This window comes from Coffea arabica, chromosome 11e, assembly GCF_036785885.1.
Source record: "Coffea arabica cultivar ET-39 chromosome 11e, Coffea Arabica ET-39 HiFi, whole genome shotgun sequence".
Taxonomy (NCBI): domain Eukaryota; kingdom Viridiplantae; phylum Streptophyta; class Magnoliopsida; order Gentianales; family Rubiaceae; genus Coffea; species Coffea arabica.
Window position 1 is genome coordinate 47467623 of NC_092331.1, and position 72089 is coordinate 47539711.

Below are 72089 nucleotides of genomic sequence, written 5' to 3' on the forward strand. Positions count from 1 at the left end.
TGCATTAAATCCACTTATGTGCAAAATACTTCTATCATGTGTCACTTTTGTTGCCAATTTGGACACATGCAAAATGATTGCTATGTAAAGAAAAATATGAGAAAAGGTATGAAATCCATGTGGATTGCTAGATCATGTTGTAATAACTCCCAAGGACCCTATTATGGTCTTGACTTGAAAAATAAAGGGGGAGTTTGCTTTTTGATTGATGCCAAAAGGGGGAGTAGGATTTATTGAAATTTCTTTGCATGTTGGCACTTTCTAAGGGGGAGCTTTATTTGAACTTATTTGATAAAAGAAATCTTCATTTTGTTTGTCATCATCAAAAAGGGGGAGATTGTTGACTTTGGTCGATCAATCCTTGGTTTTGATGATTAACAAACCAAAATGTAGATTTGGTCTAATGTTTTTATGTGAGAAATTTGTTAGAATCAGGTTCAATGGTGTCAAGGAAAGAAAACCAACCAAATGAAGAAGCAAAATCAGGTCACTCATGTCGGACGGCCAAAAGGAAACTATCGGACGTCCGAAAGGATGAAGAACATCAAGAAGGAAACTCTGTCGGACGCTCGTGAGGAAGCATCGGACGTCCGGAAGGATCGGACGCACGCCTCGGACGCACATCGATCGCATCGGACGTCCGAGAAATTTCGCAAAGATTTGATGACTCTCTGCCTACGTTCGGACGCAGGGTTCGGACGTCCGACAGGTGGTTCGGACGTCTGACAGGCACCTGTCGGACGTCCGACAGGCCAACGGCTAGTTTTGACAGCAATTAATATTTGACCGTTGGAGAGTCTTTTGGAGCCATTTCTCACCTTCTATAAAAACCCCAAAGCACAAGAAGACTAAAGACTTTTGCCAACACAAAATACAAGCTTACAAGTTAGATTTTTGAGTAGAAAGATTCTTTGTTGGTTGTATAAGGGGTTGGGGAAGTTGGGTTGTGAGGTTGCTCAAGTGAAGGTTACTCTCTTGGAGTAGTAAAACCTTGGTGAAGGTGAACCAATCACTTGGAGTGGTAAAACCTTGGTGAAGGTTGCCTCATTTGTATAAAATAGTTCTTAATTGGGTGAGTGATCTTTCAAGTGTAGGTTGTTGAGGGTTAACTAGAATAGTTGTAAAACTCCTTGGCAAGCTCAAATCGAAATTTAAACTTGTTTTTGTAGAAGTTTAAGCTATGGAATCATCTCTCAAGGGAAAGGGGAGTGTTTTGGTGTATTTAGTTGGAAGATTTGAGAGTGAAAAGATGAATTTTAGGAGTAGTGTGTGTTTTAGGTGTGAGTGTGTGTGAAGGTTGAAGAAGAAAGGAAGAAGAAAATGGGGAATCTCCCTCTTGTGCGTGAAACTGGCCAGAATCCGGCTAGTTTCCGGACGGATATCATGCCGGATTCTGGCCAAGGATTTTTTTTTTTAGGCATATCCGGCCGGATTCGAGGCAGTGAGCCAATTTTTTCGGTTTCGCCTCCCTTGTCAATCCAGCCATAAATCCGGCAGAAACTTGGCTGGATTTCTGGCCGAATTTGCTGCAGAAATCAAAGCAGTTTTTCCCTCCAGTTTATTATTTACAAAGTTTTTTTACTCACCCAAATTTCAACCTTTTCCATTTTCTTCAAGAAAAATTCACCTTAAACATGAAAAATGTGCTTTTCTCAACTGAATGCAATTAGAATCACGAAATCATGCATCAATATAACATTAGCATAAAGCACTTTAAATGCATTAATTGGATCAAATGAACAAGAAAACTCCCTTTTTGCTTCCTTATAAGCGTTTTTACACTTGAAACAATTGCATATACCATTGCCATTACCACCTATAAAACACACAGAAACACTAATTAAACAACTAAAACTTACTAAAAATAAGAAATCTTTGGGTTGCCTCCCAACTAGCGTTTCTTTATAGTCATTAGTTTGACTATTTCACCTCATTATCAAGGAGGTTTAGTTAACGAATAATCCACTATTTTAGGTAGTGGTGGATCATTAAAACATGACTTAATAGTAAAAGTCACGTGTTCTAATGATATGAGGGATGGAAGTGACTTACATATTCCAAGTGTTTCATAGATATTACCTTGAATATGTACCACTTGAGAACTTACCAAAGGAAATGTCGTGAGAGTATCTTGGCAGCAATACCCTTAGAACCTATACCTTCAATGCACTTCTCAAAAGGGATGAAAAATAAGTCATTGAAACTCATCTCTTGAGGTTCGAAGTTAGTTCCAAAGATATTATCATGTGAAATGGATATTTGCTCATTGAAACACAATTGAGATTCATCATTTTCATCAAAATTCAATCCATTTTCACATATAACATTCCCACCATTCATGCTAGAATCATTTTGCAAATTATTAGAAGAAATAACTTCACACAATGCATTCAATTGCTCATGTATTCTACCAAAGTGAGAAGTTAATTCATCTATTTTTTCTTCAATCCTATTAAAACGGTCGGAAGTCACATTAGCTAATTTTTCTATAGCTAACTCCTAAAATGGCTTAGAATCATTAGCAACTCTTTCTATTGCCAACTCCCATGATGGTTTCGGTTCGTATTGGACACATTTAGGTTGGTAATCGTAAAAATATGAAGAATTACTATAAGTACATTGATTATCCTAACTATAAGCAGGAGAATGACTCCAATTAGTACTATATTGATCAAAATAAGGATTGTAATGATCTAATTCATCATAGTAATCCATATTTTGTGCTTGTCTACATGTCTTAGTAGCATAATAACCTCCACACAAGTCACAAATCACATGATAAGAATTAAAAGCATTAACATTCCTCCCTTGCTCAATTTCATGCATAATTGTATTCATTTGAACTTGTAAAATAATCACATCAAATTTTTCCTTTAAGCACATTAAACCATGTTCAAAAGACATACCTTCAATAATTTCTTGGTTACCTGTATTGAAGGAGTTTTGCACCTGGTAACCATTCATTGCCAATCTTTCCTTTCTCAAGCATTATCCTTCAAATTCACCCACCCTCCTCATTAATTAAAATTGCTTTTAAACAATTTAAGAGCAAGATCAGTAAGAAGAATAGGAGATAAAACACATACACACATAAAAAACTAAAATAATAGAAAATAACATTCAGACTATAACTAAAAAAATGTTTAAACTAATAAAGTTGCTCTTCACACCGATATTGCCAAATCTTCCCTGGTAATGGCGCCAAAAACTTGACGGATTTTTGCTATACGTACAAGTTAAAAAATCCAAAATACACCCGTTTAGGGTATATATCGGGTCGATCCCACGAGAAAGATTGAACAATTACCGGTGTACTAAAACTTCTCTATTATTTAGACTATCAATGAATTTTAACAAGTAAAAGCTACTGAACTTATACAAGAAAATAACAAATGAAGCTCCTTAGGTTATGGTATCCCTAACTACTCATGCAAGTGCTATATTTGGATCACTGATTTCTACTATCTTGGCTAGCTATGGTGTAATTTCCTTATGCATATGAATCCTACTTTCGTAGTGAATCAATTATACTCATAACTAATCCATACCTATTGATAAGTGACTAATTTACGTAATAATTGTATGACATTTTATATTATTTTTAGTCACTTTGGTTATATTATTGGAAGAATACGAATCATTTTGGCTATAATTGGTGAAAAATGCTTTTAAGTAGTTAAATGAGGTTTTTATCACTTTTTACTTGGATTTTGTGTATTTTGACAGTTTTGACACATTTTCGTATTTCGGCTATAACTTGAGCTATAATGATCGGATTGAGATGATTCTTGAACCAATTTGAAGATAAGAGATAGATCGACAACTTTGGTGAAGACATCTAAATCCAGTTTGAAGGTTTTCAAAGTCAAAAAGCTGAATTACAGTAGCAAATTTATACTGGTCGAAGCTGAAACAGGGCAATGAGCAGGCAAGGATATTTTGGTCATTTCTCAGCCTACACAGATTCAAATGAGGTGATTCTTGATGCATTGGAAAGCTAACTCAAAGGGCTACAAGTTTCATGTTTTGGTCAAGAGCTAAATCAGCTTTTATCATGAAGAAAGGTTCAGTGGAAGTTGATCCAAAATCGGAGCAGAGCTGGAAATTGAATTAGAAGTGACCAAATGGTCACTGTATCAATCCGGCCGGAATTTGGCCGGATTTGTGGCCGGATTTGTGGCCGGATTGTGGTCAGAAAAAGCTGTTTTGTACGCGTAAAACTCAATTTCACCTCCACCAACTCACATGCGTTGCTAGACATGTGAGAAACATCTCCAGCTGTAAAAGGAAGGTGGAGGCTTCACTTCTTGACCATCTTTCATCATAAAAAAGCCAAGATTGCAAGATTGAAAGAATCCAAGAAAGAAGAGATTGGAGACCATAGCAGAAAAAATAGAGAGTGAGCTACGGGAGAAAGCTTGAAGCTGCAGAAATGTAGCTCTTTCATCTCCCTAGTGTTAGTTTAGTTTAGTATAGAGTAGTGTAGCTTTTCCATTCTTGTTTATTATCTAGATTAGAATGAAGATGGAGGATGAAGAAGGCAAGGAAGAAAGCTCATGTGACAAGGGTTGTATTCCTTCCAAACTCTTTATCTTTTGTATTTGATTCCAAGTTTAGTTAATATACAAGTTCTGGATTTTGTGTTCATTATGTGTTTCTAAAGTTTATACCTTGGGTTTGGTTGAACTTTCTATGATTGTTAGTGTTAATTGTTTGGTTATTTGATTGCTACGATTTGAGCAAGTTATTTAGCACTTTGGCTCTTTAAATCATGATTAATCTGGTACCATTAATTGTGATTATCTAAGGTGTTGTTTCTGCAATGAAAATTGAGATTTAACACTAGTTCAAGAAGTGCTAAACATAGGGAGTACACTCACGAAAGTAGAGGTGCATCTATGTGGTTTTTAGTGATTCATTTCATATAATTTCATTGAAGAAATGAACTTGTAGCTAATTTCATAACCATGAGAATAGGTATGGATTAGTTATAAGTATACGAAAGTAGGATTCAAATGCACAAGGAAATTACACCATAACTAGCCTAGATGTAGTACTCAATGATGCAAATATAGCACTTGCATGAGTAGTTATGGATACCACAACCTAAGGAGCTTTTATTTGTTATTTTCTTGTATAATTTCAGTAGGTTTTAATTTGTTATAATTCATTGATAGTCTAAATAATAGAGAAGCTTTAGTAGTACCGGTAATTGCAATCTTCCTTGTGGGATCGACCCTTAATACCCTATACTCGCTCACGATTCGTATACTTGCGATAAATTGCGTGTGGGGTATTTAGGAGTTTATAAATGTAAAACTTGATTAGGATGAGCTTAATTGTATATGTATACTCCGTGCACGTCAAGTTTTTGGCGTCGTTGCCGGGGAAGATTTGGCAATATCGGTGTGAAGAGCAACTTTATTAGTTTAGACATTTTATTAGTTATAGTGTGAATGTTATTTTCTGTTATTTTAGTGTTTTTATGTGTATGTGTTTTATAACCTATTCTTCTTACTAATCTTGCTCTTAAGTTGTTTAAAAGCAATTTTAGGTGATGAGAAGGGTAGGTCAATTTGGAGGACAATGCTTGAGAAGTGGAAGATTGGCAATGGATGGTTACCAAGTGCAAAGCTCCTTCAACAGAGGTAACCAAGAATTTACTGAATGTATGTCTTTTGAAGATGGTTTAAGGTGCTGAAAGGCAAAATTTGATGTAATTAAGTTACAAGTTCAAATGGACACCATGATGCATGAAATTGAGCAGAGAAGGAATGTTAATGCTTTTAATTCTTACCATGTGATTTGTGACTTGTGTGGAGGTTATCATGCTACTAACACATGTATGCAAGCACAAAATGTGGATTATTATGATGAATTAGAGTATTACAATCCTTGTTTTGATCAATACAGTGCTAATTGGAGCAATTCTCCTGCTTATGGTTGGGATAATCAATGTACATATAGTGATTATTGATAAGTGACTAATTTACGTAATAATTGAATGATATTTTATATTATTTTTAGTCACTTTAGTTATATTATTGGTAGAATATGAATCATTTTGGCTATAATTGGTGAAAAATGCTTTTAAGTGATTAAATGAGGTTTTTATCACTTTTTACTTGGATTTTGTGTATTTTGACAGTTTTGACACATTTTCGTATTTCGGCTATAACTTGAGCTACAATGATCGGATTAAGATGATTCTTGAACCAATTTGAAGATAAGAGATAGATCTACAACTTTGGTGAAGACATCTAAATCCAGTTTGAAGGTTTTCCAGGTCAAAATGCCGAATTACAATAGCAAATTTCTACTGGTCGAAACTGGAACAGGGCAATGAGCAGGTAAGGGTATTTCGGTCATTTCTCAGCCTACACAGATCCAAATGAATTCTTGATGCATTGGAAAGCTAACTCAAAGGGCTACAAGTTTTGTGTTTTGGTCAAGAGCTAAATCAGCTTTTATCATCAAGAAAAGATCGGTTGAAGTTGGGCCAAAAACAGAGCAGGTGATCCACACTCGGATCCACTATTCATCCGAACCTTCGATTGTTTCTGGGTTAGTGGATCCGAGCTCGGATCCATACGGATCCGAGGTACTGTAGCAGCTCGGATCACTGTAGCAGCCCAGATTTACTGTAGCAATCCGGCCTGAATTTGGCCGGATTTGTGGCCGGATTCCTGGCCGGATTGTGGTCAGAGAAGGCTGCTTTTTACGCGAAAAACTCAATTTCACCTCCACCAACTCACATGTGATGCTAGACATATGAGAAACATTACCAGCTGTAAGGAGAAAGTGTAAAGCTTCATTCCTTGACCACCTTTCATCATTAAATAGCCAAATGCATTGCAACAAAGAGAGTAGATCATACGGAAGAGGAGATAGGAGTTGATAGCAGAAAAATAGAGAGACATACGGGAGAAGCTTGGAGTCTGCAGAAATGTAGCTCTTTCATCTTCCTAGTGTTAGTTTAGTTTAGTATAGAGTAGTGTAGCTTTTCCATTCTTGTTTATTATCTAGATTAGGATGAAGATGGAGGATGAAGAAGGCAAGAAAGAAAGCTCATGTGACAAGGGTTGTATTCCTTCCAAACTCTTTATCTTTTGTATTTGATTCCAAGTTTAGTTAATATACAAGTTCTGGATTTTGTGTTCATTATGTGTTTCTAAAGTTTATACCTTGGGTTTGGTTGAACTTTCTATGATTGTTAGTGTTAATTGTTTGGTTATTTGATTGCTACGATTTGAGCAAGTTATTTAGCACTTTGACTCTTTAAATCATGATTAATCTGGTACCATTAATTATGATTATCTAAGGTGTTGTTTCTGCAATGGAAATTGAGATTTAACACTAGTTCAAGAAGTGCTAAACATAGGGAGTACACTCATGAAAGTAGAGGTGCATCTATGTGGTTTTTAGTGATTCATTTCATGTAATTTCATTGAAGAAATGAACTTGTAGCTAATTTCATAACTATGAGAATAGGTATGGATTAGTTGTAAGTATAATTGATTCACTATGAAAGTAGGATTCAAATGCATAAGGAAATTACACCATAACTAGCCTAGATGTAGTAATTAATGATCCAAATATAGCACTTGCATGAGTAGTTAGGGATACCACAACCTAAGGAGCTTTTATTTGTTATTTTGTATAATTTCAGTAGGTTAAATTTGTTATAATTCATTGATAGTCTAAATAATAGAGAAGCTTTAGTAATACCGGTAATTGTTCACTCTTCCCTGTGGGATCGACCCGATATATACCCTAAACTACTAGTTGATCTGTATACTTGCAGTGAACGGGTGTAATTCGGTATTTTTTAGCTTGCACGTATGTAAAATACCCTCAAGTTTTTGGCGCCGTTGCCGGGGAAGATTTGGCAATATCGGTGTGAAGAGCAACTTTATTAGTTTAGACATGTTATTAGTTATAGTGTGAATGTTATTTTCTGTTATTTTAGTGTTTTTATGTGTATGTGTTTTATAACCTATTCTTCTTACTAATCTTGCTCTTAAGTTGTTTAAAAGCAATTTTAGGTGATGAGAAGGGTAGGTCAATTTGGAGGACAATGCTTGAGAAGTGGAAGATTGGCAATGGATGGTTACCAAGTGCAAGGCTCCTTCAATAGAGGTAACCAAAAATTTACTGAATGTATGTCTTTTGAAGATGGTTTAAGGTGCTTAAAGGCAAAATTTGATGTAATTAAGTTACAAGTTCAAATGGACACAATTATGCATGAAATTGAGCAAGGGAGGAATGCTAATGCTTTTAATTCTTATCATGTGATTTGTGACTTGTGTGGAGATTATCATGCTACTAACACATGTATGCAAGCACAAAATGTGGATTATTATGATGAATTAGAGCATTACAATCCCTGTTTTGATCGATATAGTGCTAATGCTTATGGTTGGGATAATCAATGTGTATATAGTGATTCTCCATATTCTTATGATTACCAACCTGAAAGTGTCCAATATGAATCAAAACTATCTTGGGAGTTGGCAATTGAAATGGTAGCTAATGATTCTAAGCTATCTTGGGAGTTAGCTATAGAAAAATTAGCTAATGTGACTTCCGACCGTTTTGATAGGATTGAGGAAAGGATAGATGAATTGGCTTCTCACTTTGGTAGAATACAAGATCAATTACATGTATTGTGTGAAGTTATTTCTTCTAATAATTTGTAAAATGATCCTAGCATGAATGGTGGGAATGTTGTATGTGAAAATGGGTTACATTTTGATGAAAATGATGAATCTCAATTGTGTTTCAATGAGCAAATATCCATTTCACATGATAATATCTTTGGAACTAACTTTGAGCCTCAAGAGATGAGTTTTAATGACTCATTTTTCACCCCTCTTGAGAAGTGCATTGAAAGTATAGGTTCTAAAGGTATTCCTGCCCAAGATACTCTCATGACATTTCCTTTGGTAAGTTCTCAAGTGGTGCATATTCAAGGTAATATCTATGAAACACTTGGGATAGGTAAGTCACTTTCATTTCTCACATCATTAGAACATGTGACTTTTACTATAAAGTCACCATTTAATGATCCACCACGACCTAAAATGGTGGATTATTCTTTAACCAAACCTCCTTGAAAAATGAGGTTCAATAGTCGAGCCAACGACTATAAATAAAAGCGCTTATTGGGAGGCAACCCAATGTTTGTTTAAGTTTATGTTATTTTGGGGTGATTTTATGTTTGAAGTATGTGTTTAAGTTATTTTGTTATTTTTCATTTGTAGGTATTGGAAATGGAAGCAAAAGTGACCAAATGAGGTGAAAAAGGCGAAATTTGATCAAGGAACTCAACCCCTCGATTTGAGTAATTGTTGTTTTTGATCCGTTAAAAGGGGTTAAAATGCATGTTTTGATCATTTTACATGTGCATGCATTGAGTATATTAGCAAACAAATGATTTACGATGCATTTTGAGTGATTGGGGTATTATTTGTAAATTTTCAAAAGTTGAATTTCTGCTAAAATTCGCAGCAGAAAACGCGTTTCTCAAGAAAATGCGCCTCTGAGTCGCGTGTTCACAGAATCGCGTTTTCGATTCTGCACCTGCAGAACAGAAAACGCGCCTTCAAAACGCGACTTTAAGTCGCGTTTTGATGGAAGTCGTGTTTTGTTGCCTGGATCAAAGATGAAAACGCGCCATTGAAAACGCGACTTCAAGTCGCGTTTTCTCACAGAACCGCGTTTTCGGTACTGCAACTTTTGGGAAGAAACGCGCCTTCAAAAACGCGAGTTAAAGGCGCGTTTCTACTCACGTTTTCTGAGCATTTTTTTAAAAAAAATACAGCTTCCTTGATTCTCTTTTTCTTCTTTTCCTCATATATTTTCTTGTACCTTGAGTTGCTTATTGTGTATTTTTTATAGGTACATCACCAAAACAAGGGTTTGAAGTTACGGATCGCCGTTTTGATGTCTTGAGCCTTTGTTATCACTTTTGTTTCTCATTTTCCATTTTTAGGTTTATATCACTAATGGTTACCAAATGGAACTCATGAAGCAATGAAGACAAGCGAACAACGTACCTTGAAGCTTCATATTCAATCACATCATAGGGGAGTATTACTTTCTTTATCTTGATTTTCCTTTTTACACATTGAGGACAATGTGTATGTTAAGTGTGGGGGGAGAATTGAGATTATATATATTGTATGTGATTGACTTATTAGTTGCAAATATTGGACTTGTGTTAAAATTCAAAATTTTTCCAAAATCTTGTCCAAAATTGCAAACTTGCCTCAACAATTTTTAAATTTTTTCGATTTTATCCAAGGGGTAACAAGTTCCATACCATTAGTAGTTCAAATTCCTTCTACATTTGAGATAAATATATGTGGTTTAAGCACTTCTTTTCTCATTTAACTTGGAAATGACTATTATGTGATTATAATTTTTGCATTTGTAGGAAAGTATATCTTTTAAAGTGGAGAAAATTATGCCTATATATTTTTTTTTTTTTGCATATTTGATGAAATTTCTTCTCTTTATTGGATTTTATAAGTTAAGTGATAAATATGGTCAATAATTGCAATACTCTTCTCATGATTATGCTTTCGAGGGAATGTTATTATCTTTACTTAAAAAAAAAAATGAAGAAACAAAAGAAAAAGACAAAAATATAATAAGATTTGTTCTACTCCAATGATTCTTGTACTTAGTAACCGGGAGTCTTCATCTACAAATGTCGACTTTCGCGTAAAACGGTACTTGAATTAAGAGTATGCAAAGCAACTTGAGTATGTGAAGTGTTGAGTAACCGGTGATCTTCATCTAAAAATGTCGATCCTCGCGTAAAAAGATACTTTCACAACTTAAGTAATATTTAGCTATATTGTATAAATAAATCCCTCTTTAAAGATAAATAAGAAGATGATCATGGGTTTAGAAAGCATATTATTGGCCATATGAGTTACTTGCGTATGAAATTGGTTAAGGATGAGAAATTGACTTGAATTTGTTATAATGGTGGTATAATTGGCTCTCCTTTACTCGATATTATGAGTACTTGAACTTAATTGAATAATTGCATAATGGTTATTTACTTTGTTTTGAGGAAATGAAGTTGAAATGCTACATATGTTTATTTTCAAATTTTGGATCATTGTTGGTTTGTATTTCTTATTGCTTGAGGACAAGCAATGGTTCAAGTGTGGGGGAGTTTGATAAGTGACTAATTTACGTAATAATTGTATGATATTTTATATTATTTTTAGTCACTTTAGTTATATTATTGGTAGAATATGAATCATTTTGGCTATAATTGGTGAAAAATGCTTTTAAGTGATTAAATGAGGTTTTTATCACTTTTTACTTGGATTTTGTGTATTTTGACAGTTTTGACACATTTTCGTATTTCGGCTATAACTTGAGCTACAATGATCGGATTAAGATGATTCTTGAACCAATTTGAAGATAAGAGATAGATCTACAACTTTGGTGAAGACATCTAAATCCAGTTTGAAGGTTTTCCAGGTCAAAATGCCGAATTACAATAGCAAATTTCTACTGGTCGAAACTGGAACAGGGCAATGAGCAGGTAAGGGTATTTCGGTCATTTCTCAGCCTACACAGATCCAAATGAATTCTTGATGCATTGGAAAGCTAACTCAAAGGGCTACAAGTTTTGTGTTTTGGTCAAGAGCTAAATCAGCTTTTATCATCAAGAAAAGATCGGTTGAAGTTGGGCCAAAAACAGAGCAGGTGATCCACACTCGGATCCACTATTCATCCGAACCTTCGGTTGTTTCTGGGTTAGTGGATCCGAGCTCGGATCCATACGGATCCGAGGTACTGTAGCAGCTCGGATCACTGTAGCAGCCCAGATTTACTGTAGCAATCCGGCCTGAATTTGGCCGGATTCCTGGCCGGATTGTGGTCAGAGAAGGCTGCTTTTTACGCGAAAAACTCAATTTCACCTCCACCAACTCACATGTGATGCTAGACATATGAGAAACATTACCAGCTGTAAGGAGAAAGTGTAAAGCTTCATTCCTTGACCACCTTTCATCATTAAATAGCCAAATGCATTGCAACAAAGAGAGTAGATCATACGGAAGAGGAGATAGGAGTTGATAGCAGAAAAATAGAGAGACATACGGGAGAAGCTTGGAGTCTGCAGAAATATAGCTCTTTCATCTTCCTAGTGTTAGTTTAGTTTAGTATAGAGTAGTGTAGCTTTTCCATTCTTGTTTATTATCTAGATTAGGATGAAGATGGAGGATGAAGAAGGCAAGGAAGAAAGCTCATGTGACAAGGGTTGTATTCCTTCCAAACTCTTTATCTTTTGTATTTGATTCCAAGTTTAGTTAATATACAAGTTCTGGATTTTGTGTTCATTATGTGTTTCTAAAGTTTATACCTTGGGTTTGGTTGAACTTTCTATGATTGTTAGTGTTAATTGTTTGGTTATTTGATTGCTACGATTTGAGCAAGTTATTTAGCACTTTGACTCTTTAAATCATGATTAATCTGGTACCATTAATTATGATTATCTAAGGTGTTGTTTCTGCAATGGAAATTGAGATTTAACACTAGTTCAAGAAGTGCTAAACATAGGGAGTACACTCATGAAAGTAGAGGTGCATCTATGTGGTTTTTAGTGATTCATTTCATGTAATTTCATTGAAGAAATGAACTTGTAGCTAATTTCATAACTATGAGAATAGGTATGGATTAGTTATAAGTATAATTGATTCACTATGAAAGTAGGATTCAAATGCATAAGGAAATTACACCATAACTAGCCTAGATGTAGTAATTAATGATCCAAATATAGCACTTGCATGAGTAGTTAGGGATACCACAACCTAAGGAGCTTTTATTTGTTATTTTGTATAATTTCAGTAGGTTAAATTTGTTATAATTCATTGATAGTCTAAATAATAGAGAAGCTTTAGTAATACCGGTAATTGTTCACTCTTCCCTGTGGGATCGACCCGATATATACCCTAAACTACTAGTTGATCTGTATACTTGCAGTGAACGGGTGTAATTCGGTATTTTTTAGCTTGCACGTATGTAAAATACCCTCAAGTTTTTGGCGCCGTTGCCGGGGAAGATTTGGCAATATCGGTGTGAAGAGCAACTTTATTAGTTTAGACATGTTATTAGTTATAGTGTGAATGTTATTTTCTGTTATTTTAGTGTTTTTATGTGTATGTGTTTTATAACCTATTCTTCTTACTAATCTTGCTCTTAAGTTGTTTAAAAGCAATTTTAGGTGATGAGAAGGGTAGGTCAATTTGGAGGACAATGCTTGAGAAGTGGAAGATTGGCAATGGATGGTTACCAAGTGCAAGGCTCCTTCAATAGAGGTAACCAAAAATTTACTGAATGTATGTCTTTTGAAGATGGTTTAAGGTGCTTAAAGGCAAAATTTGATGTAATTAAGTTACAAGTTCAAATGGACACAATTATGCATGAAATTGAGCAAGGGAGGAATGCTAATGCTTTTAATTCTTATCATGTGATTTGTGACTTGTGTGGAGATTATCATGCTACTAACACATGTATGCAAGCACAAAATGTGGATTATTATGATGAATTAGAGCATTACAATCCCTGTTTTGATCGATATAGTGCTAATGCTTATGGTTGGGATAATCAATGTGTATATAGTGATTCTCCATATTCTTATGATTACCAACCTGAAAGTGTCCAATATGAATCAAAACTATCTTGGGAGTTGGCAATTGAAATGGTAGCTAATGATTCTAAGCTATCTTGGGAGTTAGCTATAGAAAAATTAGCTAATGTGACTTCCGACCGTTTTGATAGGATTGAGGAAAGGATAGATGAATTGGCTTCTCACTTTGGTAGAATACAAGATCAATTACATGTATTGTGTGAAGTTATTTATTCTAATAATTTGTAAAATGATCCTAGCATGAATGGTGGGAATGTTGTATGTGAAAATGGGTTACATTTTGATAAAAATGATGAATCTCAATTGTGTTTCAATGAGCAAATATCCATTTCACATGATAATATCTTTGGAACTAACTTTGAGCCTCAAGAGATGAGTTTTAATGACTCATTTTTCACCCCTCTTGAGGAGTGCATTGAAAGTATAGGTTCTAAAGGTATTCCTGCCCAAGATACTCTCATGACATTTCCTTTGGTAAGTTCTCAAGTGGTGCATATTCAAGGTAATATCTATGAAACACTTGGGATAGGTAAGTCACTTTCATTTCTCACATCATTAGAACATGTGACTTTTACTATAAAGTCACCATTTAATGATCCACCACGACCTAAAATGGTGGATTATTCTTTAACCAAACCTCCTTGAAAAATGAGGTTCAATAGTCGAGCCAACGACTATAAATAAAAGCGCTTATTGGGAGGCAACCCAATGTTTGTTTAAGTTTATGTTATTTTGGGGTGATTTTATGTTTGAAGTATGTGTTTAAGTTATTTTGTTATTTTTCATTTGTAGGTATTGGAAATGGAAGCAAAAGTGACCAAATGAGGTGAAAAAGGCGAAATTTGATCAAGGAACTCAACCCCTCGATTTGAGTAATTGTTGTTTTTGATCCGTTAAAAGGGGTTAAAATGCATGTTTTGATCATTTTACATGTGCATGCATTGAGTATATTAGCAAACAAATGATTTACGATGCATTTTGAGTGATTGGGGTATTATTTGTAAATTTTCAAAAGTTGAATTTCTGCTAAAATTCGCAGCAGAAAACGCGTTTCTCAAGAAAATGCGCCTCTGAGTCGCGTGTTCACAGAATCGCGTTTTCGATTCTGCACCTGCAGAACAGAAAACGCGCCTTCAAAACGCGACTTTAAGTCGCGTTTTGATGGAAGTCGTGTTTTGTTGCCTGGATCAAAGATGAAAACGCGCCATTGAAAACGCGACTTCAAGTCGCGTTTTCTCACAGAACCGCGTTTTCGGTACTGCAACTTTTGGGAAGAAACGCGCCTTCAAAAACGCGAGTTAAAGGCGCGTTTCTACTCACGTTTTCTGAGCATTTTTTTAAAAAAAATACAGCTTCCTTGATTCTCTTTTTCTTCTTTTCCTCATATATTTTCTTGTACCTTGAGTTGCTTATTGTGTATTTTTTATAGGTACATCACCAAAACAAGGGTTTGAAGTTACGGATCGCCGTTTTGATGTCTTGAGCCTTTGTTATCACTTTTGTTTCTCATTTTCCATTTTTAGGTTTATATCACTAATGGTTACCAAATGGAACTCATGAAGCAATGAAGACAAGCGAACAACGTACCTTGAAGCTTCATATTCAATCACATCATAGGGGAGTATTACTTTCTTTATCTTGATTTTCCTTTTTACACATTGAGGACAATGTGTATGTTAAGTGTGGGGGGAGAATTGAGATTATATATATTGTATGTGATTGACTTATTAGTTGCAAATATTGGACTTGTGTTAAAATTCAAAATTTTTCCAAAATCTTGTCCAAAATTGCAAACTTGCCTCAACAATTTTTAAATTTTTTCGATTTTATCCAAGGGGTAACAAGTTCCATACCATTAGTAGTTCAAATTCCTTCTACATTTGAGATAAATATATGTGGTTTAAGCACTTCTTTTCTCATTTAACTTGGAAATGACTATTATGTGATTATAATTTTTGCATTTGTAGGAAAGTATATCTTTTAAAGTGGAGAAAATTATGCCTATATATTTTTTTTTTTTTGCATATTTGATGAAATTTCTTCTCTTTATTGGATTTTATAAGTTAAGTGATAAATATGGTCAATAATTGCAATACTCTTCTCATGATTATGCTTTCGAGGGAATGTTATTATCTTTACTTAAAAAAAAAAAATGAAGAAACAAAAGAAAAAGACAAAAATATAATAAGATTTGTTCTACTCCAATGATTCTTGTACTTAGTAACCGGGAGTCTTCATCTACAAATGTCGACTTTCGCGTAAAACGGTACTTGAATTAAGAGTATGCAAAGCAACTTGAGTATGTGAAGTGTTGAGTAACCGGTGATCTTCATCTAAAAATGTCGATCCTCGCGTAAAAAGATACTTTCACAACTTAAGTAATATTTAGCTATATTGTATAAATAAATCCCTCTTTAAAGATAAATAAGAAGATGATCATGGGTTTAGAAAGCATATTATTGGCCATATGAGTTACTTGCGTATGAAATTGGTTAAGGATGAGAAATTGACTTGAATTTGTTATAATGGTGGTATAATTGGCTCTCCTTTACTCGATATTATGAGTACTTGAACTTAATTGAATAATTGCATAATGGTTATTTACTTTGTTTTGAGGAAATGAAGTTGAAATGCTACATATGTTTATTTTCAAATTTTGGATCATTGTTGGTTTGTATTTCTTATTGCTTGAGGACAAGCAATGGTTCAAGTGTGGGGGAGTTTGATAAGTGACTAATTTACGTAATAATTGTATGATATTTTATATTATTTTTAGTCACTTTAGTTATATTATTGGTAGAATATGAATCATTTTGGCTATAATTGGTGAAAAATGCTTTTAAGTGATTAAATGAGGTTTTTATCACTTTTTACTTGGATTTTGTGTATTTTGACAGTTTTGACACATTTTCGTATTTCGGCTATAACTTGAGCTACAATGATCGGATTAAGATGATTCTTGAACCAATTTGAAGATAAGAGATAGATCTACAACTTTGGTGAAGACATCTAAATCCAGTTTGAAGGTTTTCCAGGTCAAAATGCCGAATTACAATAGCAAATTTCTACTGGTCGAAACTGGAACAGGGCAATGAGCAGGTAAGGGTATTTCGGTCATTTCTCAGCCTACACAGATCCAAATGAATTCTTGATGCATTGGAAAGCTAACTCAAAGGGCTACAAGTTTTGTGTTTTGGTCAAGAGCTAAATCAGCTTTTATCATCAAGAAAAGATCGGTTGAAGTTGGGCCAAAAACAGAGCAGGTGATCCACACTCGGATCCACTATTCATCCGAACCTTCGGTTGTTTCTGGGTTAGTGGATCCGAGCTCGGATCCATACGGATCCGAGGTACTGTAGCAGCTCGGATCACTGTAGCAGCCCAGATTTACTGTAGCAATCCGGCCTGAATTTGGCCGGATTCCTGGCCGGATTGTGGTCAGAGAAGGCTGCTTTTTACGCGAAAAACTCAATTTCACCTCCACCAACTCACATGTGATGCTAGACATATGAGAAACATTACCAGCTGTAAGGAGAAAGTGTAAAGCTTCATTCCTTGACCACCTTTCATCATTAAATAGCCAAATGCATTGCAACAAAGAGAGTAGATCATACGGAAGAGGAGATAGGAGTTGATAGCAGAAAAATAGAGAGACATACGGGAGAAGCTTGGAGTCTGCAGAAATATAGCTCTTTCATCTTCCTAGTGTTAGTTTAGTTTAGTATAGAGTAGTGTAGCTTTTCCATTCTTGTTTATTATCTAGATTAGGATGAAGATGGAGGATGAAGAAGGCAAGGAAGAAAGCTCATGTGACAAGGGTTGTATTCCTTCCAAACTCTTTATCTTTTGTATTTGATTCCAAGTTTAGTTAATATACAAGTTCTGGATTTTGTGTTCATTATGTGTTTCTAAAGTTTATACCTTGGGTTTGGTTGAACTTTCTATGATTGTTAGTGTTAATTGTTTGGTTATTTGATTGCTACGATTTGAGCAAGTTATTTAGCACTTTGACTCTTTAAATCATGATTAATCTGGTACCATTAATTATGATTATCTAAGGTGTTGTTTCTGCAATGGAAATTGAGATTTAACACTAGTTCAAGAAGTGCTAAACATAGGGAGTACACTCATGAAAGTAGAGGTGCATCTATGTGGTTTTTAGTGATTCATTTCATGTAATTTCATTGAAGAAATGAACTTGTAGCTAATTTCATAACTATGAGAATAGGTATGGATTAGTTATAAGTATAATTGATTCACTATGAAAGTAGGATTCAAATGCATAAGGAAATTACACCATAACTAGCCTAGATGTAGTAATTAATGATCCAAATATAGCACTTGCATGAGTAGTTAGGGATACCACAACCTAAGGAGCTTTTATTTGTTATTTTGTATAATTTCAGTAGGTTAAATTTGTTATAATTCATTGATAGTCTAAATAATAGAGAAGCTTTAGTAATACCGGTAATTGTTCACTCTTCCCTGTGGGATCGACCCGATATATACCCTAAACTACTAGTTGATCTGTATACTTGCAGTGAACGGGTGTAATTCGGTATTTTTTAGCTTGCACGTATGTAAAATACCCTCAAGTTTTTGGCGCCGTTGCCGGGGAAGATTTGGCAATATCGGTGTGAAGAGCAACTTTATTAGTTTAGACATGTTATTAGTTATAGTGTGAATGTTATTTTCTGTTATTTTAGTGTTTTTATGTGTATGTGTTTTATAACCTATTCTTCTTACTAATCTTGCTCTTAAGTTGTTTAAAAGCAATTTTAGGTGATGAGAAGGGTAGGTCAATTTGGAGGACAATGCTTGAGAAGTGGAAGATTGGCAATGGATGGTTACCAAGTGCAAGGCTCCTTCAATAGAGGTAACCAAAAATTTACTGAATGTATGTCTTTTGAAGATGGTTTAAGGTGCTTAAAGGCAAAATTTGATGTAATTAAGTTACAAGTTCAAATGGACACAATTATGCATGAAATTGAGCAAGGGAGGAATGCTAATGCTTTTAATTCTTATCATGTGATTTGTGACTTGTGTGGAGATTATCATGCTACTAACACATGTATGCAAGCACAAAATGTGGATTATTATGATGAATTAGAGCATTACAATCCCTGTTTTGATCGATATAGTGCTAATGCTTATGGTTGGGATAATCAATGTGTATATAGTGATTCTCCATATTCTTATGATTACCAACCTGAAAGTGTCCAATATGAATCAAAACTATCTTGGGAGTTGGCAATTGAAATGGTAGCTAATGATTCTAAGCTATCTTGGGAGTTAGCTATAGAAAAATTAGCTAATGTGACTTCCGACCGTTTTGATAGGATTGAGGAAAGGATAGATGAATTGGCTTCTCACTTTGGTAGAATACAAGATCAATTACATGTATTGTGTGAAGTTATTTCTTCTAATAATTTGTAAAATGATCCTAGCATGAATGGTGGGAATGTTGTATGTGAAAATGGGTTACATTTTGATGAAAATGATGAATCTCAATTGTGTTTCAATGAGCAAATATCCATTTCACATGATAATATCTTTGGAACTAACTTTGAGCCTCAAGAGATGAGTTTTAATGACTCATTTTTCACCCCTCTTGAGGAGTGCATTGAAAGTATAGGTTCTAAAGGTATTCCTGCCCAAGATACTCTCATGACATTTCCTTTGGTAAGTTCTCAAGTGGTGCATATTCAAGGTAATATCTATGAAACACTTGGGATAGGTAAGTCACTTTCATTTCTCACATCATTAGAACATGTGACTTTTACTATAAAGTCACCATTTAATGATCCACCACGACCTAAAATGGTGGATTATTCTTTAACCAAACCTCCTTGAAAAATGAGGTTCAATAGTCGAGCCAACGACTATAAATAAAAGCGCTTATTGGGAGGCAACCCAATGTTTGTTTAAGTTTATGTTATTTTGGGGTGATTTTATGTTTGAAGTATGTGTTTAAGTTATTTTGTTATTTTTCATTTGTAGGTATTGGAAATGGAAGCAAAAGTGACCAAATGAGGTGAAAAAGGCGAAATTTGATCAAGGAACTCAACCCCTCGATTTGAGTAATTGTTGTTTTTGATCCGTTAAAAGGGGTTAAAATGCATGTTTTGATCATTTTACATGTGCATGCATTGAGTATATTAGCAAACAAATGATTTACGATGCATTTTGAGTGATTGGGGTATTATTTGTAAATTTTCAAAAGTTGAATTTCTGCTAAAATTCGCAGCAGAAAACGCGTTTCTCAAGAAAATGCGCCTCTGAGTCGCGTGTTCACAGAATCGCGTTTTCGATTCTGCACCTGCAGAACAGAAAACGCGCCTTCAAAACGCGACTTTAAGTCGCGTTTTGATGGAAGTCGTGTTTTGTTGCCTGGATCAAAGATGAAAACGCGCCATTGAAAACGCGACTTCAAGTCGCGTTTTCTCACAGAACCGCGTTTTCGGTACTGCAACTTTTGGGAAGAAACGCGCCTTCAAAAACGCGAGTTAAAGGCGCGTTTCTACTCACGTTTTCTGAGCATTTTTTTAAAAAAAATACAGCTTCCTTGATTCTCTTTTTCTTCTTTTCCTCATATATTTTCTTGTACCTTGAGTTGCTTATTGTGTATTTTTTATAGGTACATCACCAAAACAAGGGTTTGAAGTTACGGATCGCCGTTTTGATGTCTTGAGCCTTTGTTATCACTTTTGTTTCTCATTTTCCATTTTTAGGTTTATATCACTAATGGTTACCAAATGGAACTCATGAAGCAATGAAGACAAGCGAACAACGTACCTTGAAGCTTCATATTCAATCACATCATAGGGGAGTATTACTTTCTTTATCTTGATTTTCCTTTTTACACATTGAGGACAATGTGTATGTTAAGTGTGGGGGGAGAATTGAGATTATATATATTGTATGTGATTGACTTATTAGTTGCAAATATTGGACTTGTGTTAAAATTCAAAATTTTTCCAAAATCTTGTCCAAAATTGCAAACTTGCCTCAACAATTTTTAAATTTTTTCGATTTTATCCAAGGGGTAACAAGTTCCATACCATTAGTAGTTCAAATTCCTTCTACATTTGAGATAAATATATGTGGTTTAAGCACTTCTTTTCTCATTTAACTTGGAAATGACTATTATGTGATTATAATTTTTGCATTTGTAGGAAAGTATATCTTTTAAAGTGGAGAAAATTATGCCTATATATTTTTTTTTTTTTGCATATTTGATGAAATTTCTTCTCTTTATTGGATTTTATAAGTTAAGTGATAAATATGGTCAATAATTGCAATACTCTTCTCATGATTATGCTTTCGAGGGAATGTTATTATCTTTACTTAAAAAAAAAAAATGAAGAAACAAAAGAAAAAGACAAAAATATAATAAGATTTGTTCTACTCCAATGATTCTTGTACTTAGTAACCGGGAGTCTTCATCTACAAATGTCGACTTTCGCGTAAAACGGTACTTGAATTAAGAGTATGCAAAGCAACTTGAGTATGTGAAGTGTTGAGTAACCGGTGATCTTCATCTAAAAATGTCGATCCTCGCGTAAAAAGATACTTTCACAACTTAAGTAATATTTAGCTATATTGTATAAATAAATCCCTCTTTAAAGATAAATAAGAAGATGATCATGGGTTTAGAAAGCATATTATTGGCCATATGAGTTACTTGCGTATGAAATTGGTTAAGGATGAGAAATTGACTTGAATTTGTTATAATGGTGGTATAATTGGCTCTCCTTTACTCGATATTATGAGTACTTGAACTTAATTGAATAATTGCATAATGGTTATTTACTTTGTTTTGAGGAAATGAAGTTGAAATGCTACATATGTTTATTTTCAAATTTTGGATCATTGTTGGTTTGTATTTCTTATTGCTTGAGGACAAGCAATGGTTCAAGTGTGGGGGAGTTTGATAAGTGACTAATTTACGTAATAATTGTATGATATTTTATATTATTTTTAGTCACTTTAGTTATATTATTGGTAGAATATGAATCATTTTGGCTATAATTGGTGAAAAATGCTTTTAAGTGATTAAATGAGGTTTTTATCACTTTTTACTTGGATTTTGTGTATTTTGACAGTTTTGACACATTTTCGTATTTCGGCTATAACTTGAGCTACAATGATCGGATTAAGATGATTCTTGAACCAATTTGAAGATAAGAGATAGATCTACAACTTTGGTGAAGACATCTAAATCCAGTTTGAAGGTTTTCCAGGTCAAAATGCCGAATTACAATAGCAAATTTCTACTGGTCGAAACTGGAACAGGGCAATGAGCAGGTAAGGGTATTTCGGTCATTTCTCAGCCTACACAGATCCAAATGAATTCTTGATGCATTGGAAAGCTAACTCAAAGGGCTACAAGTTTTGTGTTTTGGTCAAGAGCTAAATCAGCTTTTATCATCAAGAAAAGATCGGTTGAAGTTGGGCCAAAAACAGAGCAGGTGATCCACACTCGGATCCACTATTCATCCGAACCTTCGGTTGTTTCTGGGTTAGTGGATCCGAGGTACTGTAGCAGCTCGGATCACTGTAGCAGCCCAGATTTACTGTAGCAATCCGGCCTGAATTTGGCCGGATTCCTGGCCGGATTGTGGTCAGAGAAGGCTGCTTTTTACGCGAAAAACTCAATTTCACCTCCACCAACTCACATGTGATGCTAGACATATGAGAAACATTACCAGCTGTAAGGAGAAAGTGTAAAGCTTCATTCCTTGACCACCTTTCATCATTAAATAGCCAAATGCATTGCAACAAAGAGAGTAGATCATACGGAAGAGGAGATAGGAGTTGATAGCAGAAAAATAGAGAGACATACGGGAGAAGCTTGGAGTCTGCAGAAATATAGCTCTTTCATCTTCCTAGTGTTAGTTTAGTTTAGTATAGAGTAGTGTAGCTTTTCCATTCTTGTTTATTATCTAGATTAGGATGAAGATGGAGGATGAAGAAGGCAAGGAAGAAAGCTCATGTGACAAGGGTTGTATTCCTTCCAAACTCTTTATCTTTTGTATTTGATTCCAAGTTTAGTTAATATACAAGTTCTGGATTTTGTGTTCATTATGTGTTTCTAAAATTTATACCTTGGGTTTGGTTGAACTTTCTATGATTGTTAGTGTTAATTGTTTGGTTATTTGATTGCTACGATTTGAGCAAGTTATTTAGCACTTTGACTCTTTAAATCATGATTAATCTGGTACCATTAATTATGATTATATAAGGTGTTGTTTCTGCAATGGAAATTGAGATTTAACACTAGTTCAAGAAGTGCTAAACATAGGGAGTACACTCATGAAAGTAGAGGTGCATCTATGTGGTTTTTAGTGATTCATTTCATGTAATTTCATTGAAGAAATGAACTTGTAGCTAATTTCATAACCATGAGAATAGGTATGGATTAGTTATAAGTATAATTGATTCACTACGAAAGTAGGATTCAAATGCATAAGGAAATTACACCATAACTAGCCTAGATGTAGTAATTAATGATCCAAATATAGCACTTGCATGAGTAGTTAGGGATACCACAACCTAAGGAGCTTTTATTTGTTATTTTGTATAATTTCAGTAGGTTAAATTTGTTATAATTCATTGATAGTCTAAATAATAGAGAAGCTTTAGTAATACCGGTAATTGTTCACTCTTCCCTGTGGGATCGACCCGATATATACCCTAAACTACTAGTTGATCTGTATACTTGCAGTGAACGGGTGTAATTCGGTATTTTTTAGCTTGCACGTATGTAAAATACCCGTCAATTATTCATATTTTTATGATTACCAACATGAAAGTGTCCAATATGAATCAAAACCATCTTGGGAGTTGGCAATAGAGAAGTTAGCTAATGCACCTCTACCTTGGGAGTTAGAAAGTGAACCATTAGCTAATGATTCTAATGCATCTTGGGAGCTAGCTGTAGAAAATTTTTCTAATCAATTTGATTCAGCAATAGAAAAGCTAGCAAATGCAACTTTCGACCGTTTTGATAGGATTGAGGAAAGAATAGATGAATTAGCTTCTCACTTTGGTAGAATACATGAGCAATTGAATGCATTGTGTGAAGTTATTTCCTCTAATAATGTGCAAAATGATCCTAGCATGAATGATGGGAATGTTGTATGTGAAAATGGGTTGCATTTTGATGAAAATGATGAATCTCAAGAGTGTTTTAATGAGCAAATATCCATTTCACATGATAATATCTTTGGAACTAACTTTGAATCTCAAGAGGTGAGTTTTAATGGCTCAATTTTCACCCCTCTTGAGGAGTGTATAAAAAGTACAGGTTTTAAAGATATTCCTGCCCAAGATACTTTCATGGCATTTCCTTTGGTAAGTTCTCAAGTGGTGCATATTCAAGGTAAGATCTATGAAACATTTGGAATATGTAAGTCACTTTCATTTCTCACATCATTAGATCTTGTGGCTTTTGCTATAAAGTCACCTTTTAATGATCCACCATGGCCTAAAATGGTGGATTATTCGTTAACTAAGCCTCGTTGAAAAATGAGGTGATATAGTCAAGCTAATGACTATAAACAAGCGCTAGTTGGGAGGCAACCCAATGATTTTTTTGTTTTCAGTAAGTTTAAGTGTTTAATTAGTGTTTTTGTGTGTTTTAAAGGTGGCAATGGCAATGGTTTATGCAATTTGTTTCAAGTGCAGAAGAACTTATAAGGAAGCAAAAAGGGAGAAAGCTAGATGTAGTATTCAATGATCCAAATATAGCACTTGCATGAGTAGTTAGGGATACCACAACCTAAGGAGCTTTTATTTGTTAATTTCTTGTATAAGTGCAGTAGGTTAAATTTCTTATCATTAATTGATAGTCTAAATAATAAAGAAACTTTAGTAATACCGGTAATTGTTCACTCTTCCCTGTGGGATCGACCCGATATATACCCTAAACTACTAGTTGATCTGTATACTTGCAGTGAACGGGTGTAATTCGGTTTTTTAACTTGTACGTATGTAAAATACCCGTCAAGATTTTGGCGCCGTTGCCACCTATTCTCATGATTATGAAATTAGCTACAAGTTCATTTCTTCAATAAAATACATGAAATGAATCACTAAAACCACATAGGTGCACATCTACTCTCGTGAGTGTACTCCCTATGTTTAACACTTCTTGAACCAGTATTAAATCTCAATTTTCATTGCAGAAACAACACCTTAGATAATCACAATTAATGGTACCAAATTAATCATGATTTCAAAGAGTTAAAGTGCTAAATAACTTGCTCAAAATAATGGCATCAAATAGCCAAATAATAAACACTAACAATCATAGAAATTTCAACCAAACCCAAGGTATAAACTTTAGAAACACATAATAACATATAAATCCATAACTTGCATATTAACTAAACTTGGAATCAAGTACAAAAGATAAAGAGTTGGAAAGGAATGTAACCCTTGTCACATGAGTTCATCTCCTTGCCTTCTTCATCCTCCAACCTCTTCTTTATCTAACTAATAAACAAGATGGATGAACTAACTAGCTAACTATCCTATACTATACTAACCTAACACTCAGAAAATGGAAGAGCTACATTTCTGCAGACTCCAAGCTTTCTCCCGTGTGTCTCTCCTCAATCTTGCAATTGTTTTGGCTATATAAAGGTATCAAGAAATGAGATTTACACCTCCCTTTTACAGCTACAAAGTGGTTGTCACATGTCTAGCATCACATGTGACTTGTTGGAGGTGAAAATAACTTGTCCGCATAGAGAGCAGCCTTTTCTGACCACCATCCGGCCAAGTTCCGACCGGATTGCTACAGTGACTTTTTGTGCAAGTTCTGTTCAATTTCTAGCTTTGGTTCGTTTTTGCTTCAACTTCAACTGAACTTTTCTCGATGATAGAAGCTGATTTAACTCTTGACCAAAACATAAAACTTGTAGCTCTTTGAGTTAGATTTCCAATGCATCAATAATCACCTCATTTGGACTTGTCTAGGCTAAGAAATGACTGAAATATCCTTGACTGCTCACTGCCCTATTTCAGCTTTGACTAATAGAAATTGGCTACTGTAATTCAGTTTTTTGACCTGGAAAACCTTAGAGCTGGATTTCGATGTTTTCAGCAAAGTTGTAGCTATCTCTTATCTTCAAATTGGTTTAAGAATCATCTTAATCCGATTATTGTAGCTCAAGTTATAGCCTAAATACAAAGATGTGTCAAAGCTGTCAAAATGCACAAAATGCAAATAAAAAGTGATAATAACCTCATTTGATCACTTAAGAACATTTTTCACCAATTATAGCCAAAATGATTCATTTTCTTCCAATAATATAACCAAAGTGACTAAAAATAACATAAAATGTCATTCAATTATTACGTAAATTAGTCACTTATCAATTGGAGAAGAACAGGTGCTACCGTGCTGGAGCTTGAAGCTTTGAAGCTTGAAACAGCCAAAATCTGGCAGCAATAGAGGAGATTTCGTCTGGAAATGCCAAAATCCGGCGGATATTCACGGAGGAGATTTTCTCTTAAAGCCGCCAAAACCTGACTTCAAGCCTTGAAGCCTTGTTGGTACTTGGTAGAAGCCGCAGCGATTTCGTCTTGTTGGTAGGCAGCGGTGGTGGTTTGATGGATAACGGATAACCTAGGGTTCTTGGGCAGCGGTGGAGAAGAAGGTGAAAAGGAAAGAATGAAGAGTGAAGAAGAAATTAAGTAAAGAAACGGCAGAGAGGAGAAGATAATTCTTATCGGAGTTTTTTTGACTTTTTGAGGTAAAATTGTTAAAACATTGCAATTAAAGGCTGCAATTCTTTGATAAATTACAAACCTACCTCAAATGTTTTCATTTACTTGCAAAATAGAGCCTCATATTTCACAAATTAGCAAAAAATTGTAGGATCGAGTAGGATCGATAGGATCGTACGATTCTACACGATCCTACCGATCCTACTCGATTCTACTGGATCCTATGCAATTTGCGACTCTATATGCGATCCAGATCGTTTTTGCTTATCTGGATCGTAGGATCATACGATCCTACAATCAGGATCGTGATTTTGACAACCATGAATTGAATATGATAAAAAATTAGTTTTGTCAATGGGATTGGAAAAGCCGTCATATATGGGTATAGCAAATATGAGTGCAACAAATGATTTCTACCGAGAAAAGGGAGAGAGAGAATGTAACCAATAATAACTGCTCCATGTGCTTCTTTTTTTTTGTTTATAATTTTGTTCCCCTCTCAATTTTTATCTAAGGTACATCGTATTGTGGACATGCAAACAATGATTTATATATTTGATGAATATTGCCTAATTTTTCAATTTACATATTTGAGCAAAACTTATAAATTTGCACTCTTCCAGCCTCCAACATTAGTAATTCTCCTAAAACCCCAAAAAAAGGACAATTGTGATTGGTTGAGATAATTAAGAGTGAGTATTGGTTGGTAAGGAAAAAAAGGGATAAAATTGATTATGGTGGGAATTTTCGCACGTAGTTGTCTAACTGTTGACATAATTATCTTAGCCTCTAAATTTGCCTTGTGTAATTTGATTATTTACTCTACGTTTACACTAAAAAAAGACCTCCTTAGGTTCGATTGCCGCTGCTTTTACTCCAAAAACTCACTTTTTTATCCCGTGTTACCTGTCTCTTTCCACGGTCTGACCTTTATTACTACAAGGATTTTTGTGGCATTTGGAGGTCTTCAAGACCTATTTGATAAAAAATCTGATTGAAAGGGCATTGAGCAGTTGGATAGGTGCGAGCGAGATGGAGCCACACAATATCGCTACTATATTTCATCTTTAGGTTTAGGCATTTATTCGTATTTTGTTTGATGCTCATTGGTTCATGTTCATGTTCGAGTGCTGCAAGTATTTTGAGAAAAATGCAATTTTGATATTCAAATTTTGACACATGAGCAATTTTAATTCCTGAATTTTGGACAAAAATAAATCCAGTATCCAACCGTTGAACTTTTGAATACATTTAGTACCCTTGACGGTTTTTTCCAAATTGTTATCGAAAAGAGTCACGTGATAGTCACATATCTAACAACTATTGTATAAAAAGATGACAAAAAAATGTAAAATATCCTTTTGATAAAATTATTAGTCCTTAAACTTAGTATTTAGTGTCAGAAGGATATTCTAGTATTTAGTATCAAAAGGATATTTTACTTGATAAAATTATTAGTCCTTAAACTTAATACTTAGTATCAAAAGGATATCTTACATGACACTTAGTGTCAGAAGGTTATTTTACTTTTTTGTTGACATTTTGTTATACAATAGTTACTGGATATGAGACTATCATGTGACTTTTTTCAATAGCAATTTGGAAACAAAATCCGTCAAGGGTACTAAATATGCTCAAAAGTTGAAAGATTGAGTACCAAATTTATTTTTGTCCAAAGTTTGGGGACTAAAACAGCTCAAGTGTCAAAGTTTGGATACAAAAACTGCATTTTTCTCTTTCCTACCGCGTTTGACACTTGTTAGTTTCATATTCATGTTCGAGTGTAGCAAGTTTGAACTTATGAAAAGTATGTACGGATTAGATGTTTTTCGAGATTCTTTTTAACTTTAGTTTAAATGTATTCATAGAAAACTTTTGTTCGTTTGACATGTTTAGAAGAGTATGTATGAAAAGTATGTACGGATTACAAAAACTGCAAGTTTGAATTTAATACTTATTAGGATGGTTTTAAAAGTTTTGGAATATTATCCTCTCTCTTCCCTCTAATTTTATGCCCTCGTCTCTTTCCCCATCCTTGCTCGTCACCACCTCTGTCCTCTTTCCTCCTCCTTTCCTTCTTTTCGTCTTCTTTTCTTCTCTCCACACTTCATTGCTTGCCTCCCTGCCCCCTCTTCTTAGCTTCCTCATTCTTTATTCGCTCTTCTACTTCTCTCCCTTCTACTCTACTCCATTGTCTTCCTTACCCCGACTTTCACATCCTCTCCCTCCTTTTTCCCCTCCTTTCCTCTCCCCAAATCTAGTCATGACCAGGGATTTGGATAATTAAAAGCGCATATAATTTTAGTAGTCAGATTTAGTTTAATACAAATCTAAATCAATTTGTATTGAATTCAAGCTTTAGGAAATCTAATTTAGTTAGTAATGCTAGTAGTATTAGTAATAGCAGTAATAGTGGTAATTACTAGTAATTTAGTGATTAATAGTAATGTTAGTAATTATAATAGTATTCATAATATAAGTAATTACTAGTAGCATTAGCAATTACTAGTGATATTAATAGCTACTGGTAGTATTATTAATACTAGTAATATCAGTAATGTTGGCCGTTACTAGTAACTCTAGTAATTATTAGAATTCTTTTCTGTGTAAAAAGGTAATGGGATGGTAGATATTGGTGACGGTCGAGCCTAGAAAATTTGAATTATAAATGGTGGTAATAATCATGAAAATTTGGTTTTTAGAAGAATGTTTTCAAAGCTTTTAAGAGTATAAAATTTGAATCTTGGCAAGAGTAGATGCACATATTTAGCTACCATTTGCCAATTATGATATCATTTAGAAGAATTAAATGATAGTAAATACAATATACATGCTAGAATCTGCAGTTTATAGTAAAAAGATTTAACTTCATATGACTTTGTTTTGTAAGGTCATAAATTCCACACCTATTCTAAGAATCTAATTCTATGAACAAACTTTTCACAGAGTTTTTCAAATGATGTAATGGCTTCTGTATTAATAATGCTAAGAATCTAATTCAATAAAAACACATTTTCCTTTGTTTTACCAAGAGAAAGCAAATTTCTTGTTGGATATTACATCCCTACTTAAATTAGTTTCGAGGGTGCTTTTAGAAATCTTTTACTGTAACTTCTCTCTCTCTCTTTTTATTTTTTTTTTTCAATAAACAACTTTGGATAATGGTAGAAGTTGACCAGGGGTGGGCCACTGGCCATCTGCTAGAAAACTCCATACATACATGCAGGGACTTTCTTGAAATTTAAGAAAGCTATAAGTTTGTCCCCTTAACTTTTGTGTATATGTCTAATAGTAATATGAGAAATGCTCAATTCCAATACCAACCCAAACCCCAAGTCAAGTAGTAGTGAAAAGTGCAGCATGCCAATTATTACCATAAAAATTAAAAACAAATTGAATCCCAATTTAGATATCCAACCATAGCTCAAAACACAAATAAAACAGGAAAAAAAATACCTACTATTCCACCATTACCTATTGTTTTATCCCCATTTAATTATTTTATTCCCATTTCTAAGACAACCAAACCATTTCGTGTAAGTCTTGGTTTTCACTTTTACCCAACTTTTATCCTAGAATTATTCTGCTCATAATGTTTCATTAGTTCATCTTCCCAAGACTCCAGAAACCAATGTAGCTATTTGGTAAATTTTTATTTTTTTTCCTTTTCCTTTTAACGAAATAGAGAAATTGACCATTAGATTTTGGTTTGTATATTTTCATTCATTAATTTAACTTTAATTTTGTGTGTTTTTGTATTCTTATTTAGACAAGTTTGGATTTTATTGGATGTTTTTATATGGCAATATTTATCCTTTCCTCATTAGTAAAATAAAATATCATTTTGGACGACAAATTCACAATTACCTCTTCTATTTTTCAATTAGCTGTGCTATTGAATTTAGTTTGTTCTGTTACAATGATTGGAAAAATTAAAAGAATGTTTTAGACTAGATAATGAATTTTGATAATAGAAAAGTTGTCAAAAAAAATAGATATACTTACATTCATGAAAAATAAGCTTTTGAAAACTTGAAATCTAAGACTTTTAAATTATTATTCTAGGGATATTTCAAGTCATTTAGTAACTTGTTGAGACTTGAGAATTTTGTAACTATGGTGAACAGGATTAGTTTTTGTTGAAACCAGTGCTCAGCCCAGTAAATTTGAAATCTCTACATCCAAGAATGTCCAAATTCCTATGGATACTACTTCAAATAGTTCGATATTATCCAAATGTTATCTGCTTTATCAAAAATGAATCAACATAAATTCCTAGAGCCAAAAATCAATCAAAATATTATCACTAATATTTATTTGAATGCTTGAATTTTATTTCCTTATTTAATCTTGATCCATTTCATGTTTATATTAAAGTTCATATTCATGTTTAGTTCGTCCTCTACATCCAATTCCTGGCTTTGCCACATCTTTGGATGAGGTATATTTAAGGGATAGTCTCAGATGTTCCAACAAAAGTGGCAAAGGAAGGGTCTCAGACTTGTGTTTACTATAGGTGTATTTTAAAAATGACCATAAACATAAAGTGATAATATGGTGGAGAGGTGGCTGCAAAGGATGGCCATCTATGAGGGTTGCAGGGCACGGGGAGGAAGAAGCATCTGGTTGCAGGCGAAAGGGAGGTGGTTGGTAACGGAAAGGGGGGTTTATGGTGGAAGGGGGAGGGGTGTGGAGAAGGTAGGGGTTTAGGGTAGGGAATGGGGTTGGGACCGGAGAAGTGAATTTTCATTTAACCATCAGCTCTACATGAACGAGGAATTAGGGTTATGGGAGCCAAGGCCTAGACTTATCCCATTTGTTATTTGCTAATGACAAGATTTTGCTTGGTGCCGCTACTAAGGACCAAAATGAAGTTATCGGTTTGGACTTCTTCAGAAAGTTCTCTTGCTAGTAAAAAAATCAACAAAGCTAAATCAAAGCTTTACATGTATTGAATTGTTCCAATATGAGATTTAAGCTTCAAAGTATGATAGGAATAACTTACTAAAGAAATTTTTAGGTACCTTGGTGTTCATTTTATCCTTTCCAAGATAACTAGTCATAATTATAGTTTCCTTTCTAGGATCTTTTCGGTTATGGCATTAACAAGTTCTTGCATGAGAGGCAATCGTTGTAAACTTCGAGTTCCATACAAACTATCTTGGCTAAGATGGAGGAGGTGCAAAAGATAACAAGCAAGGGATCTTCCTCCTAAGAAGACCTCTCAAGAATATTTGTGGTATGTTATGAGATTTGCATGGGAATATGGTTACACTATTTCTGTGTGGTTAGGGTTTTAGCCTCTGTAGATTTTTTATAGAAAAATTACTGTAGCATTTGATATATGTGAGGTAAAAAAGTAATTGAAAAATATGTTCACGAAAAACATTTAAAAATTGCTTTCCAAACCTCACCAAACTACAACTGAATCTTATAAAATGTTTATTTGGTATGTGCATAGATTTAGTTTGAAGAACTATTAAATTTATTATTCCACATTTTATTATTGTTGAACATACATTTGATAAGTGACAACCCTAACTTAGAAATCTCTTTATACCAATTAATGCATTCGCAGAAACATATTGCACAGGAAATGATGGGACCAAGCCATTCCAAATGAGATATTTACCTCTTTTGGAGGACATCTGGATTAACTCTTATGCTTTCCCCCTTTTTTATAAGGTGATTGAACTATAGATAACAAGCATATTCATCCCTCTTTATGTTGTCCAGCCCAAGATTTTTTTCCTAATGTGTTAGAGCTAATATGTCAAAAGATTTACTTTCTATATAAGGTTAGCGAAAATTTATGAAAATCTAGTCTGATTTATGATAAAATGTAACTGTCACAAAATATGATTATTTTCCATATTTGCCTAAGAATTCAACTTTTAAATTTAAGAAAAAAGAAAATTAGATTTACTAATTCATTGATCTATATAAATTTGTTATTGTTGCAGAACCTTTACAATACTCTTTAACTTTTCAACAACAAAAAAAACAAATAGCTGCCTTTATCTTGTTAAGTCTAGTTCCTATAGATACATCTTAGGAAATCTAAATGGATGCAGCTATTGATAAAGTAAAGAACAAAGCAAAGCAAGTTGAGATTTCGACAGCAGAACTGGTTTTCCAGGAAGAGATCGATGAGACGTGTTCATTTTGGTTTTGTTTAGTTCCAATGAACACTTGGTAAAAATCTGAAATGATGTTCTTATTTTTTTTTATCCTAATTGATTTAGTATATTGATTTATCTTTTATGTCACTAATTTACAGCTACTTCCAATCATATGACAAACTTGGAAGACAACATATTCGTCTCAGGTAGATTGCTACACAGATTTGATTTACAATCAACTTTATTATTATTTTCCCCTTTTCCAGCTATGTATTGTGGGATTACTTGTAGAGTAATTAACCCCATATAGATTTGCTATGTAAAACCTTATTCCTAGATGCAGACCAAACAGTAAATAAGTTTGGGAAGTGTAGTGATCAAAAAGCCATAGCTATCAAATATTTTTTTAGGGTTCTCAATTCAATTGACTCAAGCCACCGTAATAATATTCTTCTATTTCTTTGTAATATTAGCTTTTTAAGGGTAAAATGTTACATGCTCAGACATGAGTCTTAGCTAGTATTACCAATCAAAGAAATATCCAAGTAGAGGATTTTTAAGAAACAGTGGATTTTATGGATTTCAATTACTAAAGAAAGTGTTTTCAATTTAAACTACACTAAATAGGTATTTCTTGCTCAAAGTATACCAGAAAGCACATTTTTTTTTAAGCCAAGAAACAATATATATATATATATATATATATATATATATATATATATATATATATATATATACTTTTTTTTTTTCCTAAAGCGGGGAGGGACGCCACCCCCTTTTATTAATAGAGACCAAAAACAAAATTACAAAGATATTAATTGCGGGCAACTCTACTACGAATAATGGGCGTCTACAACCTATCTAAGCTCAAGGCCCCCGTTGCCACCTTTGGAAAATCTGACTATGATGCATAGAAGACAATACCCTCTGCCCGTGCCCCCACCCTGGCTAAAGTATCCGCCACCTGATTCGCCTCACGATAGCAATGCCCCACTGTCCACTCTAAGCCCTGGATAGCCACTAGCGCATCAACCTCTGACCGAATTAGCCACGGACACCTCGTCTTATGTAGTAATATGTTGACTAACACGAGAGAGTCCACCTCCACCTGAATCCTCGAGAATCCCCTAAGGAGACATTACTGCATACCAAATAACAAAGCCTTGATCTCCGCTTGTGTACCTGTCAGCTCACCAAGCGGGATAGAAAAACCAAACAGCATCGCACCGGTCGAATCCCTGAGCACACCACCCCCACCACTAGCGCCCGGATTGCCTAACGAACAACCATCCGTATTTAATTTGAACTCCCCCTGGGCCGGAAACTCCCAGCGGACAAGTCTATGGGAATACCGTATACCAGAAAGCACATGTTTTCTATGTACTTGCAAATCTTTCAGTGCAAAAGTTTAACTTTCAAAATCTTTGATGAATGGTTTTATGCATCTATTTTATAATTCTAGGGGTTTAAGTGATTAATTTGGCACCTTATGTTATGCAACGCTTTAAAAACTCATATGCTTGAGGATTCTTTTGAACATCTAGTATTTTTCAAACAATTTTAGGGTAGGAAAATTAATTAAAGAATTCTGGTATTACATTCCTGTGGTATATGCTTATGGCTTCGTGGAAAAAGAAGTCACTGAAATTTTATTTGTGTATACTTTAAAGAATCTTGATACGTATTAGACTATCAAGAAAAGTCTACACATTTTGAACTTGAGGAGTATGAGAACACTTCGGAGGAAGTCTTTGTCTAAAGTTAAAACTCTAGAAATTACAGATCTCTGGTTCAAATCATCCTTCTCGCTCCCTAACTACCAAAAAAAAAAAAAGAATATGAAAATACCACCTAATTTAATAGGAGAAATCACTATGAAGTATTTACAAGAAAATAATTCTGGGTTAGTACTAAATTAAGTTAACCTTCCTATCAACTGTTTGGACTCATTCACATTGTTTTTTCCCTCTAGATTTTAACTACATCGGCCTCTGACGTTTGGAATTAGAAGGGATCAAACTCTTAGGAACTTTAATATAATAAAATATAATACGCCGTCATGAAACTTGAGACTTATTAAGCCTCAAAAAGCAAAAAGTAGGTTTCTGTAACCATGCCAAAGTTTGTGATTATAACTCATGGAAAATCGTAATTGTATTGCAAAAATTAAAAAGTTTGTTGGTCCTTTTATAATGTTAGTTTTTCCTCCATACGTTGTAGATGTGCAATATGTATTCTTCTACCAATTTTACTCTTTCTTCTAATACATTTCAAATTACTTAATTTTATCTAAGATGGGAGGATGTGGAAGTTAAGACAGGCAAAGCAACGATTACTTTTAATTAATGAAGAACAATGTCGTGAAATCATATATATGATTGTTAATGCCTCACCAATAAGTAAAAATCCTAGTTTAAAAGAAATTGAGGAAAATGCCAATGTACTACTAAGATAGGCTATAGGAAACTTTTGAAAAACATATACCTCCATGTTTTGTACAATATTTCATATGAAGTTTACATACACTTACTTTTTATTGAATTAATTTACGTATCTATTTCATGCACCTAAACCTTTTAAAATGAATTTGATTATGAAGTCTTTTGTGAATTTTTTGTATTATTTAACCATTTATTTTCAATAGTAATATTATATTATTACTCCACAATGAATCAAAGTATTATTAACTTTGCCCTTATCATAACTAAAAAAGAAAAATTCATCCTTAACAATAAAAGGTAGAGCATTCAGCAGAACTTCAAGTTGAAAAAGAACATTTTAAACAACAACAAACTTTTTCGAACTAGGTTTAGGTTATGTCAAGTGTTGAAATGACCAATTTTAGTAGGACAAGTTAATCTATTTATGGTTCATAAAGCGCAATCCCAAAGAGTTGTTTGCAATAAGAAAAGTTGATATTATCAATGAAACAAATCCACAAATATTTCTATATGAAGATGTACATATCTTGTTGCATGGAAATGGTCATTCTTGATGTGTCATTTCTATGTAGGAAGCACAAGTGTTGGTCTGAAAACCTATTTATATTATTGTGACCTAACTTTTTGTATAGTGTCTTATAATCCAACTTAGTTTTCATTTAAATATATAGTCTTATTAATTAGCATAATTCCAAAGTTAGCGAATGGGGAGATCCATTTAGATAAGCTAGGCATGTCATCTGTTAGAAGGATAGTAAGGGAGGCGGAGCAGCCAGATCGGGTGGGGGACATTCTGTAACTTTGCTATGGTTGTGCTTTATAAGTAATAAAGTATCTTTTAAAACAAAAAAAATTAGCAGTAGAAAGTGGCAAGTTTAATTTCCCAATTTTGAGCTTTTAATTAGTTATATTAAATGACCTTTGCATTTAATTTGGTACCCAAATCAAGTATATGTCTAAGCAATCCAAATTAATGACATTGCGTATATATAATTTTAAAGTGTCTATTTTGCTTAGAATATTCAATAGAGCAATAAGACATTGTAATTCTTAGTCAACTTCGTTTGAAACAAAGTACTATGTTAAACAATTTCCTTTCTTTACTATTAGTATGGCAATATTGTCTCATCCAAAGCTTCATTCTTGTGACGATTGTAGTAGAATAATACAATTTGATATCAACTATGAGTTTTTAAAGTAGTATCACAACTAATCTTTGTGCAAGATATTCTTCTCTTTGCGTTTACTTAACTATTATGCTATATCTATGGCACAGGAATAAGGAGATAATGGTATCTATCATCCAAAAGTATCTGTTGCAAAAACTCAAGTTAGAAGAGACGAATGAGGTAAAATTTTTCAAATGTCTTTATATATAACGGATGTTGATGCATTATACCATGATTTGATGTAATGTTTGACAAAAACTTATCTTAACTCATGAATCTACTCAGGATATTCTTTTTTTACGCACAACAAAGGATTAAATTACATATTATAGTTGACAAACTTAAACGATTTATTAGAGAAAGAGAGATGTATCTACAATTTCCTAATTTTTACTTCTAAAATATCTATAAAATTGTGAAGTATAATATTATCTACTTTTGTAGGTGATTATCGAGTGTCGTGGAATCAAATTGAGCCCATATCAATCAATAATGGACATCAAAGACATATGGATTTCGGGAGTCCAAGAAGATGATGAGGAAGCCGAGGCTATCTGGAATGTGGAGGATTTGATCATAACATTGGAGTACTATGGCAAAGAAAAGCATGAGTAGACTCCAAAGTAAAAAATAAATAAATGTTTTAAAGCACTAATTAAGATTTCAGGTCTTACTTCATGAACTTCTTAGAATAAATTAGGATTTCTATTTGGATTGTTTATAACAATAATCTTTAATATCAAAGCTACATTTATAGGGAATGTGTTGAGATAGATCTTGGTTTTACATGTCCAAAATTAATTTGATGATGAGCCTCTTTTGGTCTATCTTTGTTTGTTTGAGCTTATAGTTTTTTTAGTATGATTATTATTATTTTTTTAATAAGTGGGAGGCCTTGAATAGAGAACCTCCTACTTACAATCTCTCTTATCTTGCCACCCAACCCAACCTTGCTCTAGTATGATTAGAGCTGTAAACGAACCGAATCGAACCGAGTATCTCATGTTTGAGCTCTGTTCGTTAAGCAGTTCGAACAACGTTCGTGTTCGTTCGTTAATTTTCGAACTCCAAACCTGTGTTCGCGTTCGGCTAGTTAAGCAAAATTCGTGTTCAAGTTCGAGTTCGTGTTCGACTCGTTTAACATAAATGAGCCGTTCGCGAACATGCTCGAAATGCTCGAATCCAAATTATTTTAAGCCTTAAATATGCCATGCAAATTATTAACCATTCTCAAAAACAATTAAAGCACTAAGTGACTAAATTCTATTATTCATTAACTATATAACTAACATTAACATAAAAATAACAAATAAAACAAAGCAATTTGCCCTCCAAATATAAAAGTCCAGCCATAAAATTAACCCTAAAATTTATCAAATGATAATTATGTCCATGTTCGCGAACGTTCGTTAAAACTCGCGAACATACTCGTGTTCGCGAACGTTCGTTTAACATGTTCGCGAACGTTCGTTAAAACTCGCGAACATGCTCGTGTTCGCTCGATTATTAATCGAACAAAAAAATTCGTTCGAACTCGGTTCGTTTAAGATTTCGAACGAGCCTTTCACGAACACGAACGAGTCGAAACGAACCGAGCTACCGAACAGCTCGGTTCATTTAACAGCTCTAAGTATGATTATTTTATTTTATAATGGTTTCGTTGCTAGTGTTACGGTCAATAATTTATTTTATTATCTACAAGGGTAAAGCCTATATAATTAAGAATCTGTTACTGTTTAAAAATAAGGGAAAGCCAAGTCAACATTTTCTTAAATAACATGCTAATATTTACTCGATATCTTTAATAAAAAATGAAGATGCTACATTATTTAGTTGTCAATATGTTTTTTTATGTTTCATATTGACCAAAATTCTTGGTTTATGTTTACCTTGCTTCTTTTGCTTAAAGCAAAAAGTGAGAAATTTAGATACATGAAGTTAACAATGCAAATAGAATAGAAGGAATACTCCTCTTGAGTTAAAGCATTAAAGGAGGATAGCAAATGTTGGATACATGCCTAACGCCCTTTTACCAATAGCATCTAATACTATCTAAAGAAATCTTAAATTTGCTCAATCAAAGATTTTTAGAACCAGAGGGGGATAATCATTTAAATATCGAATTTTAACAATGTTTTTTTTGTTAGTCTTGCATGGAATTTTATAGGCCACAGTTGATGTTCTAACTTTAGTATCAATTATATATTACCATGGAGTGGCTTGCAGCAATGATATATGTAACTTTTAACGTATTCTTGTTGGAACTTTAATCCTTATATTTTTTTTTTGAGCAAAAAGGAGGATATGCATTGAGTACTTTTTTTTTTTTTTTTAACTGAAATATATTTATTTTTATTAGAAGTAAGACAAGAGTAAAATGTTACATAGACCTAATTTTCCGAATTGAAGGCATTCCAAGCCTATCAAGGCGAATTGCTCCACGAGCCATTGTTGGAAACGTGTTTAATGTCTCGTATATCTTGATTTGCTGGTCTGGATGAGATACGCCCACATTGGATAACACATCAGCCACCTTATTTGCTTCCCTGTAACAATGTGAAAAACGATCCGGATCTTCCATAAACTGCCAAATCTGCCTGATAATCCGTCGGATGTGCCAAGGACATTGAATGCGATGCTGAAGAATTCCAATTAATACCAAAGAATCCGATTGCACATAGATATTCCGAAAGCACCTCTGTGCACATGTTTGAAGACCAATAAGGAGGGCACGAGCCTCTGCACGAAGACATGTAGTTTCCCCAAAATATGCCGAAAAACCAATCAAAGGGAGGCCATTTGAATCCCGAATAACTCCACCACCTCCACCCACTCCTGGATTACCCTTAGAACATCCGTCTGTATTAAGTGTGAACCGTCCAGATTCCTTCGTTTCCCATCGAATAAGTTTGTATGTGATGCCAACATCAGATGAGTTCGGCCAATCATACAAAAGATAAAATGACTGTACTCGTCCCACTTTTTTGAAATGTATGTCCACAATGGATCGGATTTCCGAGAAAATGGCTTGACAAATGACATTCGACCGCATCTGGACATCCTCAAACATTGCTTTATTTCTTGCCTTCCAAATTTGCCAACATACTACAGAAGGAAGTAGCCGTCCAATAAACCGTCTTATATCAGAATCATATGATTTCAACCACCAACCCACTATGCGAGATCTCAAATATGACCCTGATACTTGGAGTCCACATGAAGCCCCAAAATAATTCCAAACTGTTGATGCTATAATGCCATTGGAGAATAAATGTTCGGTTGACTCTTCAGATGCCGATTGGCAGCAAAAACACTTTGAGGGTAAATGAAAACCAAAATTTCGTAACGTATCCGGTATTGGCAACCTACCCAACAACAATCGCAACATGAAGAAAGAGGTCTTCAAAGAAAGACGAGGATGCCAGATTCTATCAAAAACCATTGATGTGTTTCGGGCTTGCCTAATTTCCCGAAACGCTGAAGATACAGTGAAATTTCCAGAATTTGTGGGCATCCATATGACTTCAGCCTCGCCGCTCTCTTCCGGGAGTGGGTGGTTCAAAATGGAGTTAACCATTTCATATGGCAGATACTGATATAACCGATTCGCATCCCATTGCCCATTAGTTATGAAATTGCCAAACGACAAGTTTGGGAATACCGTAGCTCGTAAAAATAGCGCACCACCTCCCAACCAATTGTCGTACCAAAAATGACATGCTCCGTCTTTAGCAACCCATAACATAGAAAGTTCCACTTGTCGGCTCACATTGACCATCCTTCTCCAGAGAGCAGAATCCATTGATCTGATTTCTACCTGACAGGGGTGTAGTCGTCTACAATATTTTGCTTTGATAAACTTAGCCCATAAGGACGATCCCTTTCTGAAGTTCCACCACAACTTGAATGAAAAGGCTATATAGACATCCTTTAACCTTCGAAATCCGACTCCTCCTTCCTCTATTGGATAGCACATTTGAGACCAACGTATCCAGTGATGCTTGGTGTCCTCGGGTGATAATCTCCATAGAAAATTTGAGAAGGCATTTTCTATAGTTTTAAATACCTTTGCCGGGATAATCGACGCTGATAGCAGATGCACTGGCATCGATGCTAAAACATGTTTGATTAGAACTATCTTGCCTCCAAATGATAGCATCCTTGACTTCCATGACATAATCCTCCCTAGAATAGACTGGCACACTTCCCCAAAATATGATGATTTACATCTTCCGAAATAAAGTGGGAATCCTAGATAACGTATTGGAAAAGAATGCCAGGTAAAACCAGTGATATGTTCAATAACCCTTCGTCTCGTCGGTGACAATGATGGATGAACCAAATAACAGCTTTTTTGCACATTTATCATTTGCCCCGAACACCTTTGATATAACTGTATCACCTGCATGATTGTCTTTAAAGAGTGTGAAGATCCATTTGCAAATATAAGGACATCATCCGCAAATGCCAAATGTGTTATAGCAGGACATGCGTGTGGAATTTTAAAACCCATAAAACCTGATTGCATGACGAGGTTATTTAAACATCTAGATAAAACCTCAGCCCCTATAATGAATAAAGCAGGCGATAAGGGGTCACCCTGACGAAGTCCATTTGAAGACTTAAAGAAACCATATGATGACCCATTTATAATTACCGAAAACCAGACATTAGATATCAATCTCCAAACAAGATCAATGAATCTTTCCCCGAAGCCAAATCTCCTCAGAACACCAATAATATGATCCCATGCCACTCGATCATATGCCTTGGACATGTCTAGCTTCATTACCACATTACCACCTCTCTTCTTTTTTTCAATACCCGATATTATCTCCTGAGCTAGCAGAAAGTTTTCTGATATATTACGACCCTTTACAAAGCCTGTCTGCTGGGGGGAAATAATTTTTGGCAAAACAAAAGCCACTCTATCTGCTAAGATCCGTGATATCAACTTGTTAAAGAAATTGCACAGACTGATTGGCCTAAATTGTGAAAATTCCTGAGGATTTGATATTTTAGGAATTAGCACAATAGAGGTAGAGGTGATGAATCGAGGTAACTCAGCCCCATAGAAAAAGCTGAGTATTGCATTATAGACATCCTGGGCAACCACTTCCCATGCAAAAGTAAAAAAATTTCCAGTGAATCCATCCGGGCCCGCAGCACTGTCTCCATCCATTGATCTCACAACTCGATAGACCTCCTCAATTGAGGGAAATTCCTCCAATTTGTCATTGTCGTCTTCGGAGATAATGGGCGGAATTAAATTCAGCATATCAGAAGAGGATTGCAAAGATCCCGTGAAAAGATTTGAGAAGTATGATATTGCCTCATCTGCTATATCAGCATTCGTGTCCACCCAAGCACCGTTTGGTTTTTTGATGCGGTGTATCATAGCTTGAGCTCGTCTCTGCCTAACCACCGCATGAAAGTACCTTGAGTTACGATCTCCTTGTGTAAGCCATTTTATTCTGGCCTTTTGGCTCCAGAATTGCTCTTCAATTGACAGTGCATGCCGTAGTTCGGCCTGAGCCTTGCTAAGCTGAACATGAACTTCCTCCGAGTCGTCTTGATCCATAGCTTGCTCTGCTTGTTGAACTGCCATTTCCGCAGATCGCACAGCGTCAAATATATTCCCAAATTGATGTTTATTCCAAGTTTGAATAGCCTTCCTCGTTGCCAATAATTTAGAACACAAAATACGCAAAGGAGAACCAACCACATCTTGACTCCAAGCCTGACGAATAACCTGCAAGAGTTCAGGTTTGGTGGTCCAGAGATTTAAAAAACGGAAAGGCCGTGGCTTATTATTTGAATGAGCCGCAAAAGAAATTTTCAATGGTGAATGATCCGAAGGATGTCTTGCCAGGTGAATCACAGAAATTTTATCTGAAATATCCAAGCACTCCCCATTAATTAGAAACCTGTCCAACCTCTTTGAAATCCTGGCTCTACCTCTCCTATTATTTGACCAGGTGAAGCTAGGTCCTGAGAAACCTATATCAAAAACTCCAGCCTCCTCCATGAAAGACATGAAATCCAACCCCTCTGCTATAGCAAATGGACGACCACCACTTTTTTCATGAGGTGCTAAAATAACATTGAAGTCCCCCCCAATACACCAAGGAAGAGAGATAGGCTTATCACTTAGTAAGTTACACCATAGTTCTCTGCGCTCCTCCACTGAACACTTAGCATGAACAAAAGACATGATAATTGGACTAGATAGCAACATACTCTGAACATGTATAGAAATATGCTGGTCCGAATTACCCACAATGGAACATACAAAAGGACTGCTATAAAAAATCCAAATATCACCCGATTGATTAACAGATACATAATCAAATGATAAACGTAGACGGATGGACTCCAATTTAGCTACGTCTAATTTTGGTTCACAAATCACAACAAACTGAACATGGTGAATACGTACTAATTTAATCAATCTTCTTAGATTAGGGGCTTTAGATACCCCTCTAATATTCCAAAATACTCCACTAATCATGAGAAAGAACCTGGAATGAGTTTTGGTGTGATGTTGTTGACCTTAATTGTCTGTCGGTTGGCGCATTCAGCCGCACACCTTTACCCCTCGCTTGTCGGCAATTCCTCTCAACAGCTACAGATTGGTCAATATTTAAAGGATGTACTGCTGAATCCAGGGAATTGTCACGTGGGACAACCATGCGTGGAGATAAGTTTCCTGCATTTGTTGACAAAACAACTTCATGAGCTGTAATTAATGTGGAATTTTCAGGCTCAACCCCACGCAACTCGACATAAATATTGTTAAGATCAGTGGTGTCAGCAATGTGATGATGTTCGCCTCCAACAGTTTGCTTTCCAATTGCTTTGGACCCCTCACCCTCAAGGCTGATGTAATTGTAAACCTTTTGCTTTAGCTTGTTTGATGTGTCGGCCATTTGCTTGGAGTCAATGATTTGCTGCTGGACATCTCCACAGTTGTGCTCCACTACCATCTGGGACCCTTCACAATCATAGTCATGGTGAGCGTTCAGATTAGCTGGAGTTTGTATGCCATCATCCAAAGTAGGTTGTCCATGTGCATCATCATCCAAATTTTCTGTTTCTTGACCCGCATCAGCGTTGTATTCTTCGGCAACAAGTGTTTGTCCTTGGTTGGATGGCTGAACAGGTCGATCAAGATGCTCAATTGTAGCTGCTGTGTTACCTTTATCCTCCTCCGCATCAGATAATAGCACATTCTCAGAATCTTTCCTATTGATGAAAGTGTAGCTCACAGATGTGTGAGCTGCCCTGATGTCATTGTTCTCATTAGATGCTTCTATTTGTAAAACCACAGTGGCGTCCAATGGTTTCCCTTCGTCATCTAGCTGAGCATATCGAGCACTTTTTGCCCTTGCACCTTTTGAAGTTCCTTCTTCAACAATCACACCAGGTAATGGTACTGCGTCAGGAACTTTGTCATTAGAATGGGTGTTACGCACATTGTTGCTGTGTAACTGGAATTCATGTTGTAGACGCTTGGGTTGAGGTTTTTCCATCTCAGTCAAGTTCTTCTTGCAATCCAAAATCAAATGGCCCAATCTCCAGCAACAAGAACAATAAGGTGGCATATTTTCTGGAACAATTTTTTGCCAAAAACCTGATTCCCCTTCAACAGCTACCCAGATCCGTGGTACAACATGCTTCGCTACGTCAATCTCCACACACACCCTGGCCACACTAGGGCGTGTCCCAGCCACCGTTGCCGAATCCAAAAACAATGGTCTCCCCACTGGAGAAAGAATAGAGAACAAAGAATGTTTATCGAAATAATGAATAGGTAAATTTGGAAGATTCACCCACACTGGTACCAGAGATGACTCTTTATGCACATGAAACTCTGTAGTCCATCGGAATACGCGCATCGGATATTTGCCCAATTGCCAGATCCCTCTCGTCCAAATCCTGTTAAAGTCTACTTCAGCAGTGCACTTAATCAAAACATGTCTGTAATCCATTAATCCAATAGAAACTTGGTCTTTCAGATTTAATGAAGCAAAGAACTTGCGAGTATCCTCCAACGAAGGTCTCCCATGAGAAAATTTTCCAACCAAGGCCCATCGAAACGGTACCGCTAGTTTGTTCACATCTTCTCTGGAGAAAATGACTGCAGCTTCACCCTTATAAACAGACGCCTGCCTAATTTGGATAGGCGATGTTGAAGGCTGTGAAAAAAGTTGGGAAAAGGATTTTTTTTCTGTAAAAAGCCCTTGCCCCTCAGCCGGCGGCTGAAGGGCAGCCATGCTAAGATATTAAGGAGGAGAAGCCAATCTTTTAGACAGAAGGTTTTAGAGAGAAGGAGGAGAAAAACTTCACGTCTTAACGATTTATTAAAAACAAGTGATATGCATTGAGTACTTAATCCTTATATTATCTTATAGGTTTATGTGCATTTGAAAATAGATTGTACAGTTAGTATACTCTTGGTTGTAGTGCCTGGATAGACTAGGCATGTCAGCTGTTAGGAGAACATCAAGGGGGGAGATTGACCGCTGATATTCAAGGATCATCTTTCAGATTGACTGGAAGAGCTGAAGTTGAAAAGGGAAGATTTAATCTTAGTTTCAGATCTTAAATGCTTAAAATTTTCACTATGATGTAAATTTGTTGTTGAATTGTGGGTTGCTGGCAGGGAGTTTCATCCCTTTATAAGGGGAAACTTTGCTGAAATTTTTATAATAAAAAAAAAATTTGTTTTAACAAAAAAAAAAAAAAACTCTTGGTTGCAGTGGCGGAACCAAGACCCTAACTCCAAGGGGTGCAATGTTCAACTATCATGTCCTACGTGATAACACTGTTTAATAGATATATTTGTTACATGTACTATTAAATCTAATTTTATGACTTTAATTTAACGGTTAAATATTCCACTTATTTGAGTTAGGAGCATAAAAAATTTAGAAAAAAAATTTAAAAATAAGAATTTATTATGTGTCTTAAACACACGTTTTCCAACGTTTTTCCATCTCACATATTTCGCATAAAAATTTATTATAGTAAAAAAAATTCAAATAGCTTTCAATCCAAATAAGTAGTTATAAGAGTCTAAAAAAAGACAATCATTATGATATCTTAATAGTTAAGAGGATAATGCAACTATAAAAGGTAATTGCACAAAATTTAGGGAGGGGGCAAACATAATGCAATTTTAAAACTTCTCAAATTTTCTAAGGCTATTTTTTGATTTTATCAAAAGTTGGGGGGAGGGCAATTGTCTACACTCAACTATATGTGGCTCCACCACTGCTTGGTTGAGTAACTCAATATCGATTTGATTGATTTGGTTCCTGGTTTAAGCCAATTTGTTTATGGTTTTATATGGATTAGCAACTTTTTTCCAAAAGTTGTTTTTACTTGTGGAGTCTACAGTAACAACTCCAAAAACATACATAATTTTAGATACAATTTACAAAAATAAAAATAACAAAATAACAAAAAATTATCAAATTCTAAAACTTTTTTTTCTTTCACTCACTACCACCACCCACTACCCACCACCATTGCCACCACATCTCCCCTCCTCCTCTACCTCCATTGCCTTCAGTATCATCCTCTCTTCCAACTCTTCCCCTTCCTTTCTCTCCCCCTTCTTCCTCCTCTCTCTTCCTCTTCCCTCTTTCCCTTCCCTCCCCCCAATGTTGTTAGACCCTGATTGAACTGGCCGGTCTGATTAGTCCGATCATGAACTGCCCTTTTTCTGAGTTGGTTAGTAGTACAAAATCACTTGGGTCAAAAATTAGTTTTTTTTTTTAATTATTTTATTTTATAGATAGGAGCAAATTTTACACACTGAGAAAGTCCAATTCGAAGTACAGCAATCGACTGAAAAGGTAATAAATCAAACACAAAACCTCCATGTCTCATTCAACCGCATATTAGCTCCAGTTGTCCTTTGTTCTCAGCCCTTCATACGCTTACTTTTCCGAATTGAAGGCATTCCTAATCTATCAAGTCGAATGGCCCCACGAGCCATAGTTGGGAACGAATTAAAGGCCTCGTAAAGCTTGACTTGATACTCTGGATGAAATACGCCCACATTGGACAGCGCATCAGCAACTTTGTTAGCTTCCCTATAGCAATGCGAAAAACGATTAGGATCTTTCACCAACTGCCAAATCTGCCTAATCTCTCGTCGAATCTGATAAGTGAATATTTAACGTACATTTTGTATGAATTTGGCATGAATTTTTGGTATGTTTTGAGAAGATTAAAGCCATATTTGAACTCTTTTGGTGATAATTGCTTAAATATTGTTTAAGGGTTAAGAAATTGATAAATGAGTGGATTAATGCGTTAATTTTGTGAAATTGTGAAGGTAATTGATGTATGAAATTCATGCACAAGTTGAAAGAAATGTCAGGGTCATCCAGAGGACAAAGTACACAAGAAATTGGGAGCAAAAATGTAGAAAAAGGGAAGAAGTGAAAAACTGGAAAATTGCTCAACACGGATCCGAGCTCGGATCCGTGTGTACAAGAGGGATCCGACCCCTCGTCTGTACTTCTGGCGGAGTGTATCCGAGGTCAGGACGATCCGACCTCGGATCCTTCATGGGAAGTCCTCGGATCCTCTAATCCGAGCTCGGATCCATTGTTCAGCCCTCGGATCCGTGGCTCGGATCTGTCTCTCTCTTCAGCAAGTGGCACAGCCGTTTTTCTTTACCTTTCTCATAACTTTTCCAGCTATTTTGAGGGACAGAAATCGGTGGCACATGCTTCTGCAACAAAAGAGAAGACCAAATGAGTATGGACAAAAGGAAACATCATATCTTTGACTTCTTTTTACAAAATCTGAGTGGAGGAAATTATGAAGTGAGAGGAATGGAATTTCTACCACCTTTTATGCAGAAACACAAGGGAGAAGCCAGGGATTACCATACGTAGCTAGTTTTTCATTTGGTAACATTTTTCTCTCTAGATAGGAGTACTTGGAGAAGCATATTTTTGGAGAGTTTCACTTGTAATCATATTGTGCAAGAACATAGCAGGAATTGGAGAGCTTCACCTTCAATTGGCTAAGCTTTCTTTTATCTTTCTTATACTTGTACTTTATGATGTTTTGCATTAATAAACTTGTGAGTTTGATTGTTAAATCATTTATGAGTAGCTAAACTCCTTCATCTAGGGAGTAGATGAAACTTATGGCTAAATAATACTAATTGAATGTGATTTACACTTGTTATATCTTGAGTTAACTTGTCTACTTGTGTAGCTGTTATTACTTGTTATTGATTGATCACCAATAGCATGTTTATAGTGTTATTATTCAATGAGAATTGGTAATAACAATTGAAACACATGAGTAGAGCTTGAGTTGTATGTTCATGAAAATAGAGATACACTTAAGTGGATTATTTAGCATTTCATTAAATAAACAGAGCAGTAATAGTATTTCACCATGAAAATAGGGAAATCTATATTGCTTTAGGCCATTTCATCATGAAAATGAGACTTGGTGATTTTGGAAATGAATCTCTGGTTAATCAAGAATAATAGCAAGAAGTAAATCCATTCATTTGTGTAGTTTATGCCATAAGTGGAATCTACATCCCTAAAATCTTCCTTAAGTGAAATTTCTCTATTTGCATTCAGCATTTGTTAAACTAGATTTGTATATCAGATTTGTAGATTATAGCATTAGACTTTCTCTGCTCAAATTAATTGTAAGTCTAAATAATAGAGAGAACAAGGGCTTAGTAATTGTTTAAATTGCTTCTCGTGGGATCGACCCGATACACATCTTGTACTACAATTGTGACCTGTATACTTGCAGTCTAACGGGTGTAAAATCGGAATTAAACTTGCATTGATACAAAAATCCCGTCAAGTTTTTGGCGCCGTTGCCGGGGAGCGGCAATATTAGGGCCTAGTCATTTCTATTAATTTAGGCATCTTCATTGTTTTTATCCAAGTTGTTGAATTAAAACTGCAAAAATTTCCCTTATTTTTGTTTGTAGTGTATGCACCGATCAAATCGAGAAGTTGCACATTTTGATCCTGAAATTGAAAGAACATTGCGGAGACAAAGGAGGAATACACTGCATCAAGAGGAACAAGAGGTTTGGCAGCCAATAGAAGATATCTTGATAGAATTACCATTTGAAGAAGAAATGGCGGAAAATGACCAAAATAGGCGAGTTCTACGAGATTATACTCTACCGGGAACACAAGGATCTCAAACAAGCATAGTAAGGCCTACGGTAAATGCTAACAATTTTGAGATTAAACCATCACTTATCCAAATGGTTCAACAATCTCAATTTGGAGGTAATGCAGTAGAAGATCCTAATACACACTTAGCTACATTCTTGGAAATTTGTGATACAATTAAAATGAATGGAGTTAGTGATGATGCTATAAGACTAAGATTGTTCCCATTTTCATTGAGAGATAAGACCAAACTTTGGCTACACTCTCATGCTCCTAATACTTTCACTGAATGGGATGGACTATCAAGAGCATTCTTAAATAAGTATTTTCCACCAGGTAAGACTGCTAAGCTTAGAATGGATATCACTAGTTTTAGCCAATTGGAAGGAGAATCATTATATGAGGCATGGGAAAGGTTTAGAGATTTGCTTCGAAAATGTCCACATCATGGACTGCCGGAATGGTTAATTATACAAACCTTCTATAATGGTTTAATTTTTTCTACTAAAACCATGATCGATGCAGCTGCAGGTGGAGCTTTAATGGGTAAATCACCCCAAGAGGCTCATAATTTGATAGAAGAAATGGCAGCAAATAACTACCAATGGGCCAATGAGAGAGGTAATACAAGACGTCACGCAGGTATGATCGAAATGGACACTCTCAATATATTGAGTGCTCAAATGAATAATGTGATGAAATTGCTAAGTAGACAAGGTGGAGTTGGTCCAAGTTCATCTAATGCACATGTAGCATGTTGTTCTATATGTGGAGATGAACATGATAGTAATGAGTGTGTTAATTCTGAATAGGTACAATTCGTCAATAATTACAATCGTAATACTCAAAATAACCCCTACTCGAATACTTACAATCCGGGGTGGAGAAATCATCCAAACTTTGGATGGAAGGATCAAGAAAATCAACCAAGGCCAACCAATCCACCGGGATTTCAATCAAGGCAACAACAAGCTGAAACTAAACCTGGTTGGGAGATGGCAGTGGAAAAGCTTGCAAAAGTTACCTCAGACAGATTTGAGCGAGTAGAAGGAAGGTTGGACCAATTCACTACAATGTACAGGAATGTAGAGGTCCAAATTGGTCAAATTGCTAGTTCTTTGAATAATCGAAATCAAGGAGAATTACCTAGCAAAACAGATGTCAATCCTAAGGAGCATGTGAAAGCCATTACTCTTCGTAGTGGTAGACAATTAGAAGATCCTCCAGTGGTGGAAGTTGAGAAAGATGAGAACGAAAAACAAGAAGAAAAGCAGAGGAACCAAGAGGCGATTGTGGAGGAAAATAGTCAGGAGAATCCAAGAGAAAAGCAACCATCATCTTCCACTACCATTCCAATACCTCCTGCGGTTCCATTTCCACAAAGATTAAAGCAAAATAAGTTTGATAAAGATTTTGAAAAATTTGTTAAACTTTTCAAACAATTGCACATTAACATCCCTTTTGCCGATGCTATTTTGCAGATTCCATCTTATGCTAAATTTCTCAAGGAAATCATGACTAGAAAAAGAAAGTTGGAAGACTGCGAAACAATAGCATTAACGGAGGAATGTAGTGCAATTATTCAAAATAAGCTACCATCGAAGTTGAAGGATCCGGGGAGTTTTTCTATACCTTGCACCATAGGTAACGTTGATTTTTCTAAGGCATTGTGTGATTTTGGTGCTAGTGTATCATTAATACCTTTAACGGTGGCTAGACAATTGGGTTTGCATGAGCTTAAACGCACTAATATTACTTTGCAACTAGCAGATCGGTCTATTAGATATCCATTGGGAGTGTTGGAGAATGTATTGATAAAAGTTCAAAAATTTATCATTCCAGTGGATTTTGTGGTATTAGATATGGAAGAAGATATATCTATGCCAATTATTCTAGGTAAACCATTTCTAGCTACTGCAGGTACTATTATTGATGTCAAAAATGGCAAGCTTAAGTTTCAAGTAGGTGAAAAAGAGGTAGAATTTAATTTGAGTGAAATGGAAAAATACCCTTCTTTTACCGATCATGCTTATTCTATTGGCACAATTGATAAACTAACCCAAGAGATGAGTCAAGTCAACCTTGACTTAGATCATCTTGAGCATTGTTTAATGAGTTTAGGTAAGCAAGAAGATGTTTGTGAAGAAATTGAAGAATTGGCCAAGTACTTGGATTTTCAAGCACCTTATAAAAGGGGTAATTTGTATGAAAGTCTTGGCCAAGGAAAAGGGTTTTCACAACCTTCAGAAATTGAACCTCCAAGGTTAGAGCTTAAGCCACTTCCAACTCATCTAAGGTATGAATTTCTTGGAGAAAATAGTACTTTACCTGTAATTGTTAGTGCTGATCTGGATGATGAGCAGTGTACAAAGTTGCTAAGAGTTCTAAGGAAGCGTAAGAAGGCAATTGGATGGACAATTTCAGACATTAAAGGTATAAGTCCTTCTATATGCATGCATCGCATTTTATTGGAAGACAATTGCAAACCAGTGGTGGAAACACAAAGAAGACTCAATCCAAACATGAAAGAGGTGGTAAGAAATGAAATTCTTAAGTGGCTTGACGCAGGTATAGTTTTTCCTATCTCCGATAGTGTTTGGATTAGTCCAATTCATGTGGTACCAAAGAAAGGTGGAATGACTACAATCGTGGGTAAAAATGATGAATTAATTCCATCTAAACTTGTGGTAGGGTGGAGAGTGTGTATTGATTATCGTAAGTTAAATACGGTAACAAGAAAAGATCATTTTCCCTTACCATTTCTTGATCAATTATTGGAGCGAATAGCAGGATATGAATTTTACTGTTTTCTTGATGGTTTTTCAGGATATAATCAAATAGCTATAGCTCCAGAGGATCAAGAGAAGACCACATTTACATGTCCTTATGGCACTTTTGCCTTTAGAAGAATGCCATTTGGGTTATGCAATGCTCCCGCAACTTTTCAACGATGCATGATGGCTATTTTTTCTGATTATATTGAGAAAATTATGGAGATATTTATGGATGATTTTTCTGTGTATGGTTCATCTTTTGACCATTGTTTTCATAATTTGGAATTGATTTTGCAGAGATGCGAGGAAACAAATCTTGTATTGAATTGGGAGAAATGCCATTTTATGGTAAAAGAAGGAATTGTCTTAGGGCACAAGATTTCCTCCAAGGGAATTGAGGTGGATAAAACCAAAATAGAAGTTATCGAAAAATTGCCACCCCCAAGCAATGTCAAGGGGATAAGGAGTTTTTTAGGACATGCTGACTTTTATAGACGTTTTATTAAAGATTTTTCTAAAATAGTAAAGTCATTATGTGATTTACTATGTAAAGATACTCCTTTTCAATTTAATGACAATTGTTTGGTTGCATTTGAAAGGTTGAAAAAGGAATTGATTTCGGCCCCAATTATAACTTCACCCGATTGGTCACTACCATTTGAATTGATGTGTGATGCAAGTGATTATGCGGTTGGAGCAGTTTTGGGACAAAAGAAAGAAGGACGATTGCACGTCATTTACTATGCTAGCAAGTTGCTAAATGAGGCACAACTCAATTATGCAACGACAGAAAAAGAGCTATTGGCAGTGATATTTGCTTTGGACAAATTTAGATCCTATTTAGTAGGATCTAAAGTTATTATATATACGGACCATTCAACTCTTAAATATTTGCTGCATAAGAAGGATGCAAAACGTAGACTAATTCGGTGGATTCTTTTATTGCAGGAATTTGATGTGGAGATAAAAGATAAAAAGGGATCGGAGAATCTAGTTGCAGATCATTTATCACGTTTGGAATATATCCCAATCAAAGATCAGGTTCCAATTCAAGAGAATTTTTCGGATGAATTTGTCCTAGCACTTAGAAATTCTCCATGGTATGCAGAGTTTGCTAACTACTTGGTCAGTGGAGAGATTCAAAAGGGGTTTAATTATCATCAAAAGAAGAAATTCTTACATGACGTCAAAAGTTACTTTTGGGAGGAACCATTGCTATACAGACATTGTGCCGATGGTATGATACGTAGATGTATTCCTGAAGATAAGGTACATAATGTTTTATATCATTGTCATAACCTTGAAACAGGTGGTCATTTCAGTACTTCAAAGACTGTGGCAAAGGTATGGCAATCAGGATTTTATTGGCCAACTATGTACCGAGATGCTAGGGAATATGTTAAAAATTGTGATGCATGCCAAAGAACTGGAAATATATCTCGAAAAAATGAAATGCCCCTGACTACGTTTTTGGAAGTTGAGTTATTTGATGTATGGGGTATTGATTTTATGGGACCATTTTCTAGTTCTTTTAATAATAAGTACATCTTAGTAGCAGTGGATTACGTTTCTAAATGGGTTGAAACAATCGCTTCACCTACTAATGACTCTAAGATTGTACTTAGATTCCTTAAAAAGAATATTTTCAGTAGATTTGGTATACCCAAGGCCATAGTAAGTGATGAAGGGAAACATTTTTGTAACAGACAATTGGATTCCTTATTGTTTAAATATGGTTGTAGGCACAAGACATCACTTCCATATCATCCTCAAGCCAATGGACAAGCAGAGCTAGCTAATAGAGAGATAAAGCTCATTTTGGAGAAAACTGTGAATAAATCGCGCAAGGATTGTGCTACAAAGCTAGATGATACACTATGGGCTTATCGAACGGCATTTAAGACACCCCTAGGGATGTCACATCGTTTAGTCTATAGGAAAGCTTGTCACCTACCTGTGGAGATTGAGCACAAAGCTTATTGGGCAATTAAATCTATTAACATGGATTTTAATTTTGCAGGAGAAAAGCGATTATTTGAGCTAAGTGAATTGGAGGAACACCGACTACATGGATATGAAAATGCCAAAATTTATAAAGAAAAGATCAAATATTGGCATGACAAGCATATTATTCCTAAAAAATTTCAGGTAGGGCAAAATGTACTTTCGTTCAACTCACGCCTGAGGTTATTTCCAGGAAAATTGAAGTCAAGGTGGTCGGGACCATTTGAAGTAACTCAAGTATTTCCTTATGGAGCAGTGAAAATAAAAGAAGAAAAAGGTTCTCCATTTAAAGTAAATGGACAAAGATTGAAGCCCTATTTGGCAGGAGAAAAAGTTCCTAAAGGGGTAATTTACTCCTTAGGAAATGCAAGGGAGAATTAAAGAAGTTATAGGAGAGTCGAGCCAACGACTATAAACAAAAGCGCTTGTTGGGAGGCAACCCAATAATAATAGTGTATTTATGTGTTTTTATGTGTTTCTTACATTTTGGTGTGATTTAATTGACTAATTAAATGTATTTCACTTGTTTGTAGGAGATACGAGAGTTTTATCATCCACCTTGGAGGTGCACTTGAAGAACATGTTGGCAGGGAGTTTTTCTTACCAAATTGTGTTTTAAGTGCTTAAAATTTCTATGCCTATACATACATTGTGCAATTCAAGTGAGTCTTGGTGACATCATGGTTATAAAGGTTCATGGATTCATTTGATGTGTATTTAATGCTCAAAAATGACATTTTGATGTAAAAATGCAAAAATGATCAAAGAACCTCACCCCTCGATTTTCAATGTAACTGTGTTTGTTGTGTTTTGAGAGGATGGATATTGTGTTTAAGGTATATTGCATGTGCGTGGGAGGTTAGAATTGATAAAAAATTTGTCCAATGTGTGTTTTGGAATTGGCCGGAAAAGGGAGAAAAAGTTAAAAAAAATTTTGCAGTTTCTGCAGTAAGTGCAGAGAAATTTGGATCCGAGCTCGGATCCAAAAAGCCCAGACAGATACGACCTCGGATCAATAGATCCGAGCTCGGATCTTTTCCAACCCAGATAGATCCGAGGGCTCGTCTGTGTTTCTGTTGATACTGATCCGAGCCCTGTCGGATTCGAGGCCTTCCAGAAATGATCCGACCTCGGATCGGTTCGCGTTAAGAAGGGAAACGAGGCCTCGGTTCCTCATTTTCCAGATTTCTTTTCTCTCCCTCTCCGAAACCCTATCCCCTTTCATCCAATCTTCCATTTCATCCATAAAATTCTCAATTTTTCACAATAAAAACCTTCACTGACCTCTTGTGAGCATTAACCCTCAACAATTGGGAAGCAAAAACATCAAATTGAGGGGTTTTGATCTTCAAAACACAAATTAGGGTCGAATTGAATTCTTGCAATTTGAGGTCGAATTTGGGCTTGGTTGTTCTCCATTTTTGCATCATTATCATCCTCCATCATCACTCCATCTATTTGAGGTGCTATGGCTCGTACAAGGAGGGCTCGTATTCGTACTCCTACACCATCGTCAAGTGAAGAACATACACCTTCTTTGCATGAGGAGTCGTCTGAGGAAGAAGCTCCTTCGCCTGAGCCACCACCTCGGTCTCGCCGGAAAACCGCATCCACTAGCCGTGATGAGCCACCGCCGGACTACGATACCACACGATTCACATCGCTTGAAAACCAACAGTGGTATGAAGCTGGACTGGACAAGGAGATCATAATAGAAAATCATTTGGCACCGGAGGTGAATGCGCACTACCACATTTCGACAGCATTCAAGCGACTTGGATGGAAGAACATCCTTCAGTTGCCCAAGTACTACTATCCCAACTTGGTCCGGGAGTTCTACGCCAATGTGGAGAACAAGCAGAGCCACAGTGGCAACCTCATCGTCTCGTGGGTTTGAGGCAGGAAAGTGGTTCTCAATCGAGAGGCACTGCGACGCTTCGCTCAACTAATAGACGAAGGCGAAGATGTCAAACTGACCAAGGAATTCAAAGCTCGAGACCCTTGGCAAGTGGGAGAAGCCGTGGAGCGTCTAAAGGGTCAGTACCGTGAGCGAGGAACTTCGAAAAAACTCACGGTATATGCCGACTCCTTTGAGCATCGTTACCACCTGATCTTCTATCTTTTTGCCTTCAATGTGGTGCCGAAAAAGAGTGGTAAACAGGAGATCCGAAATAGCGATCTCTATTTTCTGGATAAAATGATACATGGATTGGGTAGGCAGTTGACTGGTATTCCTCTACCCAGCATTATCATCAGTTATATGCGGACCACAGCTCGCATGAGGGCCGGCGAGACTTGCTTCGGATTTCCCCGACTGCTATCCCTCGTTTTTGAGAAGCTCAAGGTTCCTCTTGGAACCGAGAGATCGGTGGTAACTAGGTCGGCCGAGGAGGTAAACGCTTCTGTACTCAAATCCTTGGGTATTTCTACGGATTTTGGAGCTGCTTTGGTCCGGGACACAGGAGAAGCATCGACTTCCACTCAGCCTCCGCCTCACACTGAACCACAAGCGGAAACTCAAGAAACGGAGGCACAGCAGACTTTTCCTCCTCCGATTCCGCGACCACCTCCTCAACCGCGCTCCAAGTGGCAAGTGCTTCTCAATGCTATTTGCTGTATGGAGACGCGAGTCGTCGAGCGCATTGACCAGACGGAGCGGATGATGACTGAGCGCCTCGACCGACATGATCGCCGCCTTCGTGCGATCGAGGATCATTTCCATATCCGACGGTCCCCTACTCCGATACCTCATCAGGAGGAGGGCCATATTGGTACCTCACAGGGTCCTCATGGAGCCGAGGAGGCAGTAGACCCTCGTTCCGAGCAGCCATGACGCTATTTAGTGGATTTGATCTTTTATGTCTTTATTTATTTTTCTTTTCTTTTGTTAAGACACTTGTAGATTTTATTTCTCTTTTAGTTGAATCATCTTGTGCTACTTATGGTATTTGGTACCCTTGTTGTCTCATTTTGGACAGAAAATGAATGATTGTGAGGATTAAAGGCTTCAAATTGCATCACCACCTATTTGAGGGAAGTTTCAGTTCTTTTACCTTCCTCTACAATGAGGACATTGTAAATTTTAAGTGTGGGGGAGGGATTACTTTATCTTATGGGTGATTGTGTCTTGAAATGCATGATCTTAGTTGTTTATAGCTTAAAAATGTTGGAATTATATTTGAAAATATTGTCATAAGGATGATTTTTGTGAAATTGAGGTTGTTGGCAGGGAGTTTCATCTATTTTTATGGGGAAACTCTGTCAAAATTTTTCTAAAATAATTTTCAATATTTCATTGCAACTCTTCCAATCAAATGGCCAAAATGTTAAAATTTTAAGTGTTTAATTCTTCCATTGGATAAAATGCTATGTGTATTTTGGAAAAGTTTAGTTCTTATTTGACTTGGAATGAATTATTATGCAATTAGGATTTTTTTTTACATTTTAAAAAGTATATTTGGTTAAATAAGAAAAATTATGCTTAGAATTTTGCAAGATTAATGATATTTCTCATTTTTACTTAATTTTATAGGTAAGTGATTGATATAGTAAAAAACAAGGCCAAATTCTTCCTTTAATTATACTTAGAGGGAAAAAGAAATTGATTGTTAAAAAAAAAATAAAAAAAATAAAAAAAAATGATGAAAGAAAAAGAAAAAAGAAAAATAATATTAGTAATTTTCTACTCCAATGATTCACATACTGAGTAACCAGGGGTTGGCATTTACAAATGTCGACATTCGCGTAAAAAAATATTGGAATTAAGAGTATGATTAGCAATTTAAATGAGTGAAATGTTGAGTAACCGGGAATTTTCACTTAAAAGTGTTGATTTTCGCGTAAAAAGACGTTTTCACTATTTAAATAAGATGAAATGTGAATAAATCCCTCTAAATTGTTAAGTTTTGGGATGAGGAAGGCCATAAAATTGACTATGTGATTTACTTATTTGTGGAATTAGGATAGAATGAGAGAATTGATTTGAATTTGTCAAAATTTAGGCATAATTATTTTTATTTAATTGAATATTATGAGTATTTAGTGTAATCTGAAAAATGGCATAATAATTGGTTTCTAGGTTTTTGAGGAATTAAATTTGACAAAAGTACGTATATTGCTTTATCTATTGAATCATTGAAGTAAGTTTTGTGTAAAAGTGCTTGAGGACAAGCAATGATTCAAGTGTGGGGGAATTTGATAAGTGAATATTTAACGTACATTTTGTATGAATTTGGCATGAATTTTTGGTATGTTTTGAGAAGATTAAAGCCATATTTGAACTCTTTTGGTGATAATTGCTTAAATATTGTTTAAGGGTTAAGAAATTGATAAATGAGTGGATTAATGCGTTAATTTTGTGAAATTGTGAAGGTAATTGATGTATGAAATTCATGCACAAGTTGAAAGAAATGTCAGGGTCATCCAGAGGACAAAGTACACAAGAAATTGGGAGCAAAAATGTAGAAAAAGGGAAGAAGTGAAAAACTGGAAAATTGCTCAACACGGATCCGAGCTCGGATCCGTGTGTACAAGAGGGATCCGACCCCTCGTCTGTACTTCTGGCGGAGTGTATCCGAGGTCAGGACGATCCGACCTCGGATCCTTCATGGGAAGTCCTCGGATCCTCTAATCCGAGCTCGGATCCATTGTTCAGCCCTCGGATCCGTGACTCGGATCTGTCTCTCTCTTCAGCAAGTGGCACAGCCGTTTTTCTTTACCTTTCTCACAACTTTTCCAGCTATTTTGAGGGACAGAAATCGGTGGCACATGCTTCTGCAACAAAAGAGAAGACCAAATGAGTATGGACAAAAGGAAACATCATATCTTTGACTTCTTTTTACAAAATCTGAGTGGAGGAAATTATGAAGTGAGAGGAATGAAATTTCTACCACCTTTTATGCAGAAACACAAGGGAGAAGCCAGGGATTACCATACGTAGCTAGTTTTTCATTTGGTAACATTTTTCTCTCTAGATAGGAGTACTTGGAGAAGCATATTTTTGGAGAGTTTCACTTGTAATCATATTGTGCAAGAACATAGCAGGAATTGGAGAGTTTCACCTTCAATTGGCTAAGCTTTCTTTTATCTTTCTTATACTTGTACTTTATGATGTTTTGCATTAATAAACTTGTGAGTTTGATTGTTAAATCATTCATGAGTAGCTAAACTCCTTCATCTAGGGAGTAGATGAAACTTATGGCTAAATAATACTAATTGAATGTGATTTACACTTGTTATATCTTGAGTTAACTTGTCTACTTGTGTAGCTGTTATTACTTGTTATTGATTGATCACCAACAGCATGTTTATAGTGTTATTATTCAATAAGAATTGGTAATAACAATTGAAACACATGAGTAGAGCTTGATTTGTATGTTCATAAAAATAGAGATACACTTAGGTGGATTATTTAGCATTTCATTAAATAAACAGAGCAGTAATAGTATTTCACCATGAAAATAGGGAAATCTATATTGCTCTAGGCCATTTCATCATGAAAATGAGACTTGGTGATTTTGGAAATGAATCTCTGGTTAATCAAGAATAATAGCAAGAAGTAAATCCATTCATTTGTGTAGTTTATGCCATAAGTGGAATCTACATCCCTAGAATCTTCCTTAAGTGAAATTTCTCTATTTGCATTCAGCATTTGTTAAACTAGATTTGTATATCAGATTTGTAGATTATAACATTAGACTTTCTCTGCTCAAATTAATTGTAAGTCTAATTAATAGAGAGAACAATGGCTTAGTAATTGTTTAAATTGCTTCTCGTGGGATCGACCCGATACACATCTTGTACTACAATTGCGACCTGTATACTTGCAGTCTAACGGGTGTAAAATCGGAATTAAACTTGCATTGATACAAAAATCCCGTCAGAATCTTCCAGGGGCATTGAATGCTGAAGAATTCCAACTAATAATAAAGAATCCGATTGAACATAGAGATTTTGAAAATCCCTATGTACACAAGTTTGAAGACCAATAAGGAGTGCCCGAACCTCTGCACATAGACTTGTAGTTTCCCCATGATATGCCGAAAAGCCAATCAAAGGTATGCCATTTAAATCCCGAAGAATCCCACCGCCTCCACTCACTCCTGGATTGCCCTTAGAACATCCATCCGTATTTAATATGAACCGATCGGATTCCTTTGCTTCCCAACGAACAAGTTTGTATGTAACCTCAGTATGAGAAGAATACGACCAATCATACAAATGATGAAATGACTGTACTCTGAACACTTGTTTGAAATGAATTCCCACCATGGTCTGGATTTCCGAGAAAATGGCATGACAAATGGCAAGCGGCCTCATCTGAACATCCTCAAACATTGCTTTATTCCTTGATTTCCAAATCTGCCAACAGACAATGCTGGGTAGAATGTGCCCAATAAATCGTTGTATTTCAGAATCATATGAGCTGAGCCACCAACCCACTATACGGGGCCTCAAAGATGACCCTGGAAAGGACAAACCACATGAAGCTCCAAAATAGTGCCAAACTGTCGACGCTATATGGCCAATAGAAAATAAATGTTCAATTGATTCCTCAGATGCCGAAGCACAGCAAAAACACTTTGAGGGTAAATGTAAACCAAGTTTACATAACCGATCTGGAACCGGCAGTCTCCCCAGCAACAATCGTAACATGAAGAATGAAACTTTGAAAGGGAGCTGAGAATGCCAAATTGTATTAAAGACCATAGACTTGTTGCGGGCCTGCCTAATATCCCGAAATGCCGAAGCTATAGAGAAGTTTCCAGATGTTGTGAGCGTCCAAATGACTTCAGATTCACCCCCTTCTTCTGGAATCGGGTGCTCTAAAATAGAGGGCACCATTTCCCTCGGCATTATCTGATATAACAAATTCACATCCCAGTGTCCATTGATGATGAAATTAGCAAAAGACAAATGTGGGACAACGGTCGCTTGGTGGAACAAAGCACCACCCCCCAACCAATTGTCGTACCAAAAATGACAAGCGCCGTCTTTTGCAATCCATAGCATAGAGAATTCCACTTGTCGACTCACATTGACCATCCTGCGCCAGAGTGCGGAGTCCATTGCCTTGATTTCTACCTGACAAGGATGAAGGTGTCTACAGTATTTTGCTTTCATAAATTCAGCCCACAAAGACAAACCCTTTCTAAAGTTCCACCAAAGTTTGAATGAGAAAGCTGTATAGATGTCTTGTAGCTTCCGAAATCCAACTCCTCCCTCATCTATCGGATAGCACATATGGGACCAACGTATCCAGTGAAATTTCGACTCCTCGGGTGAAGAGCTCCATATGAAGGTCGAGAAAGCCTTTTCTATAGTTCTAAATACCTTACTCGAGATAACCGCAGCCGACATCAGATGTACTGGCATCGATGCCAAGACATGTTTGATTAGAACTATCTTACCTCCAAAGGAAAGCATTCTTGATTTCCATGATATAATTCTCCCTAGAATAGACTGACACGCTTCTCCAAAATATGATGATTTGCATCTCCCAAAGTAAAGGGGGCAACCCAAATACCGAATTGGAAATGGTTGCCAGGTAAACTTGGTGATACGTTCAATCACCCTTCGTCTTGCCGGTGGTAAAGATGGATGAACCAGGTAACAAGTTTTTAGCACATTAATTAGCTGACCCGAACACCTTTGATAAGCCTCTAGCACCTGCATGATAACCTTTAGAGAATAAGAGGATCCGTTTGCAAATATGAGAACATCATCCGCAAACGCCAAATGAGTTATAGTAGGACATGCATACGGGACTTTGAATCCCACAAAACCCGATTGCATGGCAAGGTTATTCAGTCCTCTAGATAACACCTCAGCCCCTATAATGAATAAAGCAGGCGATAAAGGATCACCCTGACGGAGAACTCTCGTAGATTTAAAAAAACCATGAGATGCCCCATTTAAAATGACCGAAAACCAGACATTAGAGATCAATCGCCATACTAAATCAATAAATATTTCTCCGAAGCCAAACCTCCTGAGAACATCAATAATATGATCCCATGCCACCCGGTCATAAGCCTTAGACATGTCAAGCTTCATTACCACATTGCCTCCTCTATTCTTTTTCCCAATACCCGAAACTATCTCCTGAGCTAGCAGAAAGTTATCTGTTATATTGCGCCCCTTCACAAAGCCTGTCTGCTGGGGTGAAATAATTTTGGGCAGAACATAAGCAATTCTATCAGCTAAGATCCTGGATAATAATTTGTTGAAGAAGTTACACAGACTGATGGGCCTATATTGAGAAAAATCCTGAGGATTTGGCATCTTCGGAATTAACACAATGGAGGTAGATGTGATGAATCGAGGCAACTCTGCCCCACAGAAAAAACTGAGTATTGCATTATATACATCTTGGGCGACAACTTCCCAGGCAAATGTAAAAAATTTACCTGTGAAACCATCTGAGCCAGCAGCACTGTCCCCATCCATTGATCTCACGACTCGATAGACTTCTTCAATCGAAGGAACCACTTCCAATTTTTCATTGTCCTCTTCCGAGATTATGGATGGAATTAGGTACCGCAAATCAGAAGATGACTCTAAAGAACACGTGAATAGGTCAGAAAAATATGTTATTGCCTCAGTTGCTATATCATCATTCTTGTCCACCCAAACACCGTTTGACTTTTTGATACGGTGAATCATTCCTTGAGCCCGTCTCTGTCTTACTACCGCATGAAAATACCTTGAATTACGATCTCCGTGTTTAAGCCATCGGCCAAACTAGTGACTTGGTTCAACTATTTGAACCCAATTCTCAAACTTTTCTTTCTTGTTTTTCTAAAACATAATTTGAGTTACATAAATTGTAAAGCTTTCATTTATTAATGGGAATAAAAAAAAGGCTACCTACTTAGTGTAAACATCAAAATCACTCACTTCCTAAATGATTTCAAGAAGTTTTCATCCCTATCATTTTATCAATTTATCATCAGTTATTCCAACTTGTATTATAAAGCCATAATCCCAACAAAAAGATCTTGAATTGGGTATGATTTGTTTTAATTTAGTTTTTCAAATAATTTTGGAGAATGTACATATTTTAGACATGAATTCACATTTTTATATATAATTTTTAGATGTTTATATGATAGCAAGTCTAATATTTCTGTAACATTTTGTATTTTTGGTCAAATATAATCAAGAACTTAATTTAAATATTTCTAAAACTTATATCTGCGAATTTCAAGAACGGTCTAACCGATTCAACCAGTTGACTCCTAACTTAATAGTTTAGTTGAATTCCTATCTGATCCGAGTTTAATAACATTGCCCCTTGACGTGCGCGGAGTATACATATACAATTAAGCTCATCCTAATCAAGTTTTACATTTATAAACTCCTAAATACCCCACACGCGATTTATCGCAAGTATACGAATCGTGAGCGAGTATAGGGTATTAAGGGTTGATCCCACAAGGAAGATTGCAATTACCGGTACTACTAAAGCTTCTCTATTATTTAGACTATCAATGAATTATAACAAATTAAAACCTACTGAAATTATACAAGAAAATAACAAATGAAAGCTCCTTAGGTTGTGGTATCCCTAACTACTCATGCAAGTGCTATATTTGGATCATTAATTACTACATCTAGGCTAGTTATGGTGTAATTTCCTTATGCACTTGAATCCTACTTTCGTAGTGAATCAATTATACTTATAACTAATCCATACCTATTCTCATGGTTATGAAATTAGCTACAAGTTCATTTCTTCAATGAAATTACATGAAATGAATCACTAAAAACCACATAGATGCACCTCTACTTTCGTGAGTGTACTTCCTATGTTTAGCACTTCTTGAACTAGTGTTAAATCTCAATTTTCATTGCAGAAACAACACCTTAGATAATCACAATTAATGGTACCAGATTAATCATGATTTAAAGAGTCAAAGTGCTAAATAACTTGCTCAAATCATAGCAATCAAATAACCAAAGAATAAACACTCACAATCATAGAAAGTTCAACCAAACCCAAGGCTTAACTTTAAACACACATATTGAACACAAAATCCAGAACTTGTATATTAACTAAATTTGGAATCAAATACAAAAGATAAAGATTTGGAAGGAATACAACTCTTGTCACATGAGCTTTCTTCCTTGCCTTCTTCATCCTCCATTTGCATCCTAATCTAGATAATAAACAAGAATGGAAAAGCTACACTACTCTATACTAAGCTGAACTAACACTAGGGAGATGAAAGAGTTACATTTCTGCAACTTCAAGCTTCTCCCGTATCTCTCTCTCTATTTTTCCTGCTATGAACTCCAATCTCTCCTTCTTTTTTTTCTCTTTGCAATGCATTTGGCTATTTAATGATGAAAGGTGGTCAAGAAATGAGGATTACATCTCCCTTTTATAGCTGTGAATGTTTCTCACATGTCTAGCAACGCATGTGAGTTGGTGGGGGTGAAATTGAGTTTTACGCGTACAGAGCAGCCTTTTCTGACCACAATCCGGCCAGGAATCCGGCCACAAATCCGGCCAAATTCAGGCCGGATTGCTACAGTAAATCTGGGCTGCTACAGTGATCCGAGCTGATACAGTACCTCGGATCCACTAACCCAGAAACAACCGAAGGTTCGGATGAATAGTGGATCCGAGTGTGGATCACTTGCTCTGTTTTTTGCCCAACTTCAACCAATCTTTTCTTGATGTTAGAGGCTGAACCAGCTCATGTCTAAAACACGGAAGTTGTAGCCTTTTGAGTTATCTTTCTAATGCATCAAGAATCACCTCATTTGGATCTGTGTAGGCTGAGATATGACTGAAATACCCTTGCCTGCTCCATGCCTTGTTCCAGTTTCGACCAATAGCAATTGACTCTGTACTTCGGCCTTTTGACCTGGAAAACCTTCAAACTGGATTCAGATGTCTTCACCAAAGTTGTAGATCTATCTCTTATCTTCAAATGGGTTCAAGAATCATCCCAATCCGATCATTGTAGATCAAGTTATAGCCGAAATACGAAAATGTGTCAAAACTGTCAAAATACACAAAATCCAAGTAAAAAGTGATAAAAAGCTCATTTAATTGAACAAAAGCATTTTATACCAATTATAGCCAAAATGAATCATTTTCTTCCAATAATATAACAAAAGTGACTAAAAATAATATAAAATATTAGACAATTATTACGTAAATTAGTCACTTATCAAACTCCCCCACACTTAAATCATTGCTTGTCCTCAAGCAATTCACACATAATCAAATGCAATGATTCAAGAGGTGAAACAATATATGCACTTTGTCCAATTTAATTCCTCAAGACTTGGAAAATAATCATTATACAATTATTCAATTTACACTAAATACTCATAATATCAAGTAAAGGAAAGATAATTATACCCTAAATTCAACAAGTTAAACTTAATCTCTTACCCTAACTTAATTTTACAAATAAGCAAATCACATAGTCAATTTATAGTCTTCCTCCTCCTATAATCATCTTTTTCTCAAAATTCTATAACTAAGAGAGATTTATTCATACAAATTTTACTTAAATAGTGAGAATGCCTTTTTACGCGAAAATCGACACTTTTAGGTGAAGATCCCCGGTTACTCAACATTTCACTTATTCAAGTTGCTATGCATACTCTTAATTCAAGTACCTTTTTACGCGAATGTCGACATTTGTAGATGCCAACCCCCGGTTACTTGGTACAAGAATCATTGGAGTAGAAAAATTTTTTTACTTTCTTTTTTTTCTCTTTTTTTTCTTTTTTTTTTCTTATTATTATTTTTTTAGAAATAAAGGACAATAAATAGATATTCCCTCTTAGAAAATATATAAGACTAATCAAAGGAGGAGTATAACCTTTTATCGACTATATCAATCACTTACTTGAAAAATTAAGTAAAGAGAAGAAATCTCATTAAACATGTAAAATTATAGGCATAATTTTCCTTACTTTACCAAATATACTTTCTAAAATGTAAAAATCCTAATTGCATAATAACCATTTCCAAGTTAAATGAGGACTAAACTTTCCAAAATACACATAAAGTTTCAACAATTGGAAGAATTTAAACATTTAAAGTTGGAATACTTTGGCCCTTTTTGAAATAAAAATGAAAAAATTGAAGAACTTTTGGGCCATAGTGAAATATTGGACAAGATGTTAGAAAAATTTTGACGGAGTTTCCCCATATAAATGGAAGAAAACTCCCTGCCAACAAACCCAATTTCAATCAAATTATCCACATGGCAAATAATTCAAACACAATTCCAACATTTCTAAGCATTTAAATCCACAAAATATCATCACCTAGCAAGTAAATGCAAGTTCAATACTTTCCTCCCCCACACTTAAACTTCACATTGTCCTCAATGTGAGAAAAGGAAAATAAATAAGGAGTAAAAGAAAATACTGCTCAATTGAACTTGCGCAATCCGAATCCATGTCCAAGTGATGAATTTCCAACCGTATTTGAGAAAGAATGGAGAGTTCACTTATTGCACCCTGAAAAAGACAAAATCAAAACAAATAAATTTCTTAAAAATAAAAGGTTGCAATCAACAAAATCATGCAATTCAAGGAAAAAGGAAAAATGATCAAGCATGTGGAACCATACAATGTTCAAGGGATAAAAACATGAAATGAGCTAATCTTTGCTAATCAAATATATGCATTAGTATCCAAAGCAAAGGGAAGCTAATTTCACACAAAAAATCCACAATCATGAACAAAATAAGTTCCATTTATACATTTTGTCATCAATGATCAAATCCCCTCAAGTACAAAAGTAATTTCAAAATGGAGGCAAACACACCAAACCAAAATATAAATGACCTTCGTGAAAATTCATGAAATACTAAAAACTATTGAACCACAAAAATTGTAAGTGCATTTATGAATTTTATCAATTAAGGTCATCTTCAATTCACCTCTTCTTTTAGAATTATCTAAGAATTCACAAAATCATTCAATCAAGCACCTTTTCATTCATTAGATAATCTAAATTACTCACATAAATATAAAAAAAAAACTCCCACTAAGCTAATTAAAATGCTACATTGGCCACCTAATATGCAACTTGGTCACCAAGCCAAATTAAGCATAAAATTAGCAAAAATTCACCAAATAATCACAAACTCATGAGTTAAATATCACCAATAATCATCAATAAGCTTAATAAGCATAATGTAAAGTACCAAACTTCACAAAATGAAAAAAAATTTGAAATTGCCCAAAAATAGAAAAAAAAAATTTGGCAAAATTCAATTGACAACATTTGGTGAAAATTTGTTACCTCAAACTTGTTGGTTGATGATTATGGATGCCAATGGTGAAGAAACCCCCAAAAATTTCACTCCAATTCGGCCTCAAATGAAGAGTTCAAAAATTTGAAACCCTTGTTCTTCTCAAGCTCAAATCCGAATTTAGACTTGTTTTTGAAGAATTTTTAGCTATGAAATCATCTCTCAAGTGAAAAGGGAGTGTTTTGGTATAGTTGGTTTGAAGATTGGATGGTGAAAAGAGTGAGTTTAGTGAGTAGTGTGTGTTTTAGGTGTTAGTGTGTGAGTTGGGTTGAAGAAGAAGGGAGAAAAATTGTGAGGAATCCGTGAAACGGATTCATCTTACGCTGGTTACTGTTCACAATCCGGCCAGAAATTGGAGGGATTCGTGGAGGGATTGTTGGAGGGATTCTGGGCAGAATTTTTTTTTTTTTTTTTTTTTACTGTTGCATATCCGGCCACTTTCTGGCCGGATTTCCGGCCGGATTTGCTACAGTGGTTTTTTTTTTTTTTTTTTTTTTACAATCCGGATTTTCGGCCGGATTCTGTCCATAATGCTCGAAAAAATTTTCTTTTCTCCCCTGCCTATCCGGCCTTCAATCCGGCCAACATTTGGCCGGATTTATGGCCGGATTTGCTGCAGAAAAAGCTGTTTTCTGCAGTTTTTCCTCCAAATTTGCTTGGCCAACCTTCCATATTCAACCTACTTCATGTTCTTTGAATAAAATTCAAATTTAACATGATCATGCATGAATATAACTTAAACATGAAACACTTTAAATGCATGAAATGCAGCAATTGAACATGAAAACTCCCTTTTTGCCTTAATATAAACACCTTTGCAATTGAGATCATTTGCATGAACTCTTGCCATTGCCACCTACAAAACACACAAAAACATTAATCGAAGAACTAAAACTTACTAAAAACAAGCCAACATGAAGAAAAGTGGAGTTGAAAAGTGATCCAAGCCTTCGTTTTTAAAAGGATCCGAGGTCGTTTTTGAAAGGATCCGAGGTCGGATCAGTGTGAGTGAACTCGGATCAAGAAGTTCGAATTTTTTTCTGATTGCAGAAGTGGATCCGAGGCCTCGGATCCATATGGATCCGAGCTTATTGCAGAATTTTTGCAATTTTCAGTTTGACCCCAATTATTCAAAATACACCCTAGATCATTTCTATGTCAAAATAAACCATTCACGCACATGTAAAATGATCTAAACATGCATTCTAAACCTCTTTAATGCATCAAAACCACAATTACTGAATTTGAGGTATTGAGATCTTTGATCAAACTTCGCCTTTTTCACCTCATTTGGTCACTTTTCCAAAACCTACAAATGAAAAACAACAAAATTACTCAAACTTATGCTTTAAACATAAAATCACTCCAAAGTAACACTAACTGAAACAAGCATTGGGTTGCCTCCCAATAAGCGCTTCTTTAAAGTCAATAGCTTGACTATTTCACCTCATTTTTTCAAGGAGGCTTTGTTAGCGAATAATCCACCATTTTTGGTCGTGGTGGATCATTAAATGGTGACTTTATAGCAAAAGCCACATGATCTGATGATGTGAGAAATGGAAGTGACTTACCTATCCCAAGTGGTTCATAGATATTACCTTGAATATGCACCACTTGAGAACTTACCAAAGGAAATGTCATGAGAGTATCTTGGGCAGGAATACCTTTAAAACCTATACTTTCAATGCACTCCTCAAGAGGGGTGAAAATTGAGCCATTAAAACTCACCTCTTGAGGTTCAAAGTTAGTTCCAAAGATATTATCATGTGAAATGGATATTTGCTCATTAAAACACTCTTGAGATTCATCATTTTCATCAAAATGCAATCCATTTTCACATACAACATTCCCATCATTTATGCTAGGATCATTTTGCACATTATTAGAGGAAATAACTTCACACAATGCATTCAATTGCTCATGTATTCTACCAAAGTGAGAAGCTAATTCATCTATTCTTTCCTCAATCCTATCAAAACGGTCGGAAGTTGCATTTGCTAGCTTTTCTATTGCTGAATCAAATTGATTAGAAAAATTTTCTACAGCTAGCTCCCAAGATGTATTAGAATCATTAGCTAATGGTTCACTTTCTAACTCCCAAGGTAGAGGTGCATTAGCTAACTTCTCTATTGCCAACTCCCAAGATGGTTTTGATTCATATTGGACACTTTCAGGTTGGTAATCATAAAAATATGAATTATCACTATAATTACATTGATTATTCCAACCATAAGCAGGAGAATTGCTCCAATTAGCACTATATTGATCAAAACAAGGATTGTAATGCTCTAATTCATCATAATAATCCACATTTTGTGCTTGCATACATGTATTAGTAGCATGATAACCTCCACACAAGTCACAAATCACATGATAAGAATTAAAAGCATTAACATTCCTTCTCTGCTCAATTTCATGCATCATGGTGTCCATTTGAACTTGTAACTTAATTACATCAAATTTTGCCTTTAAGCACCTTAAACCATCTTCAAAATACATACATTCAGTAAATTCTTGGTTACCTCTATTGAAGGAGCTTTGCACTTGATAACCATCCATTGCCAATCTTCCACTTCTCAAGCATTGTCCTCCAAATTGACCTACTCTTCTCATCACCTAAAATTGCTTTTAAACAACCTCAAAAGCAAAATTAGTAAGAAAAATAGGTAATAAAACACATACACATTTAAAACACTAAAATAACAGAAAATAACATTCACACTATAACTAATAAAATGTCTAAACTAATAAAGTTGCTCTTTACACCGATATTGCCAAATCTTCCCCGGCAACGGCGCCAAAAACTTGACGTGCGCGGAGTATACATATACAATTAAGCTCATCCTAATCAAGTTTTACATTTATAAACTCCTAAATACCCCACACGCGATTTATCGCAAGTATACGAATCGTGAGCGAGTATAGGGTATTAAGGGTCGATCCCACAAGGAAGATTGCAATTACCGGTACTACTAAAGCTTCTCTATTATTTAGACTATCAATGAATTATAACAAATTAAAACCTACTGAAATTATACAAGAAAATAACAAATGAAAGCTCCTTAGGTTGTGGTATCCCTAACTACTCATGCAAGTGCTATATTTGGATCATTAATTACTACATCTAGGCTAGTTATGGTGTAATTTCCTTATGCACTTGAATCCTACTTTCGTAGTGAATCAATTATACTTATAACTAATCCATACCTATTCTCATGGTTATGAAATTAGCTACAAGTTCATTTCTTCAATGAAATTACATGAAATGAATCACTAAAAACCACATAGATGCACCTCTACTTTCGTGAGTGTACTTCCTATGTTTAGCACTTCTTGAACTAGTGTTAAATCTCAATTTTCATTGCAGAAACAACGCCTTAGATAATCACAATTAATGGTACCAGATTAATCATGATTTAAAGAGTCAAAGTGCTAAATAACTTGCTCAAATCATAGCAATCAAATAACCAAAGAATAAACACTCACAATCATAGAAAGTTCAACCAAACCCAAGGCTTAACTTTAAACACACATATTGAACACAAAATCCAGAACTTGTATATTAACTAAATTTGGAATCAAATACAAAAGATAAAGATTTGGAAGGAATACAACTCTTGTCACATGAGCTTTCTTCCTTGCCTTCTTCATCCTCCATTTGCATCCTAATCTAGATAATAAACAAGAATGGAAAAGCTACACTACTCTATACTAAGCTGAACTAACACTAGGGAGATTAAAGAGCTACATTTCTGCAACTTCAAGCTTCTCCCGTATCTCTCTCTCTATTTTTCCTGCTATGAACTCCAATCTCTCCTCCTTTTTTTTCTCTTTGCAATGCATTTGGCTATTTAATGATGAAAGGTGGTCAAGAAATGAGGATTACATCTCCCTTTTACAGCTGTGAATGTTTCTCACATGTCTAGCAACGCATGTGAGTTGGTGGGGGTGAAATTGAGTTTTACGCGTACAGAGCAGCCTTTTCTGACCACAATCCGGCCAGGAATCCGGCCACAAATCCGGCCAAATTCAGGCCGGATTGCTACAGTAAATCTGGGCTGCTACAGTGATCCGAGCTGATACAGTACCTCGGATCCGTATGGATCCGAGCCCGGATCCACTAACCCAGAAACAACCGAAGGTTCGGATGAATAGTGGATCCGAGTGTGGATCACTTGCTCTGTTTTTGGCCCAACTTCAACCAATCTTTTCTTGATGTTAGAGGCTGAACCGGCTCATGTCTAAAACACGGAAGTTGTAGCCTTTTGAGTTATCTTTCTAATGCATCAAGAATCACCTCATTTGGATCTGTGTAGGCTGAGATATGACTGAAATACCCTTGCTTGCTCCATGCCTTGTTCCAGTTTCGACCAATAGCAATTGACTCTGTACTTCGGCATTTTGACCTGGAAAACCTTCAAACTGGATTCAGATGTCTTCACCAAAGTTGTAGATCTATCTCTTATCTTCAAATGGGTTCAAGAATCATCCCAATCCGATCATTGTAGCTCAAGTTATAGCCGAAATACGAAAATGTGTCAAAACTGTCAAAATACACAAAATCCAAGTAAAAAGTGATAAAAAGCTCATTTAATTGAACAAAAGCATTTTATACCAATTATAGCCAAAATGAATCATTTTCTTCCAATAATATAACAAAAGTGACTAAAAATAATATAAAATATTAGACAATTATTACGTAAATTAGTCACTTATCAAACTCCCCCACACTTAAATCATTGCTTGTCCTCAAGCAATTCACACATAATCAAATGCAATGATTCAAGAGGTGAAACAATATATGCACTTTGTCCAATTTAATTCCTCAAGACTTGGAAAATAATCATTATACAATTATTCAATTTACACTAAATACTCATAATATCAAGTAAAGGAAAGATAATTATACCCTAAATTCAACAAGTTAAACTTAATCTCTTACCCTAACTTAATTTTACAAATAAGCAAATCACATAGTCAATTTATAGTCTTCCTCCTCCTATAATCATCTTTTTCTCAAAATTCTATAACTAAGAGGGATTTATTCATACAAATTTTACTTAAATAGTGAGAATGCCTTTTTACGCGAAAATCGACACTTTTAGGTGAAGATCCCCGGTTACTCAACATTTCACTTATTCAAGTTGCTATGCATACTCTTAATTCAAGTACCTTTTTACGCGAATGTCGACATTTGTAGATGCCAACCCCCGGTTACTTGGTACAAGAATCATTGGAGTAGAAAAATTTTTTTACTTTCTTTTTTTTCTCTTTTTTTTTCTTTTTTTTTTCTTATTATTATTTTTTTAGAAATAAAGGACAATAAATAGATATTCCCTCTTAGAAAATATATAAGACTAATCAAAGGAGGAGTATAACCTTTTATCGACTATATCAATCACTTACTTGAAAAATTAAGTAAAGAGAAGAAATCTCATTAAACATGTAAAATTATAGGCATAATTTTCCTTACTTTACCAAATATACTTTCTAAAATGTAAAAATCCTAATTGCATAATAACCATTTCCAAGTTAAATGAGGACTAAACTTTCCAAAATACACATAAAGTTTCAACAATTGGAAGAATTTAAACATTTAAAGTTGGAATACTTTGGCCCTTTTTGAAATAAAAATGAAAAAATTGAAGAACTTTTGGGCCATAGTGAAATATTGGACAAGATGTTAGAA

The 72089-nt window shown here is 35.4% G+C and overlaps 1 protein-coding gene and 1 non-coding gene across 2 annotated transcripts; one reads left to right on the forward strand and one right to left on the reverse strand.

The window, feature by feature from the left end:
• Positions 1-48677: 48677 nt before the first annotated feature.
• Positions 48678-48784, reverse strand: LOC113733574 (small nucleolar RNA R71). Its single transcript, XR_003459079.1, has one exon. It is a non-coding gene; the product is annotated as a small nucleolar RNA R71 (small nucleolar RNA).
• A 541-nt stretch (positions 48785-49325) lies between these two features.
• LOC140021324 (uncharacterized) lies at positions 49326-53489 on the forward strand. Its single transcript, XM_072072088.1, has 5 exons — positions 49326-49697; positions 49812-51626; positions 52053-52229; positions 52414-52448; positions 52847-53489. The coding sequence occupies exons 1-5, from the start codon at positions 49326-49328 to the stop codon at positions 53487-53489; spliced, it is 3042 nt and encodes a 1013-aa protein (XP_071928189.1).
• The last annotated feature ends 18600 nt before the right edge of the window (positions 53490-72089 follow it).

Bases quoted from the DNA above. Each gene is read 5' to 3' on its own strand.
- LOC140021324 (XM_072072088.1), top strand. From the start codon at position 49,326: ATGGCAGTGGAAAAGCTTGCAAAAGTTACCTCAGACAGATTTGAGCGA. The intron at 49,698-49,811 runs GTTCCATTTCCA...GCTATTTTGCAG, and splicing joins CCATTCCAATACCTCCTGCG to ATTCCATCTTATGCTAAATT. The intron at 51,627-52,052 runs GTAAAGTCATTA...CTTTTATTGCAG, and splicing joins TTAAAGATTTTTCTAAAATA to GAATTTGATGTGGAGATAAA.